This window comes from Seriola dumerili, unplaced genomic scaffold, assembly GCF_002260705.1.
Source record: "Seriola dumerili isolate Sdu_G_001 unplaced genomic scaffold, Sdu_1.0 BDQW01000129.1, whole genome shotgun sequence".
Taxonomy (NCBI): domain Eukaryota; kingdom Metazoa; phylum Chordata; class Actinopteri; order Carangiformes; family Carangidae; genus Seriola; species Seriola dumerili.
The window spans coordinates 312,138-384,226 of NW_019174384.1; the positions used below are offsets into that span (position 1 = coordinate 312,138).

General features: G+C 38.9%; 2 protein-coding genes across 3 annotated transcripts in view; one reads left to right on the plus strand and one right to left on the minus strand.

The window, feature by feature from the left end:
• Positions 1-1,764: 1,764 nt before the first annotated feature.
• On the plus strand, positions 1,765-22,562 carry LOC111224306 (cadherin-7-like). 2 transcript variants are annotated; one of them, XM_022748742.1, is made up of 12 exons: positions 1,765-1,831; positions 6,655-7,034; positions 7,145-7,439; positions 9,061-9,180; positions 10,742-10,909; positions 12,080-12,270; positions 12,725-12,978; positions 14,318-14,454; positions 15,700-15,821; positions 16,161-16,278; positions 18,163-18,414; positions 20,098-22,562. In XM_022748742.1, exons 2-12 carry the CDS (start codon positions 6,789-6,791, stop codon positions 20,616-20,618), a joined length of 2,424 nt encoding a protein of 807 aa, XP_022604463.1. In that variant the 5' UTR covers positions 1,765-1,831; positions 6,655-6,788; the 3' UTR covers positions 20,619-22,562. The 2 variants fall into 2 exon arrangements, with proteins under 2 accessions (XP_022604463.1, XP_022604464.1); XM_022748743.1 differs by lacking the exon at positions 9,061-9,180.
• A 29,544-nt stretch (positions 22,563-52,106) lies between these two features.
• Positions 52,107-72,089, minus strand: part of cdh7 (cadherin 7) — an 83,340-nt gene continuing 63,357 nt past the window's right edge. The window contains exons 9-11 of the mRNA XM_022748755.1: positions 65,287-65,404; positions 61,204-61,452; positions 52,107-52,621 (exon numbers count right to left, since the gene is read on the minus strand). Of these exons, the coding sequence (XP_022604476.1) occupies positions 52,107-52,621; positions 61,204-61,452; positions 65,287-65,404 (882 nt within the window). The remainder of the gene's footprint in view (positions 52,622-61,203; positions 61,453-65,286; positions 65,405-72,089) is intronic.

The following is a 72,089-nucleotide window of genomic DNA, read 5'->3' on the forward strand; positions in this document are numbered from 1 at the left end:
AGCTCTTTACTTAACCGTCTAAAAGTCGCGTTGCAAGTTCAGCAAGAGACTTAATTCCTTTAATCACTAAGAGCTGTCTTTGGCAGTGGAAAGCAACACCAATGTCGACTCTTGTTTCTGTCACGTCTTTTCTTCTACTGAAGTTAGCATGCTAACAAGCTAGCCCCGGCCTGTCTCATTACTCTCCGATAGCGACTCACCGCAGCCTCCGGTCTACGCCACGACGATGTAGCGCTGCTCAGAGGACGTATGATAACCTCTCGTCTCAAACTAAACAAACTTTAAAGATCTTGTCAAGCGACAATCACCACCACCTGAGTTTTTCTACCACCTGACATCCAAACACACACCTGCTACTGTGATATCACTCTGCTAGCGACAACAACCTACAAGCTAACAGTCCAGTGTGGTTTTATATTGATGGGCTAGATTAGCTAATTTCCCTAGATCACATTTCAATTGTATATATTTGTGTAAAAGTTAAAGATAAATCATCAAAAATATTTAACATGAAGTGTAAAGAAAAGGATTTTGTTATTAAATATGCTCTGAAGTAGAAGAAAAACATTTAGCATATAACAAGAGATGAGTGATTTAGTGATTAGTGATGTTTAACCACGCACTTTATCTATTTTGTTTCTGCTTTTTCTGTAGTTTAATTAGATTATATTATTCCCACGCCATTAAAATAATTAATTGTTGCTGCAAGTAGCGATATTCGTTTTTATACAGTATTTCCAGAGAGTGGATGGAGGACACAGGAAAGAGAAGAAAGAGAGTAATGCAGCTTGTAACAGTGGAGAAATTAAAGAAGGTGCAACTGATTCAAGATTCAGAAAGAGGATGGGGAAAAGAAAGAGATTCAGCGCTAATTAGTGCTAATTAAATTCAAAACGCAAGATTGCGACCTGTTCTAAAATGTGCGAGAGATATTTTAATACAGGGCACAAATTACTCAAACAAATTAATCCAATATTAGTCAGCTTTTTAAAAAAAAATTTTATTCCATAACACTGATGTAATATAAAGACCATATAGATTGACTGACAGGCTCATTTCCGTCACATCACAGGCCCACGATAAATTAGCTGAGTTGAGGTAGAGTTGACCCACCCCTCCCTCCCTCCCTCCCTCTCTCCCTCCCGCCTAATATTACAACTCATCACCAGCAGCCGACATGTAAACAACTGGAAGAATTTTTATTTTTATTTTTTTTCATCTTATTTTGCAACTGAGTGTCATGACAGGTCAATTTTTAAATGTGACCGTATCAGGACGAGGCATGCAGGAACAGCACGCTCCCTCCCTCGTCTTGAATGTCACAAAACAGACTGTTGCTGTCGTGTCACCAGCAGAAATAGTGGCCTTACAGTGGATGAATTACCATCCCCTCCATGCTCCAGCTTCACTCTAATAAGCAATGGATTGTTCACAAAAATGGGGAGGAAAGAAAGAAAAAAAAAAAAAAAACTGAGACCGAACAGATAGAAATTCATTTGTAAGTCTGGGCTGTGACTATTTGCATGGCGATGAAGGCCCCGAGTGTTCAGCAGTCTTCAGATGCGAATGCCAGACAATAGAGCCAGTGTTTGTTCTTCCCCTGGAAGTTTGAGAAGGACAGAAAAGGGGAGAAGAAGAAGAAAAGGGGAGGTCGTCAGTGGAGGGGATTACGCATTGTGAGAACCACGCGCATTCGCTTCTGCTATTGTGGTGACTGAATTGCTTTCCAGTACCAGGGTATTTAGTTAAGCAGATTGTGTTTCCTTACACCCCACGATGATCTCTCTTGATGGCGGCTGGAGACAAGTGGCTTGGAGAATCACACAAACAGGTGGGTGTGGTGTTGGACGCTATGCATCCTATAAGAGATTATCTTTTGTTAGAAGATAATTAGGTGTAGTTTTGAACATTATCTAGGAAAGGATGCACAAAGGAATACAAACAGGAATACAAGAGGTTTTCAGCATAAAGGCGGCGGCAGCAGCAACAGCAACAGCAGCAGCAGCAGCAGAAGCAGAAAGGCTGAAATTCATAATAATTGAATACAATCAATTCTAAATGAGTCCAGGGGTTCTTTGTGCTTGACACAGCAAGAAGTCAGTAAATTTCTTGCATCTTTTAAAATGGCTGCTGGCATTTTAACAGTGTTGTGTCTTTATCAAATAGCCGTCAGTGATGTTTTGAATTGCTAAAGAAAATACTTTCAAGTGGGTTTAATTATAATTGTAACAAAATGATGTGGTTGTGAACAAACTTCTTGGATCACTGTGGCTTCTCTATTGACAATCTGATGAAAAGTTTATCAATTGAAATATGCACACTATTCTCTCATTGAGTGTCTGACCTGTCCACTTGCCTGTAATATTTAGCAACAAAACACAAGCTCTCACCACATTCCTCCTCTGGAAACTGAGCGAAAAGGAATTTGATTCAGAGATAATTCGAAATGTCACACAATGAAATAGATTATTTTACAGTTTCCATGACCTTTCTCTTTTAGGGGGTTGGGGTGGGGCGGGGGTTTGGGGGGGGGGGGGTGTCACTCTGACACTGCACAACTCAGTTTATGAGAAGACAACCTTGGTAAGACAATAAAACAAATGGAAAAATGCTAACAAAACATGGCCTTACAGCATCTTCCCGGTTGTAGGCCCAGAGACGGCATGACTGAAAAGACTGAGGGAGTAAACATGACAGCTTCAAGGATACTGAAGTTCAGTACTGAGATGATTGTCTGCTCTAAAAATCTTGTCCATGTCTGATGTTCTTTGAAACTCCATGTGAAACTTTAGTCGCTAACTTCTTTTTATCATCATAATTAAGCCTTTATAGATAATAGCCTGTAGTTGAAATCCACTGGTCTATCTTTTTTTTTTTTCTTCTTCTTTTTTATTATTATTCTTTAATAAAAACTTTGGCGGGATCAGTTAATTGTTTTCCACGAAAAAAGAAAGGAGCCAAATAATAGGCTGTAGTGCTATCGCTGATAAATGTCAGTGGAAATTCGTGACACTTTGCTAAGCAGTAATGATTTCCACTTGTGCTCATAACAAAATCAAACAAATTACTTACTAACAAGTACATGATGACTTGACATTCCCCTGTTGTTCTAGCTCAGTCTCTAGACTCATTTGAGGACCTGAATTAGGAAACATAAACTACATGTCAGTGTTATTGTTTTACGGAGCTGAGCAGTAAACAGCAAGTCCCATGATGGGCTCCCAAATGACCAATTAAGGACATATTGTCTTAGAAGAGTGATCTTAAAGAAGTCAGGCTTAACAGATGTTTTTTTTTTTTTTTTCTTTCTTTTCTTTAATTGTTCAAGATTGTGAATTCTTGTAGTTAAATGAGAGGTCTGAGTCCATGTTTAGATGCACTGTCACATCCAGCCTTACACAGTTTCCATATTTTTCCACATTTTTTCCATTTCCTTTTTCAATTATCATTCACCAAAGCAAGTCAGAAGACCAACGCACAAAAAAACAACATAATTAAAGCTCACATGAAGTCAGCGGGCAGGGCATGTTGATATTGACGTGTCATCCGCAATGTCAAGTGGAAGCAGCTTTTTCTTTATTACTGTGTTTCAACATTCGCGTTGGCACATTAGACCTCGTTTTAATAGCAACCCCCCCCCCCTCCCGAAAAACCATTACTACAACAGAGCGACGTTTTATTAGCTAGAAACACATCACCATATAGGAAAATAATGTGACGGTCTCAGCGCATCTAGTGCTTAACATTGTGAGACTGCAGCTCATTGTCATTCTGTCATGTGGCAGAGTAGCATACTGTACATACAGGCTACAGGAGGTCTGCTGGAAATGGGAGGAAGGCCTATTAGAGGTAATGAATGGCTGTCAACCACAGGGCACTCTGCATGTAGTGCATGTCATGTTGAAATGAGAATCTCTTTTGAAAGGGGAAAATTGACCATGGAGTTCAATAGTGCCTCTTTTTTTTTCTTCTTTTTTCTAATGTATATATATATATATATAATAATATAATGCTATATAATATGTTTCTCTTTATTTTTCGCGGAGCCTATACACCTGTTAGTGATAAGTGATGGGTTGGAATAATAAAAGGCTCATATTGAACAGATGCATCACGATATTTGATACTTTTAAAATCAGACTTTGGCAGGTTCACCATTATTATCAAGCGCCATCAGGATAGCTGTCACACATGAACATGTGTTTTACTTGCTCCCTAACACGATTGCTATTTACAGACCAGGAGCTGGGAGATTTTTTTTTTTTTACCCATTATTTTCCCAGAATTTCATCACTTATTTCCAGCGAGGCCCATCTTGTTAAATTGGCACCTAAACATCTGTTGACCTGCGCACTATTCCAGCCACATCAGTAAAGCCTGATACCCCCAGGAAGATTTTCAAGCAGACTCCTTGGCATGTTGGCAGCTGAGCAGTTGCTCAGAGTAACATCATTGAGGGCTTGTTGTCTAGTTTTGGCTCAAGGCGTTCGGTTTGGGCGCGTGCTTGGCAGCTCTATGAAAGACTATAACAGCTCACGATTCACTGGCCACTAATTGGAATGTCACTCCACAACGTTCGGACATATGAATGCGGCCCGTAAAGACATATATAAGCACAAACACTTACTCTCGTTCATGTCCTGTATCGAAATTGAATTTCAGAAATGAAAGTCCGCATCAGTAATTGATTTTACCAGCTCATTACAAATGGGTCTTGACAGCTAATTTACTTTCACAAGATTAAACATGAACATTATGAGCTGTTAAATCATTAATACCGCAACTACTCTAACTGCTGAAACAACTTCCTGCAGTATACTCCATATTTTATATTTCCACCGGGACCACCCGTGCTAAAAATGCATGCACCCCCGTTCCTATGCAGCACTTTCATGGAAGCGTACACATCAAGGAACTGTATATGTGATCTGCTGATATTACAGTGTGGGGAAAAAACCCTATTAAAAATGGTTAAGAATTATGGTTGTTGTGACTTCCAGCCCTTAATAACCGCCGATCCCACTGAGTGCTGATGTATGGTTTTGGTTCAGGGTCTCATGTCTAGACAAATAATCTCTTTTTGCTTTTCAAGGTAAAACACCTTTATGAGACAAACGTCTAAAATGACAGCAAGGCTGAACAACATCACACAGGTTCGAGCCAAACACCTACGCTGCTGCAGGGGAAAACAAATACTGTAAACATATTGTCGTTTCAAAGGAGAAACGGTTAATTTACTGAGCAGAATTGACGGTGACGTGTTTACACGAAACTAAACTTACACTAAATTGATGTAATTTAATTTGTTTGATTTCAAGTCTGCTAATTTTAGGGGGGTTTTTGTCAATGCAAGATATTGTATTTGTGTGGTCCTAAGTAATTTGCTGTCTTGTCTGACTTTCATTGTCCTTACACTCTTGACCCACATTATAATTGGTGCATCGATTTGAATCATAGTTTGTCAGAGGCATGTGTGTCTCTGTTTTTCATGTCTGGGGAGACATTGATCTCATTAGAAGTCTTCATTAGTCAGCTGCAGAGTGCAGTGTCATGCTTAAGGAATGATGTTCAGGCCCTGCTCTCCTTCGTGAAACACAATGCAGAGCCTTGTTTGAATTCAAAACAGAGGGCAGCTTTTTAAAGCCGCCTGTGCACGACGGCAGGATGCAAAAAGCTTGGACAAAGGGTTTGTTTTTTTTTCTCGCAAAATGGAATTTTGATTGGCTTTCTTTCTTGAATTTGTTATGCATCTGAATTATTATTGTGCAGTGGGTTTGACATAACTCTTCAGATGGACAAAAAGAGTCAGAGTCATGTTGAAAAGTGGCGCCCCTGCAACCTTTTGTGTGAGACGCCACAGCCATGTGATGAGCTGTATGATGCCTGTCATGTTGAATTGATTTTAAACTGTTTAAAACGCTTGATTATATAAAAGTCTACAGCGCTTACAAGTTTGCATTTGTAATACCACCCCCATCTGTTTTAACTGACCGCTTTTAGTTTATTCGTTATTTTTAGCTAACTATTTGAACCGGTTATTACTTTTAGCGTTTATCCAGCACTTTTAGCTAATCGTTACTTTTAGCTAACTGTTTCAATTCTTTATTTGTTAGTTTGAGCTAACTGTCAAGTGTTTGTTTGTTACTTTATAGTTCACAGTTACAACAGTTTATTTACGTGCTGCAAAGGACTTTTAAATAACTAACTATTTAAACCTCTCTGTCACTTGCTAACTAGTTTTCACACATTCAGTTGCAGTGTTCAGAGTTAATGCTAGCTCATCATAGATGTACAGTAGTAATTAAATTATGAACAAGTGGAACGACACTACAATGCAGATGCTAGTTGGTAATCAATGATACAAAAGACTTTTTTTTATCTACTACATGTAAACTCCACAAGTTAGAATTGCCTTATATCATTAAATTTTTTTATTTTTAATTCCAAACAGCAGATAGGAAGGCTTTAAATGTAGCTTTGTCATTTAAAAAAAAAACACATAACACATTTATTAACAGCTTTGTGTAATTAAGCATTTTATTTTTGGATTTTACTGCACTGCTACAGATTTAAATTTCCTCATTTTGCAATCTCTGTGCACTGCTGGAAATTTCTCACTGCAGCTATTAATTAAATTGTTAACTTTTATTTCAGAGGCATGACCGTGCATACAAACCACATTGTGACAAGATGGGATACGGCACTGCCGGGATCATGAATTACTGTGCTGTTGAGTGAAGAATTGTTACCACTAGACCAGTAACACCTCCATCTCCTGCCCACTAACCATGGGAAGTGCAGAGGAAATGCACGGATGGACAGTTAAAATGAGCACGCCGAGCGTTTTGGCTGTGGTGACGGTCTTTTCTATGATTCCTGGCGGGGTGCTGAGCGATATGAGAGGTACTCAGGGTTTGGAAGCCCAACAATTGGCCCAGGGGTCCACTCATCTGCACCGTCGCCTGAAGAGAGGCTGGATCTGGAAACAGATGTTTGTCCCCGAGGAAGATCCCACTCTTCGCGTTATTGGCCAGGTACTGCTTCAGATTGAATGTCCTCCATGTCCTTGATGTGGTACTTCCCTTTGAAAAAGCTCGTTGGAAAAGCATGCTTTCACCTCCCCCCCCCCTTCCTCTTTTTGCAGATCAAATCTGATTCTGACCGAGGCGAGTTTTCTATCAAGTACATATTATCAGGGGAAGGCGCCGGAGATGTGTTTGAGATAGATGAGTATTCTGGTGAAATCCGGACGCTGAAGAAACTCGACCGTGAGGAAAAGGCCTTTTACGTCCTCCAGGCCCAGGCTATCAACAGGAGGTCCAACGAACCCGAGGAGCCCCAGTCAGAGTTCATCATCAAGGTGCAGGACATCAACGACAATGTCCCCCAGTTCCAGAACGAACCGTATGTGTCCAGCATCCCCGAGATGTGCCCAGTCGGTATGTTTGAGAAAGCTGAAGTTTCCCTTTAACACAGAGGTTGAAGGTAGGAGGGAAAAAGTCTCCAGTTGGAATAATAATAATGACAAAAATGATCTGCTCCAGTTTTGAGCTCTGTTGGATTTCTGCCCCCACCCTATACAATAGAGGTGAATGAAATTAAATATGTGGCATACAGGAATAAGAAAAAAAAGAAACATCACATTTTTAATATTCAGCAGTGACACGTCCTTCCGAGATCTAGTGTATGTCCCTGTTACTCCGAATAATCCTTAGACCTCATTCGCTGTAAAGAGCTTTCAGTGGAACTACATCACATCGGATAGATGGTCCTTATATAAGCAGCTCACAGTAAGGTCAGTGATTTATTAAAAGTAAGTAAAAGTGTTTTGCCGTGCTCGCTGTGGATGGTATTGTCAATCATTTGGTCAACAACTTTAGTTCAGACTGAAGTATCTTGACAGTTGTTGAATGAGTCGCAATGAAATGTTGTACAAAAAAAATCGCTATTCCGCTCACGCTTTTTGAATGACGCAGCACGATTTTGGGATAGTCCAAACAATGCCATTATTCATCAAATGTGTCCCTTTCACTATTGGTATGTCCTCCAGAGAAGTGTTAAAAGATGATTCATGGAAACAAACTTTTGTACGCATAAAAACCTTTTATTTGCATTATTGGCTTCACTCCTTTTCAAATGAATTTTTTTTCTAAACTTAAATCTTGATCGGAGACAATAAGCAAAAAGGTTATACGAATGTCTATCATCTGTCCCCGTTCAGGAAGTTAAAAGTATTGGATTCCATATCATGGCTCGGATGCCTTTATGGCTAAATTTCTTAAATAATGTTATTATAACCACTGCCCTTTTCATACCACAAACATTAACATTTCAATTTATATGTAATCTGCTTTTGCAGCATAATATCTCACTTGTAATAAATCATAATGCATTCGACTCAAAGAGAAAGTGAGAGGGGAAGGTTGGAGAGCAGGCGAATGAGAATAAGAAATACTGCAGTAAATCCCTGCCTGTGTGAGAGGCAGAGCTCAATGGGAGGAGGAAAAATAGAAAAAAAAGGAACGAGACAGACAAGAGGACTGAGGGAAACGAAAGATACTGTAGAGCGCAAGGTGAGGAGAAGGATGTGGTCAGCAGAGAGAAAGGGCAGCGAGTGTGAGAGATAGAGAGGTAAAACTGAATCAGAGAGAGAAAACAAGGGTCAGGTGGATGGGGAGAGAGATATTGCTACAGGCCTGGAGAGGTTGTCACACACACACACACACACACACACACACACACACACCTGCAGCAGCCTTACTGAGCTGTGAAAGGCCGACGCTGCTCCCCACTGCCACCCACCCCTTTGTCAACATCCCTCCTATAACTCTACCTCAACCTCACCTCCTCCCCTCCCCTCCCCTCCCCTCCCCTCGACTCCCCTCCTCCCCGAGCCAGACAGACAGACCCTGCGGGACTGTGGCATAATCACTTTATTTCCCGTCGACTGGAACTGCTGCCTGAGCTAACTCTGACTCTGTGAAATCCCCACCCCACCCCCACCCACCCACCCACCCCGCCACTCTCTCACTCTCCCCCCCTCTCTCTCCCGCCCCACAGGGACCACAGTGGCCCAGGTGACAGCCACAGATGCCGATGATCCCATGTTCGGAAACAACGCCAAGCTCATCTACTCCATCCTGCAGGGGGAGCCCTACTTCTCCGTGGAGCCGAAGACAGGTGTCATGGCCGCCGCAGAGGCTTTCAGTTATTATCATCACAGAGCCTTCCACGAATCCCCCCCCCCCCCCCCCCCCAATGGTCCAGACCACTATCAGGAAGGCACACAAGAGATTTGCTTTATAATAAGTGTGCTTTAACAAAAAAAAAGAAGAAAAAAGACTAAAATGTTTAAATTTTCAGGTTGATGAGACAGGAAACTATCTCGTCCCTCTGGTCAAAGTTACTTTTGACAAGTCTGAGATACTCTTCACTTTTAAAAACTGTATAAAATCCCCTGACAGCTGCATCTCTCTCAAACAACTACTGGACAGACTGTGCCTACTTTTTAGGCTATTGGAAATAAATGTGAGTTTAGGTTTACACTATGACAAGAACTGGCTTGAACTGTTGCCAGTGTGTTTACATTTAAACTAATTTCTTGTGTTATTCAGAGGTCAGCTCCAGCACTTCCCACACACATTGTTGACCTGAACTGTGAAGAGAGTTGGGGGAGGGCAGTATTGACGTCGAACAAATATTTAAATGCAAATTAATGTAATATGTAAAAGGGCAAATCAGACTTTTCTTTTTTTCTTTTTTTTTTTTAGGAGCCAGTTGTAAGTTTCCATTGAGGAGCGGGCAGCAGTAGTTTTGCTCAGTTAATGGATAAAATAAACTGCCATACTAAACACCTTACTCTAAGATTTAGGAGAAGGGAGTTTGGTCTGTTTTCAGGGGTAAATTAAGGAGTAATTAATGACATTTTAAGGGGTTTTAAGGGAATCTGTTAAAAACAAAGCACAGCGATGTCGACACCGTAGTTTATTTTGAATCAGTTCCACTTTCCTCCTCATGATGACGTGAAATACACGTTACACCCAATGTGTATTAATCCACAGCTGAAACTAGTCCCCAACAAATCGTCTGAGTACAGATTTATTTATTTATTTATTTCATATCCTTGATATAAAAAAAAAAAACTGATGGCGTTTTTAGCGTTGTCACTCGGCCGCTGTGGCGTTTGCAGCTCTGCGAGATGCCGCGTGTTCCCGCGCAGGGCGGATGTGTTCACGGTAAACAGCAGAGATACTCGGATGTCTGGATGTGGTAGGCAGGAAAATCGCTGCTGAAAAGCTTGTACCATCCAAAAACGAGACCACTTGTAAATGTATCAGTGGGTGAAATTATGACTTTCAAAGCAAAACAACATAACTCTGCCAGGTTGATCTAATTCTCTTGATTCAAATTTTTCATCTATTTACTTTTGCCCGCAGCCCTCGGTTTGGCCAGACAGAGGAAACATTAAGTCATCCGAAAGCCCTCTTGATATTTCTTCTTAGCATTGATTACATTTGCAGACTTCAAGTTTATTGTGGTGCAGTTTTATTACACATAATGCACAGCGCTCTGAAAGACTACTCGAGGCAAAGTTTGTTTACTTACATTCGGTTTAGAATAAAAAAAATATATAAAATAAATAAAAAACAGAAATCCACCCACAGATGCACTTGATGCCGTCTTAATGAACCCGGCTCTCCTCTCGTCTCCCTCCTCTTCTGTCTGTCTCCTCCACCTGCAGGGATTGTCGTAACGTCTTGGCCAAACATGGACCGCGAGGCCAGGGAGCAGTACCTGGTGGTGGTGCAGGTGAAGGATATGCTGGGCCTCAGCGGCGGCTACTCCTCCTCCACCACGGTTACCGTCAGCCTGACTGATGTCAATGACAACGGACCCACGTTCCAACACCGTGAGTCGCTTACATGACTCACAATGATGCAAACGCAGGACCGCACACACACACACACACACACACTCAAGGAATCAATGAAAGAGTACAAAGCGTTGCAGACTGTGAGGACATATTTAATATTATGCCTAAGAGGTATTTATTTGATCACACTTCTGCGGTTCGGGTGGGTGGTTTATGCTGCCAGCGCTTTACTCGGCTGTACACATCTTGTTATTCAGCCGGCAGCTAAAATTAAAAGGAGACAGTCGAAGAATGAGAGAGAGAGAGAGAGAGAGAGAGAGAGAGGGAGTGAAAGAGACGGGGAAAGGAGATGGGTGATGTTCTGTTCATCTGCTGTGTGCACGTGTACATGCGTCAGCCGCTGGATGAATTTAATCATTCACACATGAAGGGACATTTGTCATGACCTTTGGAAACAAACGTAGCCATCTCAGCGATAAACCTCACTGAATGAACGCCCTGGGAAGAAATCAATTCTGTAGAAATGAGACAGAAGATGATACTTTTAACTATTAATGTCACATTCACATTCATTGCAGGCGCCGCTGTAACCTGCTGGATTCCATGTTCAGTCCAAAAGGGCCTTATAAATACTGTATGGCCGCTCTTCACTTTGAACTTCGCCCTCTGTTTTGTCACATAATTGCAGAATTATTATCAGCAGGATGTTTTGGTGGTTTTTTTTTTTTTTTCTTCCGGAGCAGCTGGTTGCCTGTTGAGTCCCTCCCAGTTGTGGCAGCCATCCAAATGGAGTCGCTCAAAGACACAATCACATTTTCTCATCTTCCTATTAGAGTTAGGCTGGGATTATGTGGCGTTGCCGCAATTTATCTGTGACTCGCACAAATTGACCCTCCACTACAATGTTCTCCGTTCTTATCGCTTTACACACAAGCAAACTCTCTAGACTAGCTATTAACAACTTACTGTCGAGCTCTGCAGGCGTGTTTCGGTGATGAAACTTTCTGTTTTTTTTTATTTATTTGTTGTGTTTTTCTCCAAATTGGAGTCATCATTATGCGCTTGAAAACTACCAGTTTGGTATCATCCATATTTTCTATTCCTTTTGATATCCCATTCCGACATCAACCTCTCACACTAACGCTGTCAATACGGATGACTTTCAAAAAAACAAAAAACAAAAAAAAGCAACCCTTGTTTCCTCAGACCTGTACGCCTTCGCCGTCCCTGAGAATGCAGCTGTGGGCACCACGGTGGGCCGGATCATGGCAGAAGATGGAGACATCGGCGTCAATGCCAGGATGACCTACAGTCTGAATGATGACCTGGAGGAGAGCTCCACTTTTATCATCAAAACAGACCCAGTGACGCAGGAGGGAGTGGTTCTGCTAGCCAAGGTGAATACATACACATCACTTCACTTGATGCAAACATTATTTCAGGCTCATATTTTCACTTTCCCCTCCACGCACAGTTTATGTTTATCCTTTATAGCATGTAGGAGATTTCAATTTAGATGCTATGATAATGAAATAAATAAAAACAAACAAAAAAAAAACATTATTGACTCTGAATCATTTTGGGAACGTGGTAATGGTTTGCATGCTGTTTTCTTATTACTGCCGTCATAATGTTAATTGAAAACACAGCATTATTTAAGTGCGTGCTCACAGCTGGTAGCTTATTGACATTGATTAAACATTTTTTTTTTTACATCCAGTCTGCGTTGTGTCCAGCTGTCAGTGGAGAACTCATCCGTTTTTGAAAAGCTGTTAAGTTTTCTTAATGATGATGATGGTTTATCGAGGCGTTTTCTGCTCATAATATGAAAGGTATATCTTTCCCTCATAGCCTTTGGACTACGAGACAAAGAGACGTTTTGTTATGGCTGCAGAGGCTGTTAACGATCACGTGGACACTCGTTTTCTGACTTTGGAGGATTTCAGGGACAGGACGACGCTCAAGATCGTTGTGGAGGATGTGGACGAGCCGCCTGTCTTCCTCTCACCCGTCTACGAGTGGAAAGTTCCTGAAAATGCGGCGGCGGGAACCGCGGTTGGCAGTGTTAGTGCCAGAGACACTGACACAGTCAACAATCCCATCAGGTAATGTGAACCATCCAAACCAGGAAGAGTGGCATCTGCCACCCAACTGCCAGTGTGTTAATGATGAGGCAGATACCCAGGCGTAGGGGAGGGGGGGGGGGGGGGGGGGGGGGGGGGGGCATCCCTAGACAGCTTGCCCTAGACAGTTTCCTCCACAGGGTGAAAAATCATTCCATATCAAATAGTGTTACTGGCTCGGTGCATCCATTTTTACCCTTGATCTCTGGATACCCTGTACATGGTCATATTTATCTCATATTACTTTAGTAGGAAATGAGCCCTGCTGAATAAATCATGACAATTTTTTTTTTATTTATTTATTTTTTTATACCTCACAGGCTTTTCTATCTATTGCCGTGGTATTATCACAAAGCGACGTGGCTAGGACGTGGGAATGTAATAAAGCACCATACGAGGTGGCATATGGAATTGAGATTTGCAGTCATTTGCAAGTGGGGCACGTCGCAGAGGAGACGGCAGCACTACTGGTGCCTGTAGTCCATCTCAGCAGAGCTTAAGAGTGGCAGGTGCTGCATATCATCCTCAGCCTAGTGTCTATTACTGTCCCTTTGGTGACAGTGTCTCATTGATTAATAAATTCGGGATGACATTTTAGGGGTTTCCACAGTTCTAGCAAATATGATTAAGTTTGCTTTGGTCAAATTGGCTTATTTTCCATGTTGTTATCAGCAAAGTGGCTCACGGAAATGATTCATTATTCAGAGTGTTTTTATTCCTGGTTGCCCCCTAATTCACCATGGGTTTATAATCACTTACATAAACAAGTGTTAAAGGTATGGCGGTGTGAAAGACATGTGCAATAACAAGCAAATATTTCTTTCATGAGGAATATCCTGCGGACCATAAATGTGTGTGTTTTTCTTAAGTTTATTTTTTACAATTGCAGGCCCTCACGTGTCACCAAACAAGTCGCAGGGAAATGTATCAGCTGCACCACCTGTAACTTTGTGTTGAAACGTTTTCTCTATGTTTACAAGATTCCCCCGTCTCACTGTTTATAAATTCACTTATGGCAAAATACGAAAAGTCTGTAGCCAGACTAAAAATAATATTCAATTAGAATAACTGGAAAAATACATAGAACTGTGTCTATGCCATCTGTGTGAGGCGCTTTGTTTTGACAGTGTTGTTGCTGCTGTCACACTAGCTTGTGTGTATACTGTCTTTGTTGGATATCTGTCAACAGATTAAAAAATTGAGCAGTTTGCCTAATTAATCTCCCTGTGGCATCGCAATGTTTTGTTTGCCCAGAAAACAACCTTGCCTGCTAAATGTGTGTGTCCCTGTGATTTTTCAAAAAAATTTTTTTTTTCCCCAGATATTCAATTGACAAAAGGAGCGATGCCACAAGAGCTTTCAAAATAGACCCAAACAATGGGACTATAACTGTCGCTACAGCTTTGGACCGAGAGACTTCAAACTGGCACAATCTGACTGTTGAAGCCAAGGAAATAAGTAAGGAGAATTTCATGTCTTGCACAATAATCTCTTGTTGATGTGTCAAACCTATTGCACATTTATCCTCACTCAGTCGAGAAACCTGTCCAGAATATAATCAGGGCAAGTTGATGACTAATCTTTGTTTGGAGCTGTGACCTCGTGGGTTTCAACACAGTCCCTGAAAATATGATGCAGTGGCTCAGCTTACTTTGAAAAACTGCGTGTTTTATTCCATATGTTGACTCAGCTGTTACACCTGAGCACTAATACAACACAGTGGTTAACAAGCAAGCAGAGAGGTCATAGTTAGCCAAAAGTGATGGGAAAATTGTTGAAATTGATGCTGTAAGTAATTAATAAACATTTGAAATAGTCACCTATAAGTAAGAGGTTAATGGTTGAAGTTTTTAGCTTAAAGTAATGAATGATGGTAACTAACCCGATAAGTAAAAGTACAGATAAGTGGTTGAAATAGTTAGCTAAACACAATGAATGAATTAAAGCTACTAATTAATGACTGAAGCAAAGTAATTAATAAATACTCTAAAGTTATAAGCGGTTGATGAGTAAATGGTCGAAACCCCAAGTGTGTTCACTTTGTTAGCTGACAAAAGTGCCGAATAATATCCAGTTTAAAGTCACTTCAACATAACAAATGATGTTGATGAAGGGATAATGAATAAACAGTTGATAGTTAGCTAAAAGTAATTGAGTTGAAATAATTAGCAAAAAAATTATTGATAAACATCTGAAATAATTAACTATAAGCAATGGATCCAATGGTTGAAAGAGTTAGCTAAAAGCAATTGATAAACAGTTCAAATTTAAAGCTAAAGGTAATAGACAAATGTTTGAAATAGTTAGCCTAGCTAAAAGCAATGGATCCAATGGTTGAAATAGTTAGCTATAAGTAATGGATAGCCTAGTTAGCGAAAAGTAATGGACAAATGTTTGAAATAGTTAGCCTAGCTAAAAGTAATGCATAAATGGTTGAAATAGTTAGCCTAGCTAAAAGTAATGCATAAATGGTTGAAATAGTTAGCCTAGCTAAAAGTAGCATTTTTACTGTTCAGTCTGTCGTCTTGTTCTGTCGAAAGCAGTGAAACGATAACATCCTTTTTGTGTTGTTTGCAACAGTTGTGATTCAAGGAGACGAAACATTTATCAGTTTTAAGTCTTATTTTGACAGAGCTTTTACAAAGCATTTATGATACATGCACCCAGTGGACTCCAGCAAATGTCTGTCTCCCACTCCTGCAGCGCAGAACCATTTATCCTCCTCTGTGGTGGTGTTCATCAAAGTGCTGGACATAAACGACAATGTGCCAAGGCTTGCAAGAGATTACCAGCCATATATCTGTGAGGGGACACAGGCGGGAGAAGTATGTATATTATGATGCACTGATGCTTATGATTTACTATGTAGCAGCACAGCAATGAGAATTTTCCATCAATGTGAACATTCGAAGTTCTCATATTACATCATATTCTATATCTTTTTACACCTTAAAGACCTGAAATGGTTCCTTTTTGACCATTGTGCAGCACTATATGATATTATGTTCTTCACATTGTTAGCTACTGAATGAGATTCTGAGTGTCACAGTTCTGGGGGGGGGGGGGGGCTGCATATGATTAGATAGACCTCCAAAATCTGTGGTGTATATGTGACTGCTTGTGTTGCTCTCATTTCTTCAGCAAAGTTTCTTTGTGTGTCTCAGCTCATTCAGCTGCTCAGTGCTTTTGATCCAGACGACCCCGTGGAAGGACACCACTTCTACTTCACTATGGTCCCTGAGAAGCATATCAATCCAAACTTCACTATCAGAGATAATCAAGGTTATATTCACTCAGATAATACCACGAATAACAGCTCTGTAGCTTTATATTTACTACTGTGAATAATAACGTACAGTTATGCAGGCCGTAGCAGCTTCACATTGCTAAAGCTTCTTTTACACCTCGCATTCTCTGGGACGGGACTCTGGTCCAAACCTACACTGCACTTAACAAAATTTCAATTGCAACCTGACCCAGAATGCTTGTGAGTGACAATCTCATCATCTTCCCTGTCGTCTTTCAGATGTTAGTAGCCGCATAAAGCAAGGTTGTTGTGCAGAGGTGGGAGTAAAATGGAACCTTTTAAAAACTATCCATGCAAAGTGTGGAAATTGAGGTTTACTGTGTGAAAAACACGCAGCTCTCAAGGATGAGTAGTTCGAGAAATACTAGAAGCACAGGACCAGTGTGTGTAATTTTCAGTGTGAAGAGTGATAAAACAACACTGCATCACCAAACATGCCCATTTTAAACCAAGCTGCCCTGAGAGTATGGAGCTAACTGAACCAGCTGAAAACATCACATCGAGCTACCGTCAAACGAACTGTAAAATTAAGACAAGACACCACTCAGCATTTCTTTAAACCATGAATACATTAAACATTTTCTGGAGTCTTTAAATATGACTTGCTGAATCAAGCCTGGACCAACACTGGAAACTTTGCAACTGGACCTCTACTATCTCCGTATGAATACTCAGCACAGTAAATATGAAGCTACAACCAGCAGCCGGTTAACTGAGAGCTGAACACAAGCGAGATACATGTTCATTACTAGGCTTGAGTGGCACAATTTAATTACCTTTTAGACAGTGCCCGGCCAGCTGTTTCCAGTCTTTATGCTAAGCTAAGCTAACAGTCTGCTATAGCTTCATATTTTCGTGTGCAGACATGAGAGCGGCATCGTTCCTCTTTTGAAGAAATTAAATAGAAAGTAGAAGTCCATTAGAAACTGTCATTGGACCAAATGCAAAAAGTAAACTGCTGTTTTAAACTCAATTTGCATTATTATATACCTCTTGTATAAAAACACTTTCATTTTCAAATTACTGGCATTTCCTATTATGGGCTTTAAGCTGCAGGGGGAAAAAAAAAAAAGAATGAAGACACCAAATTACATGAAATTAGATGAAGCCCATACTTCAATTTCCGTTTTGTGGCTGAAATAATGATGGTGAGCCGTGGTGAACCAGCAGTGGTATGACTGTGTGAAAAAGGCAGAATGAAGGGATTGTTTATGATCGGAAGAGTTTGAATTGAAACGAAACACAGTGTGTGTCCCGTAAATGTCTGGGAGCCTTTTGGGATGAAACTCTTCAAGCGGCTTCTGGTTTTTGTATCTGACTGCCTCTCAAGTAAGTAAATTGAAAGAGTGTTTGCCTTGTAGTCAATGGGCAGTCGAGCCTTTTTATTTCAGAGTTTATAATGAAAACAGGCAGTAAAAGTCGAACAAACAGTGTTGTTTAAGTGTGCGGCGGAAGGGATGTTTGAATGTACTGAGTAAGTTAGAATGAAATGTATGCAGCTGCAGTGTGTGGACGGTTAGCCAGGCAAGCACAGAAGTCCAGTCAGCAACTAGGAAGATGAATAATGAATCTACACCACAAGGCATATTTGACTCCCAAAAAATTCATTCGGTGCCTTGATGAAGTCTTACAGGTGCACCCAAAAACTGAAGCCGATTCTCCAAATGTACTTCTGCACACACTGAAAATTAGATTTGACAAGGTGCTCAGGCCTCTCAGAGAGCTCGGATTGTATTTTAAATCCCATTACGTGTGTCACTTCACCTGTTATTCAGCACTCACACTGCAAGATGTACTCCTGTTTTTTTTTTTTTAAGACCACTGAAAAGTGCACCTCTCCCTCTTGACATCACTTTTAGACAATACAGCCAGCATCGTGGCACGCAGGAGTACTTTCACCCGCAAGGATCGAACCCAGTATCTCCTGCCGGTGGTGGTGACGGACAGCGGCTCTCCAGCCCTCTCCAGCACCAGCACTCTGACCGTCAGCGTGTGCAGCTGCCAGCCTGCCGGCCACTGTCCCGCGGGAGGGGTGGAAGCCCTCGCTCTGTCTATGGGGGTCAGCCTGCAGACATTGTTAGGGCTTCTGGTCTGCGTGGTCACACTCACAGGTAAGATCAGACTGTATCAGACTATGACATCAGATTACGATTTGATGGCAATTTATATGAAGGAATATACTTTTTGTTTTTTGGAGTTTGTTCTCTGAAGTCTTCTAAATATGGAGCTCCAAAACTGACAGAAATGCATTAATTATGTCAAAAATATACATCAATTAACAATATTGTTAGTTAGAAAATTTGAAATGGAGCGTATAAAGAGATAATAACCCTCACCCATCAGCTTATAGAATAAAACTTAATTTCTTCCACTTTTCTTTTTATCTTTTACTCTTTAGCTCATTTTGTCCCATGAGTTCACACAGTGATTCCTATTTCTTTTTACACTAAACACAATATTATTTATTGATGTATTCAGGTGTATTTCTTCAATTTTCTGATAACCAGTTTCTGGGGCTCCATATATATATAGAAACCATTTTTGTTAAAATACAGAAATGTTCACTTAAAAATTTATCAGTAGCAGAAGATCTGTCTTTCAGAGATTCTGCGTAGCCAGACCTGCATCCTCTAAGACTCTTAAGACCTGTGAGGTTGGTAGCAATTCAAGTGTAAAAGGCAGCGATACACTGAGCTGTGGTCTTACTGTAAAGCCAATAAAATTACACTGGAGAGAAGAATTACAGTATTTACAGAAAATCTTCCAGAGGTGCCGTTTCTTGACCTGAGCATTTTCAGATTTTTCTATAGCCAATAAAAAAGGAGAGAAGATCTTGCTCTGACAGTTTTTCCAAACCTCAGTGAGACAAGACCGAGGTCTTTGTTTTGTTTACACTAAAAGAGAGACCTAGAACTAGAGAGATGATTGTTTTTCACACTTTGGATTCACAAAAAGAGTTTCACTAATAAGTCTGAGATTCTCAGAGGACAAAAACAATGTGAGCTTTGAAGAAGGATAAGGTGACCGATGGATCATGAACCCCCCCCCCCCTTTTTATAATCCTTCAGGAAATGTTGACAAATGACAATTTCACTGATATTTTGTTGTAATAAAAAATCTTTTTCAGCGGATCTGTTGAGCTAGAGCAGTTCCACCTCTCCTCGTATTGGCAAGTATATTAACGTGCTAAACAGCAGGATTTTTCATTAACAAAGCTGCATTTTGATTTGAATCCCCTTTTTTAGAACTCACCAGCGTGCCTTTAACACATACTTTTAAAATGCTGAAAGCTTGCAGTGCAATGATGTCAGGTAATGAGCGTATTGGTTGCAATACATCAGTAGCAATGCCGTCCTGGGACACTGATGGGTTTGCATAGTGAAGAGCTTTATTATGACCTCGGCTGCTTTGTGTCCTCCCCGTGCCCATCACATGAAAGATTAATGACAAGACCTGCTAAGCTAACATTCTTTCAGATGAGGACAATACCCGGTGAAAACACAGCAGAAACAATAAACACTGTTTTAGCATTCTGTGCCACATGGAGCAAATAAAAGAATTCTTCTTTTATATGCGAGCTGAGATTAAAAAAGATAATTTATAGCCTAATTTGCCCTCATTTTGATTTTTGCATCCACAACAAGTTACAGAAAAACAAATCTGGCTGCTATTATTTTCAGTGCGCTTGTACATTCTATGTGCATGCTCCATCAGGCACCCCAGATGCTTTTTTCTCACTAAGCTCATGCCCTGGTGTTTAACTATAATGATCTCCCACTGTGTTGTGTCTGCAGTGATGTCAGTTCTAATGCTGATGGTGAGAAGACACAGGCGGAAACAGCAGGAGGGGCACGAGGTGGAGGTGAAGGAGTTGGAGCTGCCTGAGACGGTGTCTCAGAAGGTGCTGTATTATGGAGAACCAGGGGGTGGAGGAGCAGACCTCGACTTCTGCCAAGCCGTCGTTCCGCTGCGCCGCCACCCCCACAGGAGGAGGGAGAAGAGGCTGCGGAGGGAGGACGTCAGGGCCAGCATACGGATGTCCCTCCGAGAGTCGCACCTCATTGGGCCGGAGGACGAGGTCTTCAGGCAGTTTATTCTGGACAGGCTGGCAGAGGCTGATCAGGATCCTTGCGTTCCCCCGTTTGACTGCCTCAGGATTTATGCATATGAGGGGTCAGGGTCTCCCACAGGGTCCCTGAGCTCATTGGAGTCTTCTACTTCTGAGATTGTGCCTGAGCAACCTGTTTGTAATCCCAGACCCTTAGTGAGACTCAGCCCTTGGTATGGGGGAGGAGAGGAGGACACCATCTTCTGATCTTTGCAGGGCAGCAGGATTAGTTTGAGATTCCGTGAAACATGTTTATTCGCATTGTTGCTTAGAGTTGTACAACAAGCTCGAGACGGCTCTTATGTGCTAACACAGCTTAGCTCTGTCTTTAGAGGTCTGGGTGAGTGTTCACTGAGTAAATGTATTTCCCGAAATGTCAAACTTTAAACATAAAATCAAACCTTATGTGAGAACAGCTATTGTTGGCATGTTTATTCTGCATGTAACTGTTCAAACACAGATTACATCACTTAGAGCTACAATGCAGTTTAAGTATGTCAGACTTTATGCTTTAAGATCAAGAGTGTTTCTCCCTCCACCCACCGCAACAATCAAATACCATTTCTACATGCACAAGGCAGTCTTCACCAGTATTAGAGAACCATTGGTCATTTTTACAAACTCTAAAAATGACCAGTGTTTATGCTTTCCTGACAAGTGACCTTTTTTGTGGTTGTGCAAATAATAACTGCCGTCTGTAAGTGGGAGTAGCGTCATGTAGTTATACTGCTTAAAAAAAAAGAAGTGCAAGGTGCAAGGTTGGGAGTACAAAGCATGTGACCTAAGCTCTGAAGACTGCAGCCTGCATCCTTTCTCCTTTCTCCTTAAGTAACTAGAACGGCACTCAGCAGAATGTATACCTCCGCCAAGGCCAAACAATCCTACGCATATCTCCAAGATCTGTTCCAAAGTCAACAAAAACCAACAATGTCATACACCTCAACACCATAAATATGATACATTATTTCCTGAGGAGTGGTCAGGCATCCCTGGATGAGCCCCTTTAACCAGATCTGCATCTAAATTTAATGGGTTGTTCCTCTGCTCACGCCCCATCCCTCCACCAAGTTTGGTGCAATGGTGAATAACATATAATCAGCAAAATTAGCTGGTCACATGGGTCGATTTTTAAAGGGGCTATATTTGTACATTTTCTCTGCTGCTGAACATAATTTCTTGCCAGGAGCGGGTAGAGGTGACTTTACAAATACAAGTGGTTATAATACTCCCACTGAGCAGCGCTATGTGTTTGCAGATCTGAGGCTACAGTGGGTCAACACAAGCCACAACACAAATGCAAAAGCCACAACACAAATGCAAAAAGACGAACCTCTGCTCACTTACGCTGTGGCTAAATTTGCATTTGTGTTGTTGCTTTTTTACGGTCGTGTTTTGGCTTTTGCATTTGAGTTGTGGCTTTTTTATTCGTGTTGTTGCTTTTGCATTTGTGTTGTGGCTTCTGTATTGTGTTGACCCATCTGGGCCACCGTAGAGGAGACACAAACACACACACAACGTTGGTGTTGCTTTCCACCTCTGGAAACAGCTCTTGGTGAGTAAAAGGAATAAAGTTTGATGCTGAAGTCAGACAACATTTCAGCAACGTAAACAGCTGTTAACGCTAGCATTGGCTACGTAGCAATAGCAAAACTTACAAATAGCACCTTTAAGACATTGACAAACAACCTGTTATGTTGTTTGGGCACTTGTTGCACGTACAGCAGCATCAATCAACCACAATGTTATCACAGCCACGAGACAGGTTACGTAGGTTGCGTACAAAATGATGAACTATTGCTTTGTTGTATTTACAAAAAGCTCTTATGTTTATGCTGTTTGCTTTGTTCCAGCCACACTGAGTCTTAGTCACTGGTGTGTGAACAGGCGCGCGTACGCACTCTTGTTGAGGTCACAGTTAAAATCATTTTGGCAGATGCTTGAAAATTACTAACTGAAGCTACAGGGTTGAATTGATGTAATGAACCAAAACGCTAAATTACACCATCAAAAATAGAGATGAGTTTGTGTGAACAAGGGGATTTATGCTTTAATGATTGCAGTTATTACAGTGTGATGAAACTATACTCACTGTATAAAACCGACAGTATTACTGACCTGTGAATCTTTACTTTCAGATATTATTTGTAATATTATTCCGTCCTGTTGTTTCATAACAGTTTGTACTGTATGTGCATTTCTATTTTACATTATAAGATTATATATAAATTAATGTTTACTTCCCTTGTTATGTGTATGCAGTCTATTTTTATAAATTGAGATTTTGTTTCCTGATTAGCCTCATTCACACAGAAATGAAAGTTTAGATACAGAAGTGTATCCATTAAATATCAAGTGTTTAACATGTATTATGCTGTATGATATGACTCGCTGCTGTCTGCTGAGTCACCAGAGAGCCCATCACACCAGTCGGTGTCAGCCAATGAGAGACAGCGCACTGGGTGACTAGCAGCTCAACTTTGGCAAAGTAAGGTTGAGAGAGGAGAAGAAGTTAGCCGAGGCTTGATTTGAAATGTATAAAGGAAGTGAAGCTCTTGAGAAACAAAACAGCTGGAGTGCTGTGGCAAAAAAAAAAAGAAGCTCATAATATACTGTACAGCATCTGGCCTTGCTTCTTCTCCACGGTCATTTACAGTATTATTGGCAAACAGTCTGTGCTCGCAGTTTGTTGTGTGGGCGGCTGCTGGCAGGGTGACTTGAGGTAATTGCATGGTGATCAGGTCCAGCCCCCTTCACCTTCTCATCCACTAATTGGGCTGTTTACTGTCTGTGAAGGTCAATGTTTGGGCCGGAGAGAATATAGTTCCCACTGAAGAAAAAAAAAAAAAAACGAAGCGTTTCACACACAAACCTATTTGGAAAGTAGCCGGGATGCCTCAAGGTAAGAGGCAGTATGAGGGAAACAACTAATTGCCTGAATCTAGTCAGCTTTTCCTTTCCTGCCGCGGTTACTTGTTAGAGTGGGTGCGCCACTCAGCAGGACGATTTCCAGGCATCACTGCAACTCAAAGTGAGCTTCAAATAGCTTCCACTGTTGGAAACAATCTATCTGGACAGCACTTTTTAGACTTAATCATTGTCTCACAATGGCTTCTTAAGACACAGGTGTTCACAAAATATAGCTTTTTTAAAGTCCTTTCAAACCAATCTCCGCAGTCTAACATGTGGGGTATTGGATTTTCTCATAAAGGCTGTGTTATAATTCCCTTTTCAATAGTACCTTAATGTCAAACGTCATTCAGCTCCTGGTGTCATTTAACCTTCTGAATTTCTGTCATTACCCATGGTGAATATCACGGGTAATTTAACCTAACAGCCCCTTTCTTTGTGTAATTATACCCATTACAGCAATGTGAAGGATTTGACTCTGTCAACTCTCTCTGTCCTCTGCTCTCCCTCACAGGTTACAGATTCAGCTCTTCTTTTCAAACCCGGTGCCAACCTCATCGCAGAGCGCCACAATGCTCACTAGTGGGTCTTTGAGTGGGGCTCTCGTTTGGCAGACAGCGGGCTGATTGAAAAGATGCCTGAAAGGATTTTAAGAGCCTTTTTTTTTTTAAGTCATTAACAACACGTATGCCTTAAGGTCAGGCTGAGGAGAGATCAAATAATTCACGTGCAATCCGGCAATATGAACATACTGTGTTGAACATTAAGTTGATAGCATGTCTAACAGCTGTCATCCAACAGCTCTCATTTACGGACTGTTGAATGAATGCTTCGTTTACAATCTGCGGACATCGCGTGAGGTATTCACATCCCAAATCCATACTACACATACTGATTTTACACGGGTTATGTAAGTAGTAACAAAATGAGATATACTCAAACCAGGCAGCATGCATATTAAATAGTCTATTTTTGAGTTTGCTTAATTTTGCATAAAATGCAGGACTCTCTCTTGCAACAGAGTATTTCTCCTCTGTGTAATTAGTACTTTTACTTGAGTAAAAGATCTGAGTAACTTCCTCCACCACCACCAGATCACAGGGCCGGTAAGCTTCAATGTTTCTCATATCAACTCTGAACTTGAATGAACTGCAAAACAAACTGAAGTTAGAGACAGTTGCCAAGGGATTTACATTTTTATAACATTTGTGAGTGTTTTAATTAGCGTGTCTGTGCGTGCGATGGCTGCTCTGTGTGACTGAATTGCCTTATTCCTGATCTTGAAGAAACTTAAATTAAGCTGCTGAAGTCTCAAAAGGAGTATTTTTATTTTTTTTCTTGTATTTTTTTCTTATGTTCAAAAATATCTGTATATGGTTTGCACAAGTTATTTGACCTTTTATAAGCACCATTAAAAATAACTTAATTGCATGCAATATACAGGTCATGTTTGCACAAGATGAAGAAAATATGTTTTACACGAAAAGGCAATTTAATAGACACTGAAATGTCATTTTAAAAACACGGAAGTAAAATCTTTCTTAAATATGTTATTGAATTTATATGTAATTTTAACCATTTTCTCCATGTAAGACCCTCATATATTAGTTAGTGTTAAAATGTTTGGGAAAATAAAGATTAGATGAGTGTCTGGCTGAGTAGGGGAGTGGACCAGTGAATATACGCTTATAAATTAAAACTCTTTATTGATTAACCAGTTGCAATGGACTGATAGTCGGATGTGGGCAGTGAGCTTAAACATCATAATAATCAATATTAAACCACACTCACTACGTTAATATTTAAGCAAACTGACACTGGTAGAAATTGCTTCCATGTGTGAGCAAGCCCTTACACATAATCGGGTTGTTATCAACCCAGCATGCGTGCTGGAGTCAAATCTGACAGCAAATGTGTTAAAAGATTATGCAAAATTTAATATTCTGGGATTTACAGAATACATTTCCTGCAAGTTTCTCATGTGAGCCTTCGCTATTCTGGTCCATTAATGAGCTTCCCCTCATTGCTATGAGGCTTGGGGATTGTCACTCTTTGAAAAGAAATTAATAAGTAATATCACAGTGCAAAAACTTTGGAAACTTGTTTTGTTGCTCATCAAGGGCTAATTGGTGGCTGTTTTGGGATGTAACATGTGCCCCGTTAATGAGACAGTTGACAATTTGATAAAACGCCACGAGGCTTTTGGATTAATTTCAAGATTTTTAGTGGCTCAAGCTGAATTCAGTTTTTTTTGGTTTTACATTGCAGTTTGACCATTTACTAAACCCTCATACAGCAAGTGTTTAATCACCACTGGACACATGCAGGTTTATATTTGGATTTCTCCACATGCCAAGTCTACCACTTGGGCGGGTCTGTGGGGCTGTAACAGTGATACTCCACATATAAGAATTTGGAAGAACAAAAACACGAGCAAAATTGTAAGGAATGGATTAACGGTGCGGTTATGTGTTTTAATGAAAGCTGAAATCGTTAGCATGTTTGGCTAACTACTTGTAGTTAGCACTAAATTGTCTTGGGCCCAAATACATCTCTGATCTACTTGTATGATGTGAAGTTTTTTATTGCACCACTATTCCACTATCCTACTATTTCCCCACTCTGTGAGGATGCTAACATTTTAGCCCCAGTCTTTTAGCATGTATGTGGCCAAAAATGTATTTACTTTTATACGCTTCTTGTTTTTAAAATGAGTCAGTTAGCAACATTAAAAATTCAGCATTTTCAACTAATTCATGCACGTAATGTTAGCTTAACTAGTTATCTAACTAGGTGGCTAATTAAGCTAACGACAACTGTCCGTGCAGATTGTATCACCTGTTGCTAGCTAGTTGTCGTTTTGCCAGGTAGAAATGAAAAGTCTTTTGTTTTGCTTTTGTCTGAAATCAAGGACCCATTCTTTGAAAAACTAACAAAGAATTTTGGGTTGAAAAACACTTCCTGTGATAGAAACAGTTAGTGGCTCAGTGAACAACTGATATATTAACTAATTTCCCAGTTTCCACCTGATTTAGAGGTTGATATGTTCTATAAAGTATTTATCACTAAAAACGACATAAAAATTAAAATTAAATGTGATGCAGGAAGCCAAGAAAAATCCGACAGAACACAGGTGTATTAAAAAAACAAAAAGGTGATTTACTGTTACTGGCTCTCATTGAGCATACCAACATACACTTAAAGCTCCAGCTTTATGATTATGTAAATTTAGGAAGTAGAGATCTCTAAGCACGAGACACATTACTGACTTCTTCCTCAAATTAGAGGAAAGCAGAGCCGACCGGCATGTGATTGTGGAGTTAGTGAGCCCGTTGCTAATCACCAATCATCATTTTGACTCCAACATAAAATGAACATAAAATCGGGGCCTGCCATTTCCTTTGACAAATCAGACTGAAATACACACGGCCTCATGAGAACTGAACAGCGAGCTGCACAAGAGGCAATCCAGACGTGTTTTGAATGGCAGAGAGGTCACCCTTCGTCTAAAGACTCGGCTTCAAGCATCATCACAGCCGTCATTATCGCTGGCAAAGTACGTTTGCCACTTGCTGCGCCTCTGTCATTTCTATCAAAACTGGGAAACCGCAGGAAAACAGACACAAATGTGTGACTCAGATACACAGTTCAAGTATCAGAAATCAAGGTTTTTCCACAGACGGGCAGCAGATGAGCAGAAACAGTGCTAGGAACGCTAGGAAAGGCTAGAACGCATGACACTGGGGATGAAGACAAACCTGCACAGAGGAAGGGGAGACTAGGGGGAATACAATGAGACACAGGTGAAACCAATCAAGGCGGGACGGACAAATCATAGTGGCGGGAAACACACAAGGGCAGGAAGTGGGGATCCGAAAGGAGAGGAGAGGTGAGCAACAAAAATAAAATAGGAAGTAACATTATATATGAAAACTAGAGAAAACAAGACCTATAGCACAATATGCTATTTGTCTTGAGTTTGTTGGGAAGAACATGTTTGTAGCTTCCATTAACTTTTCACTCTAAATAAAAGCACAAAGAAATTAGCTCTTCTAACTGTGCAGGCTACAAAGCTGGTATTTACGTAGATGGTGTGCCGTAATTCATCAAAAATGGCTGCCATATAAAATATCTGGCACTTTAGCTTCTAAATGCTCCATTGTGTTCACAAGCTAGTCGCTGGTCAGGTAGGATACAGTGGGTCCTTAGAGCCTCTTCAGCTGGAAACAGCTGCCTGTTGATGCCAAAAACAAAGCTGTGAGAGTGACGATACAAAGCGTAGTGGCACTCTGGGATCACAGCTAACTTGTAGTTGGGTAAAATGGCACTAACAAGCTTTGAATCAAGTGCTTGGGTAGTCCTCGTTATGCAGCTTTATTGATTCCCTCTGCATCCAGCGTCTATCCCACACAGGTTTAGTGGATGTGGACACAACTACTCTTAATTAAGCTGCGAGAGTGAATCGACACTGTAAAGCTGTGGGCCGGAAGAACCAAAACAATGAACTTAAAGATGCTAAGACGTCATGTGAAGCATGAAATCAACACCTTTGATTACAAAAATATGACTTTGTGCAGCTGTAAGATTTAAAGCTAAGGTGTTTTAGCACTTCTCCATGACGAGGTGGCATAGATGTATAACTGTTGTCACTGATATTAGAGTATCTTCACCAGTGTTTTCTGGGTAGAAGAAGGTCAATCTGTAGTTCCAGCACCAGTGTATCAGCACGAGGACATTACAAAAGAAGTATCAAGTCATGGGTCAACAAAAAGTTTTGACTGAGGCTGGATGTGTGGCTGTGTTAAGTACTGACTTTAAAATAAAACAACTAAATCGTGTTTTCCCTTGAGACTTTTTCATTGAATCAAATTAGCTTTTTTTTTTTTTTTTTTTTTTTTAGTTTAGCTGACTACATCTAATTTTTTTTCCCTCCTTCCTCTTCACAAAAGGTGCTGCTGAAATACTTTCCACTTACCATTCATAACACATCCACTTGATCTGATTTCATATTGTTCTTTCCTCAGGTCTGTAGTATGAAACTACTATTATGGAATACCAAAGGCCGCGGGTCCAAAGTGAAAAGTCCCATTAATAAAGAAGAGATTACTTTCACTTGCTGTCAAGGCCCTGTGCTGCTAAAGGATTGATGCTCTCACATTAAATCAGCCCCTTGAAAGGTCCTTCCAAAACTGTACGAGTGCCAACTGTATTGGTAATTTTTTTTCTCTATTATGTTTCACTTTCAGGGCATGTTCAGCGGTATTATCAAGGCATTGATATTGGGATTTTACTTTGTTTGTTTGTTGGTTTGGTCATTTTTGAAAAAGTATTCTTTCTTTCTTTCTTTCTTTCTTTCTTTCTTTCTTTCTTTCTTTCTTTCTTTCTTTTCTTTCTCCATTTCTCTCCTCAGAGCCACAGGGTTTGTTGTTCACTTTATGTTGTCTGAGCCATCATTCAAAATGCAGGGCTTTCTTCTGACAGGCACTGAAGCAAGGAAATGAGAAATGACTTACACAGTTTAGCTCCTCTTCATTTTCACTTGCCTTATTATTATCAAACACGTGCACGCTCCGCGCTCACGCCCACAGGCACGCGCATGCACGCACACACACTGCACGCACTTTCACAGATGATTAGTGAAGTCTCCTCAGCAAAAAGACACCCAAATCTGTAAAGTGGTGAGAGGTTTTTTGTCAATGTCCGCACTCCATGACATACAGTACATTTAGTCGACTTTGACGCCGCGAAGAGCGATGGCCTCTGCACGCCACTAATTAGCTGTCATTCATAATTGATTAAAGTCCAAATGTAAATAATAAATGGAAATCGAATTTTATTTGGAGTGTCTTGTCAGCTACATTTACCTTGAGCAAGGCTGTGGCTGGACGTAAACATGGCTGCATAATTGCAAAAATAATTTACCAATCAGATTTAGTTAATCGTGTTTAAAGGGCAAAGAGATGGTGGAGGTGTCACTTTGCTTTGGAGAGGGGGTTTTTCTTTTTCTCTTCTTTTTCGGTCTTTACACTTTTTTTACGACGCACTTCCAAATTCTTGTCATGAGAAAATGATGGTCTTGGTTTTGCGCTAAAGGCAGCACTTAAAATCTGACTCTGAACCGATCTTGACTTGACTTTTTTTTTGAAGGAACTTTTACTGCTTTCTGATGAAAGTGCAAAAATAAAATCATTACACTTTAGGTGTTTTTCATTTTCTATCACTTTCGCCCTCGTACGTTACGAGGTGGAATCTCAACTGTGTTTTTCTTCGGTTGGGAGATTCTTGTCTTAAGTCATAATCAGTGGTGAACTTGTATATTTCCAATTCAGCTACTTTATACTTCTCCACAACATTCCTAAGGGAAATATAGTTTCTTGTTACTTTGATTGTTCAGACAAAGCTAATAATCAAATTATAAAATATGATGTATTATTATAGATTAAAGCCCCTATGTGCCCACAGCGACGTTTTGCATTATGTGGCTGATTAGATCTGCTCAGGTTGGAGTTATATATAAAACTACATACCTTACTTGAGGTTACCATTTACCAATAATAATGATAAAGTTCAAACAATATAACAAATCTAACAGAAGATTGCCTGAAGTTCTTTTCTTAATCTTGTTGCACAAAATATTAACTGGTGCACCAATTAAAATCGTGTCCACACCAAAAGAAATCCATTTATTTTCAAGAAGAATTTTGAATGCAGGATATTTACATGTAAATAAGGATTTTTAGATCGTGATATTAATACTTTTACTTGAGTAAAAGATCTGAGTGTGTTGTTGCCACTGGTGACAATATAAAGCTGAACATCTTTGGGCTATTGAAAAACGGTTGTCTGACATTTTAAGGAACTAAACGATTAATTGTTGGAAAATTAATCTGCAGATGAATCTACAATGTAAACAAATGCAAATTGCAACCCTACATTTCGCATAATTATATTAGTTTATCTGCTGTTTTTCTCTTTTTGAGGGACTCCAGTGCTTTTATTTTGACAGGGTCTCAGTTTTGTTACAGTTTGTGTTACAGTTGGCTCATGTAGGGCAATGTTTCTTTGGAGCATTTGACCCTGGATTAAACCACAAGACAGGAGAATAATGTGTACAGTGCATGTGTGTGTGTGTGTGTGTGTGTGTGGCACTCTACACAAACAATTTTAGTAATCACCACCAGGCAGCCACCAGGCTCCTCCTGCATTTTGGATGTGTGTGTGTCTCCATTGTGTATGCGCATATTGTGAGGAGTGTGCTCTTCGAGACAGAAAAAAAGCCATCGATGCAGTCCTCAGAAGTAGCACATCATTAATAACGGAGGGACCTTTGAAGATCCTGCATAAATGTCTAATTAGGTTTGGTAACCTTTAGGAAACTCAAGTGGGTGAATACTAAACAGGCCCGGAGATCTTGTACTGCATGGCAAACTAAGCACTCAACATGTGGGAGAGTGCGCTGACATTGAGGAGGTTTGTCCCCCTGCCTGAAAGGGCATGCAATTTAAGCCACATTACAAGCGCGTCTGAACTCATTGGCCAATTTCGGGCCAATTTATCGCAGTTAACCATCCTGTGTGTACACGTCATCACGGAGGTGGAACAAAAAATGTGCCATGTTTTTTCTTTCTTTTTCTTTTTTTTTTTCTTTTCGTTTGTCCTGCCCTTCAAGCTGTGTGGATCACTGTTCTGCATAACTGTGACAAGCCTGCATGGCATTTAGCAGACCCTTAAGTCAGAGCATTCAAGCCATGTTTGTACTGATAGTGTTAGGAGGATGTGACCTAGAAAATACTACAGAGAGAGAGAGAGAAAAAAAAAAGCACTGAGACTGGTTTACACCACAGTGTCCTTGTCTTTGTCTAATAACACATGTATTAGGAGATGACACCATATAATAATAAAAAATATCAGCATGCATGTTTTGTTTTAATACAGTCGGCCTCCTGCTGTCACAGCGCTGCAGGTAGTTAAGCTTCTTTCTTTAACTGCCGCAGGAATCCCAGGTTGAAGCGTTGCTCTCTCGCTGCGGGTTTGTTCTTGTTTAATGATAGATTTTCTCCAAAATTAACCAAAATAAAACGCTGTCAAAGAAGTGGAAGAAATCGAAACTGATGTGCTGTAGGAATATAAAAGCATGAAAATGGACTAATTACAGTGTGATATAATTCATTTGAAGGCAGTAAATGGTAGGTATAATACAAAGGTAATGATATGTAACCCCTAGAGCCGTCTGAGTGCAAATTGCACTAAAAAAAAAGGTGTAAAAACCATCCTGGGACACATAGACGAGTGACAAGTTAAAGGAAAAACCAACATAAAGCGTCTTAGACCCCGTTTCCACCAAAATTAGCAGATTTAAGTGGGTTTTTTAAACCCCTAATTGACCCCTTTTTTCCGCTGCCAGTTGAGTTTGCCTTTCTGTTCAGACTGAGGACACACACAACTGCTAGAGGCGATGTCATCACACGCACTTACAGAACGCACACACACAGACGCAGTGGAGAGAGAGAGTGAGCAGCTAGCCGCCGCTGCAAACTGGTCAAATCTGTCAGGTCTCATCCTCGGGTCGTTGCTTCTGTAAGTGTCGGCGCCTCCGTGTGAGACGCTTCAATCTGTGGTTGTGTGTGTGTTTTTTTTAAAACTTATTTCGGGGATGCTGCTTCACTCTTTCACCCCCCAGCGCAGTGTGATCTGAAAGACGTTACAGCAGGAAAAGGGGCAAAAATTAGCCTCTTCACCCGGGTGTGAATGCAGATTGTTTCCTTTTCTATAAACAACAAGTCTGATGTTAGCAGGTCTTAGTGGGTTTTCTTTGTCCCTCTGACTGTTTTGGTGATGGTGTACAACACGTCGGTCCAGAATCTCCACAGCTTCCCTCCCTGGTTACCGATGTGTTTTCCATAGATCTAAATGCAGATGTCATTTTATTTTTTATCCAAATGACGCACGTTCCTGCCACCTGTGCCCCAACAATGGACCCTCTTTCAAAGTCACTCAGATCTTTTCCTCTTACCATCTTGATCCAAAATCAGAATCAGCTGCGTCTGTTCAGCATTTTTACACCTGCCACAGTGCATGATGGGACGTTAACTGCTTAATTGTACCGTGCAAGTGCAGCTGTGTGGAAGCGTCTGCGTTCGTTACGTTTCTTCACTCGTTTATCCAGGTTTTTCCTTTAATTTGACACCCGTCTGTGTGAAATGCTGACAAATGATGGCATTTATTCGTGGCCTAATCTGAAAATAACAATACATGGTATTTGAAGGTGACTCATGTCGTGACTATAAGACTAAAAATATGGTGAATAATGTGAAAGACGAGCAGACACAGCCTCTGATTTAAGAGGTAAGACAGGTTCCAAAACCGCAGTATACCCAAAATGTACATGTTGAGGTTATTATAGCTCTAAATGAGGCTTTATGTATATATCATTTTGCGTCTGCTATCATCATAAACAGATTTAAGGCTGTCCATATTTTCTAAAAATAAACACAGACCAGTCATGAAGCTTTACCTCAAGCTCCTGGCTATAAAGCAGAATAAACATACACCTCCCAAAGCATACATCACAGACATATGCACTCAAACATATTTATTATATGCACCCACACACACATATACACACACACACACACACACACAGAGTTGTCAGAGCACAGTGTAAAATCAGAGGGGCTGTTAATGGAGGCGGACAGCTTGGCTGCTGTTTCATCAAAGTGCAGAGGAAATGCAGATCTGTGTCCTGCAGGATGCAGGGAATTGGATCAGCTTCCTTCTGTCTGCTGAATTTGAAACACACACCAGCAGGGATTAAGACAGCCTTTACCACTGTACAGTGACTCTGTAATGGCCAACCACGGGAAATATTTACTCACCGTCTCGCATTTGTTGATGCGGTCGTCGGGAGCCCAGACCTGTCCCCCAGCCAGAGAGCTGTATCTAGCTGCCAGCGATGACGCAACCTTCAGGATATTTTCTTAATTTGACTGATATAAGCAGCTCTGACTTTCTCTTCAGTGTGTACTTTATGATAAAAGCAGAAATAGCCTACAACAATAGTACTGGAACTAACTAACTGTTTAATGAGACATTTGTGTTCATTATATAACGATAGATAATAAGAAAATTCTTATTAGTCAATAATAATAATCATTTCAGCTACTACTTGTACTTCTCCTCTTACAACTTACAAGCAACAGTACTGCTCTTAGTTCTACCAAGTACCAAGTAAATATAAATTTACTTTTCAAAATATCAACAAATAAGGAATTTTATAGCAAAAGAAACAACAGATCATTTTCAGCTCGACCTTTGCAACAATAAAAACAATGAAATCATCTTTATGCTAAACACCAAATATCTCATGTTTATTTTTTTTGTAAACTTCCCACAGAGATTCATCAGAAAGTAGAAGATGGAAACATCTGTTTACAGTCTTTAACTATTAATACCAGGTTCAAATTTGTCCAATATCAGTGGAAAATGTAAGTTACATAACTTTAACAGCATCAAAGACATCTGGAAGAAATTTGTGTTTATTTTAATGTAATTTCAAGATTCATCAGTCACATGTTTCTTGTTTCTTTTATAATGAATATATCAATAAAATATCATATGTAATATATTTTTGAAGCTTGATATCTATGGAAAAATTTACATTCGTGACAAAACCTTTTGCTGCAGGTACGACTTCCTTTAGTAATTTTATTCTACTTCTAATAAAAGATAGAGGAGAAAATGAGACTTTGATTTCATTTTTTAACAGTAACACCCTGAGCCACGCTCTCCTATCAGACGGTTATTTGTGTCGATGCCCGTTTTTATGTCTTATTTGGATTTGATTTTTAACCTCTAATTACCCTGAAGAAGAGAAGCTTCACTTTATAGCAGCCACCTACAGTATTTAGTCGTGACTCAATGGCACAAACAAGTTAGAGTTGGTGCCATTATAGGTGTCAAAACAAGGTATTTACTGAGACTAAATGCTGGAGCTGCAGCAATTCCACCACAGCGCAGGAACAATCTGCCAGATGTTTTGTCATTAGGTATCAAGGCAGCGAGGTTCATCTCCACCATTCAACAAGGACAGGGTTTTTTACAATAGCATTTAATGAATCACTTTAAGGTGGATGTTATTTTAGGAGAGGCCACGTCAGCCCTTGGGAACCATATATGCAATTTTATCACGTTCCACAATCTGTCAGCTGCGTCCTTCTGCTTCAAGGTGAAGGTCAGTGAGAGGAGTGTCAGTTGTATGCTTTGTGGATTGTATTCCATCATTTAAAAGACACAAATACAAAGTTTTTACAAATTAATATAATCAAGAACCACCTGAAACGCTGCTCTTACACCCACGCCTATCTTCATTGTGCTCCTCTCTCCTGAGAGCCACAAAGAGAAGGTGTCAACTGGTTTTGCCACGTTGACGGAGCCGGGGGTCTATGGAGGCCTCCAATTTTCTGAGTGAACGGTCCCAGAAAGAGCTAATGATATGTTAATGCTGAATGGCAGACATTAGGGAGGCCGAGTGACGGCAGTCCCAATTACCTCAGAGGGACGTGCCTTTGTGTGGTTTTGTCACACAAACAAACTCAGTAAATACAAATAACGTGTGGAACAGTGGCTGAAAGGACTCAGGGGTGGCTGACAAAATGTCACGGCTCCGAGAGAAAGAATAGAGAGAACTGAAGACCATGCAACTTACACTTGAACAATGATGACGCCCCCGCCTGTTGTTTAGCTGTGGGGGGAAAAAAAAACAACAAAAAAAACAAAAGTTAACTGCACCTCGCTGTGAGAGATTTACATCTTTCATTTCCTCTGAGAACAATTACGCCAGTACCTTTCCCCAAAAAAAAATGTCACAAAACTTGGATGGATCTCTGAAAATATTGCCGCAAACTTTTGATTGCTCCCTTTGTTCGTCCTTTTCGAAAACTTTTTTTTTCCGCCACGGATTCCAGTTTGGCAGGAGTGCGGGGATATCATGGAGTTTACTTTAGCGGGAGCGTAGCGGCATGGGGTGGAGGCAAGTGGGAGGAGGTTCGTTTTTGAAAGGCATGAGAAGATTGAAATGTGCCACAACAGATTTCTGAATTCCCAGGGTTTTTACCACTTGTACGTAACCCCACCTCCTCCTGTGTGGGTTTACCTGTGAATGTATCTGTTAGTATGTATGTGTTCCTGCTTGGCTAAGCTTAGCGGCAGATTGCTTTCCCCCATCCCTCTCTCTAGTGTGTGTAGCATATGGCCATTGTGATGGAGGGTAAAAGGAAATGACAGGCCATTTGAAGATGCTCTAGTCCCTGCGTCATGAATAATGCAGAGGGTGCAGCGAGCAGGTTCTCAGCGCAAGCTTCAAAGTTTATCGGCCTCCCCTGTCTCCCTGGGAGAGAGACTACAGTGCTGTGGGGAGATTAGACCGACACTGAGCAGGGACCTGGTCAAACTCAATTAAATACAACCAGGATAATTCCATCCTCTCATTGTGCCATTCAGTTTTATTAGAAAAATAAACCCAGCGTGCTCGCGCCTCGAAATGACAATAGAAAGGGGAAAACAGCCAGTGAATTATTGAGCAGGGGGAGCCGACCGCGTGTGCTCAGTTCCTCCATGTAAAAATATGCAAATGAGTAGATGGCGGAAGACATGATCGATGAATATTTTCATTAATTATGTCAGACAAACACTCAGCAGACAGAGAGAGAAATACCAGGGAGGGAATCTTCCACAGTGGATTCAAACCTGAGAACTTTTCATTATCGGACTCTATTGAAACACAATGGCGCTGCTGAAATGCACAGAAGTGGTGTGAAACCCTTGCTGATGGGTTGTAATAGTCCCATCTATAGATGATTTATTAGTCATCCTGATCTGAATGTGTAATTCACTTAAAAAAAAAAACAAAAAAAAAACACCTACAGTTACATTGCTGTTTGTTTAAATATGCGTGTTTCTTTCCGCAGTTTCTAGAGTCTTTTGAGATCTAATTAGCCCTGAAGACCCTCCTGATGGCACAGATAGGCCTACAGAACACACACACACACACACACACACACACACACTCCCTCCACTGAAGCTGGTGTAGCATGTAACTATTTTCCATGTCTACATGACAAACAAACACTTATGCCACCCACATATTCGGTGCTATAGCAAGCCAGGCTTGGCTAATGATGATAAACCTACATAAAAATACAAAGTGCTGCTAATTAGGCCTATGTCGATTATGGCTCATTAATGCTGATGTTGCCCTGACATGTTTTTGCCAATCATCACAGGAGAGGGCTTCGGTGAATCATTTTCTAATTACTTTAATTCATCATTGTGCTGATGCTCTAAGTGATCACATGTTTATAGGAAAAAATATGAATATGAATGAAAACTGGGGTTTGTGTCTCGCGCTTATTGTATTTTGTATGAGACGTTGCTCCAAAACATTTTGTTTCAACTTTCCAAGGCCGAAAAAAATTGATGATGTAATAAGGTTGTATTTTCTTCTCGGGTGAGATTTCAAAGTCCAAATGTTGAATTTTTTATTAGTTTCCTAGGTTTAGATATAATCAAAAATTTAACAGTCAATTCACCAATAAATAGAAATACAGTATAATGCAAGATTTAAAGGTTAGTATATCTGTGTCAAGCCATTCAAACATATATATGTACATGTATGTATATATACAGTATATATACATATATATACAGTATATATATATATATATGTATATATATAAAACCTTGCCTCTAAAAAGAGTGAATTTTGGATGAGAGTTGAATTGTTCTCACGATTATCTTGTTGTTTCTGACCTTTCTGAAACGAGCAGGATGACAGCCTCTGAAAGCTGAACAGGTTGTTGAAATTGATGATTACATTTCATTCCCTTCTTACAACCCACTTAAAAATTGCGTTTGGATATCGATGCATCATTGATGGATCAATTTTAGGTTATTTTCCGGTTATTATCTGAAATTTCTCTTCTTTTACACCCTATTACCTTAATCTTGCCACTTTGACCTACTTTTCCACTGCTCGTGTTCCCCAGGCGCTCGAGGAGCAAGCTGTTGCACTCCCACTCACACACATACCTCTCAAGAGAATTATTTATATTGCCCAGGTCTGGGACCAGTCTAATTTGGGTGGAACTATAGAGTACACAAACCTCAGGTCTGACATTTCTCTTGCTGAAGGCAGGCGAACTGTGAGCGCTGCTGAGAGAGACAGAGAATAAAACATGGTGCTGCAACGGCCTTTGATCTTCCTTTCCCTCCTTGTCTCTTTTTCAAAGGACCAGTGAGGAGTCGTCCAGCTGATGCCGCAGCAGGGGCCCCATTTCTCTGCCACCAACAGCCCCCCCCCGCGGGATGGATGACCGGCGGATTATTTATTTTTATTTTTGTTCTGTGCGAGAACAAGAAAACGGAGACAGACTCTCTTTGGAGTTTTGTTTCATGCTGGGTAATCGCAGAAATAAATATTCACCTACATGCATAAATATGCGAGGACTTAGTCCCCAGTTGGCTTAGAGTTAAGCTTGTATTTCAACTCATTTCTCACAGTGCAAGATGGGAGAGCATCTTGTACTTGAGGTGAACGTCTGAAACCAAAGCAGAAAGATATACATAAGGTACATTTTTTTCACCTTAATAAGAAATACTTGTGTTTCTGTAATGCTTTACATTCTGGCACATTCAAACATCCTGTATTTATTTAATCTATTTACCTTTCTATGTCTAAAATACATAATCGTTTTAGAAAAGAAAAAAAAAAAAAGATGCTGTTAATCACATGAAGGAAAGAACATGGCTGTTATTAACAGAACACTACAAAGAGAAGAGAGTAATTGTATGATAAATTATCTCAGACACCTGTGTTGCACGTGCAGCCAAAAGGTCTACTGCAGAGAATGATTTCTTTAACTGCCAGCCAAGAGGTCAAACTCCATTAGCGATGTTCCGGCAGACAATCTGAAGAAAAGCGTGTTCCTCATCTCACTGAGAGTCTCTGAAAATGGGCACCTCTTTGTCGGGGCAATTTGTTGATGATGCATGGTTATGATAAGAATTGAGTGAAGTGTCTGTGGTTGCACAGCGCACTCTGCTAGCCAAGGCGCCGGGGCCAACACGAGTAATCAGCCGAGGTCCAGATTGAGCCCCTGATAGCAGAGGGTCCCTGATTGCTCATAAGTACCCCCAGGCAGCAGGCATTTAAGACACTTTGTGCTGATTTTGATTGACAGCTGGTCAATCAAAATCAACATCTGGTCACGGCCACTATCAGTTCTGGAGTTTACATCAGATGCCTGTGTTCGAGCCACTGTCTCCTCAGATAATAGAAATCCCCTGAACTCGTAATGTAATCCATAAGCTGTATCTTGCTATAATACCACTAAAATTCATATTGAGTTCTCCTTCTTCATAAAACTGGAGGAGCTAGAGAAGAAATGCATTTGAGTTTCAACACAACATTTTTAGAGTATATTTTTTTAAAGAGAGGCTGTATGCTATTGTTAACTATTGCTGGACTGTAGCCAAAGCAATTGCAAGTGACAGTTATGGGTTAATGCTGAATGCTAAGATTTAAACAAGTGGAAACCTCCAGGGCTGAAAAATGACAAAAACTGCAGTTCCTCTAATGACCACTAGAGTCTGGCTCCAACAGTGAGTCAATCCCTATAGACTCCCATGTTAAAGTGTCAAACTTTCCAGCAAAAATAAACATGTTCACAACCTGGTACAAAACAACTGTTTATAAAACTCACCTGTTTACATTTTATTTTAAGGATTTAAGTCTGCATTTCGAAGCGTCTCTGGGCAAGATGCTGTGTGTGAACGAGCATGTATGGTAGAAAAGCACTGTGTGTGAAGGGAGAAGTGCTTTAGGTGTGAAAGGGTGAATGACCATTTACCATAAGCAACATTGCTGCTTATCCAACTGAACCTGACACTGTACTTACTATCCCTTTTTAAATTTGTAAAAGAAAGACTGTGTTATATGTTCCTATTTTTTTTTACAGTTGACTACAGAAAGAGTTAACATATTAGAACTTCAACTGAGCATATGTTGTCCAATTCCTCTACTAAGAGTTTTTCATCCACTCTTAAGCACCCTCCTATTTGCAGCGTCTACCTCTCCTACCTCTCACAAGTGATCTTTATGCGCCACAAGAGGCTATAATATACGGTAACCCTTGAATTTGTGAGAGAGGACCCTCGGCACGTTTCCTCCTGAAGGTTTGTGTGAACTCCATCATAATGAGCAACGCACCGTGACCTTGGCTACTCCTGACTCTCAGACGTTTTGTTTTTTTTGCCAGGTTCAAAGCTTTGGAAACTATGTCAATACCTGTAAGGAGACGACATATTTACCAAGCAAAGATGCATAACAAGTGCCTTGCAATCGCTTGCATCAGCGTGAATTATAGTGTCAGTTGTATGCATGAACCTCTCAGTGCTGTCGAAACGCAGCAACTGCAAGAGACGCGAGTCGGCTACTTTAATCTACATTGTGTGGATACTTGACAGCAGCTCAACAACAGTATTTAAAAAGAATGACAAAATGAAAACAACAAGTGTGAGATTCAGCTGAAATTTCATCTGATTGAATTCAGTTATTCGAGGTAAATAAAAGCATTTCATGGCACAGTCATGTCAAACAGTGACAAAGGCGAATGAAGACCAGATCCCTCACTGGCTTCCCACCAGGGGAACAATTTTCTGCTGATGTACAGCATCAAAGGTACTGCTGGCACTTTAAATTGATTTTATATAAATGTGTTACTTACACAGTGTGGAAGCACTGTTGTATCAGCTGCCTTTTATTTCAGTGGTGGCTGCATTGCCACTGTACTGTCACCATAAATTGACCAAACAGGCTTCAAATAGTCATCGCCAGGGGCCAGAATTTCTGTCTTCATGCTTTTGTCTCAAAAGTGTAAGTATTGCAGCTTAATTGGCAACAAAGATGGCACAGAAACTGCTTTGGGGAGCAATCACCACAAAGATTATCACCAGAAAAATTAGAGATATGGTTTAAACAGCTGCTTGTACACAGTATATGTCACATCTGAAAAACTGCATGTTCTACATTGTTGTCTGAGTAAAAGTGTAGTTAGGGTTGTAGCTGCCATTAAAGACACAAAGGATTTAAATGACATGAAGAGGAGGATACATTCTGTACTTACACACAGATTACACATGGTACATTTTTAAGGGCTAAGACTGATATTTTTTTTTTTAGAAGAAAATGCTTACATTTTCATGTTTTTAGGCGATTATAAGGCCACTGAAATGGTACTTAAATATTCAGTACAGGTGGTTAAAATTTACATAACAATGCATAATAATAACCCTTATGACCCTGCGGTCATGAGCTTTGGGTAGTGATTGAAAGAATGAGTTGCAGATACAAGCGGCTGAAATGAGTTTCCTCCACAGGGTGGGCTCAGCATTAGAGATAGGCTAAGGAGCCCCGACATCCGGAGGGAGCTCAGAGTAGAGCCGCTTCTCCCTCTTGTTGAAAGAAGCCAGTTGAGGTGGTCCGGGCATCTGATTATGATGTCTCCGGGGCACCTTTCTTTGAACATCTTCCGGACACGTCCAACTGGTAGGAGGCCCCTGGGTGATCCCAGAACACGCCAGAGAGATTGTATAGCTCATCTGGCCTGGGAACGCCTCAGGATCCTCGAGGAGGAGCTGGAAAACGTTGCTGAGGAGAGGAAGGTTTGGGCTGCCACCGCAACCCAACAAGGGATAAGTGGTGGAAAATTGATGCATAGATGGATGTATGGATACATATAAATGTAACTGTTTAATTAAAATATAAAATGTGATCATTATGAATGTGAGTATTAAGAAAATTTTACAGACATTTTTTTAACCAGGGTTTTAGCTACATGAACAGAGAGTTTAAGCTACATGAACACAGAAGACATGTGCTGGATGTTATGGATGTTATGAATGTTTACATTTTGCAATAAATTATGATTGATTTTTAAAAAAATTAATATTCTTAAGATTTGCTGTTTAATAGTCAAAACAAGGTCTGTAAAAGAGCATTTGCACTGTGACTGCACTATGGAGAGGAACACTTTGCAGAAAATATAATTTAATAGTGAAACAAATACATAAAAAGTGAAACAATACATATATTTAAAAAAATAAATCCTGATACTATACTATTGCTTATTATGTGTTATTATATTTTGACATTTTATAACCTGCTATACTATGACATTTTTTGACTTACTATATATGACTTTTTATGCCTTTCTATACTATGTGTATTTATGCCATACTATAATATAAAATATGATATTTTTTGACCTTTTTATGAGAAACTATACTATGACGTTTTTTGCCATTTTAATGCCATATAATAGTATGACGTTTTTTTTAGCATTTTTATGCCCACTATACTATGACACTTTTATGACATACTATACTATGAGGTTTTTCGACATTTTTATGCCTTACTATACTATGGCCTTTTTTTTTTTTTAGCATTTTTATGCCCACTATACTATGACACTTTTATGTCTTACTATATTATGACAGTTTTTGGCATTTTAATGCCTAACTATACTATGATGTTTTTTTAGCATTTTCATGCCATACTATACTATGACATTTTTTGCCGTTCTTATGCCTTACTATACTATGATCCTTTTTGAATAATTTTATGCCATTTCAATACTATGACGCTTTTTTGACATTTTTATGTCTTACTATACTATGATGTTTTTTGACATTTTTATGCCATACTATACTATGATCCTTTTTAAATAATTTTATGCCATTTCAATACTATGACGCTTTTTTGACATTTTTATGCCATTTTATACTATGACATTTTTAAAAAAAATTTATGCCATTCTATACTATGACGTTTTTTGACATTTTTATGCCATACTATACTATGATCCTTTTTAAATAATTTTATGCCATTTCAATACTATGACGCTTTTTTGACATTTTTATGTCTTACTATACTATGATGTTTTTTTACATTTTTATGCCATTTTTTACTATGACATTTTAAAAAAATTTTATGCCATACTATACTATGACATTTTTAAAATGGTAAAGTAGGGACAATCATAATAGCACAGTGGTTAGAATGGATGCTTAGTAACAAAAAGGTTGTGAGTTCAAATCCCAGCCTTGGCCTTTGTTCAGTCTGCATGATCTTCCAATGGTTGTGTGTTTTTCATGTCCAAGGACATGCGCAATAGGTTAATTGGCAACTGTAAATGACATTTTCATGCCTAACTATACTATGACATTTTTTAATATTTTTATGCCTTACTATACTATGATGTTTTTTGGCATTTTTATGCCTTCCTATACAATTATGTTTTTTGGCATTTTTATGGCATACTATATTATGACATTTTTTAGCATTTTCATGCCTTCCTATAGTATGACGTTTTTTGACATTTTTATGACATACTATACTATGACCATTTTTGAAAATTTTATGCCATATTATACTAAGACAATTTTTGACATATTTATGCCATACTATACTATGACCCTTTTTAAAGAATTTATGCCATCTCAATACTATGACGTTTTTTTTGACATTGTTATGCCTTACTATTCTATGACGTTTTTTGACATTTTGATGCAATACTATACTATGACGTTTTTTTGACATTTTTCTGCCATACCATACTATGATGTTTTCTGACATTTTCATGCCTCAACACACTATGACCCTTTAATTGCTCACGAAAACTTGATGTCCTGTTGGTGTCAATATATGAAAATAGGGGGTGAATCACAATAGTACAGTGGTTAGAATGGATGCTTAGCAAGGAGAAGGTTGTGAGTTCAAATCCCAGCCTTGGCGTTTTTGAGTTTGCATGATCTCCCAATGGCTCTGCGTTTTTCATGTACAATAGGTTAATTGGCAACTTTAACGGACATTTTCATGCCTAAATATACTATGACATTTTTATGCCATACTATTCTATGCTATTTTTATAGAATTTTATGACATACTATACTATGATGTTTTTTTTTACATTTTTATGACATACTATACTATGACGTTTTTTGAAAATTTTATGACATACTATACTATGACATTTTTTGGCATTTTTATGACCTACTATACTATGACGTTTTTTGACATTTTTATGCCTAACTATACTATGACATTTATTCTTATGCATTTTCATTCCTTACTATACTATTAAGTTTTTCTGCATTTTTATGCCTAATTACACTATGACGTTTTTTTGCGTTTTTATGCCTAAATATACTCTGCCTTTTTTAAAATATTTTTATGCCTTACTATTCTATGATTTATTTTGAGAATTTTATGACATGCTATACTATGATGTTTTTTTGACATTATTATGCCTTTCAATACTATGACGTTTTTGATACTTTTATGCCTAACTATACTATGATGTTTTTTTTTTTTTTAGCATTTTCATGCCTTACTAAAGTATGACGTTTTTTGACACTTTTATGCCATACTATACTATGACATTTTTGACATTTTTATGCCATACTATACAATCATACTTTTATGCCGTTTTTGTGCCATACTATACTATGACGTTTTTTTTAGCGTTTTCATACCTTACTAAAGTATGATGTTTTGTGACATTTTTATGCCATACTATAATATGACCATTTATGAAAATTTTATGCTATACTATACTATGACCATTTTTGAAAATGTTATGCCATACTATACCATGACCATTTTTGACATTTTTCTGCCATACTATACTATGACACTTTTATGCCTTATTATACTATGATGTTTTTTGAGAATGTTATGCCATACTGTACTATGACGGTTTTTTTTTACGTTTTTATGCCTTACTATACTATGACTTTTATTGACATTTTTATAACATACTATACTATGACGTTTTTTGAAAATTTTATGTCATACTATACTATGACATTTTTTGGCATTTTTATGACATACTATGCTATGATGTTTTTTTTTACATTTTTATGCCTTACTATACTATGATGTTTTTTTTTGCATTTTTATGCCTTACTATACTATGATGGTTTTTGACATTTTTATGCCATACTATAGTATGACACTTTTATGCCTTATTATACTATGATGTTTTTTGAGAATGTTATACCATACTATACTATGACATTTTTTGAAAATTTGACGAAATACTATACTATGACATTTTTTGGCATTTTTATGACCTACTATACTATGATGTTTTTTTGACATTATTATGCCTTTCAATACTATGACGTTTTTTGATACTTTTATGCCTAACTATACTATGACTTTTTTTTTAGCATTTTTATGCCTTACTAAAGTATGACGTTTTTTGACACTTTTATGCCTTACTATACTATGATGTTTTTTGACATTTTTATGCCATAGTATAATATGACTTTTATTGACATTTTTATGCCATACTATACTATGACACTTTTGTGCCTCACGATACTTTGGTGTCCTTATGGTTTAATATATGAGAGCATAGGGAGAAACACAATAGTGCAGTGGTTAGCACTGATGGTTAGTAATGTGAAGGCCGTGAGTTCAAATCCCATCCTTGGCCTGTCTTTCTCGAGTTCAATGATCTCCCTTTGGCTGTGCGTTTTTCATGTCCAAGGACATGACCAATAAGTTAATTGGCAACAATAACTGACAATTTCATGCTTAAATATACTATGCCTTTTTTTAAATATTTTTATGCCTTACTATTGTATGATATTTTTTGAGAATTTTATGACATACTATACGATGACATTTTTTTTGACACTGTTATGCCTTACCATAATATGATGTTTTTTGGCATTTTTATACCTTACTATACTATTATGTTTTTTGGCATTTTTATGACTTATTATACTATGATGTTTTTTGACATTTTTATAACATCCTATAATATGACTTTTATTGACATTTTTATAACATACTATACTATGACGTTTTTTTTTACATTTTTATGCATGACTATACTATGATGTTTTTTGACATTTTTATAACATCCTATAATATGACTTTTATTGACATTTTTATAACATACTATACTATGACGTTTTTTTTTACATTTTTATGCATGACTATACTATGATGTTTTTTGACATTTTTATAACATCCTATAATATGACTTTTATTGACATTTTTATAACATACTATACTATGACGTTTTTTTTTACATTTTTATGCATGACTATACTATGATGTTTTTTGACATTTTTATAACATCCTATAATATGACTTTTATTGACATTTTTATAACATACTATACTATGACGTTTTTTTTTACATTTTTATGCATGACTATACTATGATGTTTTTTGACATTTTCATAACATACTATAATATGATGTTTTTTGAAAATTTTATGACATTCTATACTATGACATGTTTTGGCATTTTTATGACATACTATACTATGATGTTTTTTTTTACATTTTTATGCCTTACTATACTATGACATTTTTCTGCATTTTTATGACTTACTATGCTTTGACGTTTTTTGATGTTTTTATGCCTCACTATGCTATGACGTTTTTTGACATTTTTATGCCTTACTATAGTATGACGTTTTTTGACATTTTTATGACATACTATACTATGACGTTTTTTTTTACATTTTTATGCTTTACTATACTATGACGTTTTTTGACATTTTTATGCCATACTATACTATGACACTTTTATGCCTTATCATACTAATGTTTTTTGAGAATGTTATACCATACTGTACTATGACGTTTTTTTTGACATTTTTATAACATACAATACTATGACGTTTTTTGAAAATTTTATGACATACTATACTATGACATTTTTTGAAAATTTTGAGACATACTATAGTTTGACATTTTTTGAAAATTTTATGTCATACTATACTATGACATTTTTTAGCATTTTCATGACATACTATACTATGACGTTTTTTGGCATTTTTATGACATACTATACTCTGACGTTTTTTGGCATTTTTATGTCATACTATACTATGATGTTTTTCGGCATTTTTATGACTTACTATACTATGACGTCTTTCGGCATTTTTATGACTTACTATACTATGACGTTTTTTTTTACATTTTTATGCCTTACTATACTATGACGTTTCTCGGCATTTTTATGACTTACTATGCTTTGACGTTTTTTGACATTTTCATGCCTTATTATACTACGACGTTTTTTGACATTTTTATAACATACTATACTTTGACGTTTTTTTTATATTTTTTAACATATTATATTATGACTTTTTTTGAAAATGGTATGACATACAATACTATGACATTTTTTGGCATTTTTATGACAGACTATACCATGACGTTTTTTGGCATTTTTATGACAGACTATACTATGACGTTTTTTGAAAATTTTATGACATACTTTAGTATGACGTTTTTTGAAAATTTTATGACATACTATAGTTTGACATTTTTTGAAAATTTTATGACATACTATACTATAACGTTTTTCGAAAATTTTATGACATACTATACTATAACGTTTTTCGAAAATTTTATGACATACTATACTATAACGTTTTTCGAAAATTTTATGACATACTATACTATAACGTTTTTCGAAAATTTTATGACATACTATAGTTTGACATGTTTTGAAAATTTTATGTCATACTATACTATGACATTTTTTGGCATTTTTATGACAGACTATACTATGACGTTTTTTTTTACATTTTTATGCCTTACTATAGTATGACGTTTTTTGAAAATTTTATGACATACTATACTATAACGTTTTTCGAAAATTTTATGACATACTTTAGTATGACATTTTTTGAAAATTTTATGTCATTCTATACTATGACATTTTTTAGCATTTTTATGACATACTATACTATGACGTTTTTTGAAAATTTTATGACATACTATACTATAACGTTTTTCGAAAATTTTATGACATACTTTAGTATGACATTTTTTGAAAATTTTATGTCATTCTATACTATGACATTTTTTAGCATTTTTATGACATACTATACTATGAAGTTTTTTGCAATTTTTATGACATACTATACTATGACATTTTTTTTTACATTTTTATGCTTTACTATACTATGACGTTTTTTGACATTTTTATGCCATACTATACTATGACACCTTTATGCCTTATTATACTAATGTTTTTTGAGGATGTTATACCATACTGTACTATGACGTTTTTGTTTTACATTTTTATAACATACTATACTATGACATTTTTTGAAAATTTTATGACATACTATAGTTTGACATTTTTTGAAAATTTTATGTCATACTATACTATGACATTTTTTAGCATTTTTATGACATACTATACGATGACGTTTTTTTTTACATTTTTATGCCTTACTATACTATGACGTTTTTCGGCATTTTTATGACTTACTATACTATGACGTTTTTTGAAAATTTTATGACATACTATACTATGACGTTTTTTGAAAATTTTATGACATACTATAGTATGACATTTTTTGAAAATTTTATGTCATACTATACTATGATATTTTCTAGCATTTTTATGACATACTATACTATGACGTTTTTTGGCATTTTTATGACTTACTATGCTTCGACGTTTTTTGACGTTTTTATGCCTACTATAGTATGACGTTTTTTGACATTTTTATAACATACTATACTATGACATTTTTCGGCATTTTTATTACTTACTATGCTTTGACGTTTTTTGACGTTTTTATGCCTTACTATACTATGACGTTTTTTGACATTTTTATAACATACTATACTATGACGTTTTTTTAAACTTTTATGATATAACATACTATGAGATTTTTTGGCATTTTTATGACATACTATACTATGACGTTTTTTTAAAATATTTTTATGCCTTACTATACTATGACGTTTTTTGGCATTTTTATGACTTACTATGCTTTGACGTTTTTTGACGTTTTTATGCCTTACTATACTATGATGTTTTCTGACATTTTTATAACATACTATACTATGACGTTTTTTGAAAATTTTATGACATACTATACTATGACATTTTTTGAAAATTTTATGTCATACAATACTATGACATTTTTTGGCATTTTTATGACATACTATACTATGACGTTTTTTTTTCATATTTTTATGCTTTACTATACTATGACACTTTTATGCCTTATTATACTAACGTTTTTTGAGAATGTTATACCATACTGTACTATGACGTTTTTTTTGACATTTTTATAACATACAATACTATGACATTTTTTGGCATTTTTTTGTCATACTATACTATGACGTTTTTTGACATTTTTATGACATACTATACTATGACGTTTTTTTTACACTTTTATACCATACTGTACTATGACATTTTTTTTTACATTTTTATAACATACTATACTATGACATTTTTCGGCATTTTTATGACATACTATACTATGATGCTTTTTTTTTTACATTTTTATGCCTTACCATACTATGACGTTTTTCGGCATTTTTATGACATACTATACTATGACGTTTTTTTTACACTTTTATACCATACTGTACTATGACATTTTTTTTTACATTTTTATAACATACTATACTATGACATTTTTTGAAAATTTTATGACAAACTATACTATGACAGTTTTTGGCATTTTTATGTCATACTATACTATGACATTTTTTGGCATTTTTATAACATACTATACTATGACGTTTTTTTTTAACATTTTTATGCCTGACTATACTCTGATGTTTTTTGACATTTTCATAACATAATATACTATGTCGTTTTTTGAAAATTTTATGTCATACTATACTATGACATTTTTTGGCATTTTTATGACATACTATACTATGACGTTTTTTGGCATTTTTATGACATACTATACTATGATATTTTTTGGCATTTTTATGTCATACTATATTATGACATTTTTTGGCATTTTTATGACATACTATACTATGACGTTTCTTTTTACATTTTTATGCCTTACTATACTATGATGTTCTTCGGCATTTTTATGATTTACTATGCTTTGACGTTTTTTGACATTTTTATAACATACTATACTTTGACGTTTTTTGACGTTTTCATGCCATATTATACCATGACGTTTTTTGACATTTTTATAACATACTATACTTTGACGTTTTTTGAATATTTTATAACATATTATATCATGACATTTTTTGAAAATGTTATGACATACAATACTATGACATTTTTTGGCATTTTTATGACATACTATACTATGAAGTTTTTTTGAAATTTTTATGCCTTACTATACTATGACGTTTTTCAGCATTTTTATGACTTACTATGCTTTGACGTTTTTTGACGTTTTTATGCCTTACTATACTATGACGTTTTTTGACATTTTTATAACATACTATACTATGACGTTTTTTGAAAATTTTATGACATACTATCCTATGACATTTATCGGCATTTTTATGACATACTATGCTATTTCGTTTTTTTTTTACATTTTTATGTCTTACTATACTATGACATTTGTCGGCATTTTTATGACTTACTATACTATGACGTTTTTTGGCATTTTTATGACATACCATGCTATTTCGTTTTTTTTTACATTTTTATGTCTTACTATACTATGACATTTGTCGGCATTTTTATGACTTACTATGCTTTGACGTTTTTTGACATTTTTGACAGTATAGTTGTTAGTACTGATGCTTCATAAAGAGAAGGTTGTGAGTTTGAATCCCAGCCTTGGCCTTTCTTTGTGGAGTCAGCATGATCTTCCTGTGGCTGTGCTTTTTTCATGTCCAAGGACATGCGCAATAGGTTAATTGGCAACAGTACCTGACATTTTCATGCTTCAATATACTATGACATTTTTTGATATTTTTATGCCTTTATTATGAGTTTTCATGCCAGTTCTTGTCACTCCAGTTACTGAAGGCCATCGTCAGATCCCTCTACTCCTCTTCCCGCCTGTCCATCCAAAATATTTTCTGAAATCCTGGCCCTGGTTTTAGTCAAAATGTTATGTTTTTCATACCATACATTCATAGTACCTACACTTTTCTTTGTCAGTCGTCACAAGATGCAGTATGTGAACATATCCATAATGAAGTTTCCTTTGAGCGAACAACACAGGCATGGCTAACTTGCAAAAGGCTCCTCAGATTGTGAGCCTCTAAGTCATCACACATGCCTCTGTGGAGCATCAAGCCTTTCAACTACAAAAGCCTCATCAAAAAGAGGTATGAAAAAAAGAAAATCATCTTTTCTCCTCCTCCCTTTTCCAACCCCCTCGCTAGTTCCTTCAGCTCCCTAAATGCGCAGAGAACGAGGCACCACTTTTTGAAATCGTCGATCAGAATTGTCAGATGCTTGGTTGTTGTTTGCCAGAAATAACCTCTTTGTATTTACTTAATTCTCTCCCCATGTTCAGATGGACTGAAAGAAATCCCTTCAGTCTTTTAAGGAATTGAATGTCAATTTTATTTTCAGCAAAATGATAAAAACATCATTTGCACAATTCTGCCTCTTCAAAATAAATAATAATACATATCGGTTGTACATGTCGACACCCAATTTTAACATAATTTCTTTAAGCTGGAAAAAAAATTGGCACAATATGATTATCATACAGTGTGTCCTTTGACCATCAATAAACAAACCATCAACATTATTGGTTTCATTTCTGAATGACAATACTGTATATGCTGGACTCTGCAAACTACAGAAGCAAAATTCATTTACTTACAAACTGCAACTTCACCCATGTAAGGACTGTCACTGTTCAGAAACAATTTTTTTTTTTTCTAGAGTCAAGGTGGCGTGAATTTTGCAATCAAGCACGACGAGGACAGATCCTTCAGCAAAGCTTTCTGATGTAGCAGACGTCCCCAGCTCCCCCACCCTCCCCCACCCCCTTGTACAAAAGCAGAACAACTCAATCCTGACATTTTATAGCTCAGAAATCATACATTGCACTTGGCAATAAAAAGGCGGAAAGAAAAAACAGACTCAGACAAACACTACATTGCAACATCTGCAAAATGTATTGTTAGGAGAAAAAGAGAAATTATATGCTTTCCTGTTTCACCCAGTGGAGACATCAAACTGACAAGAGAGTCATTCTTTTTATTATTTGCACAACCTATGTCTTCACATCACTTCCTTAGCACATCTACTACTTGTTTATATTGTATGTGCGCAGTTGCACTTTTCACATAAGTGTTGAGAGGTATGACTGAGTCCATAAATAATGTGGCTCTGTCTTATGAAAAACAGCCCCTCATTACCCCCTGCACCACAAACAAACAGAAAAAACAAACAAACAAACAAACAAAAAAAACCCCATAGAAATCGTTTTCAAATTTCATATGAACAGTCAAGTGACTACTGATTAGCCGCCAGGGACATAACATTTCATGAGGAGAAACTTTTTATGTTTTCTTTTTAGCACAAAGATAGCAAAGGAATGCATCAAAGCAAGAGTGCTGGGCCCGTGCCCATTGCTGGAATGAAAGGACAGGTGCCCAACCCCTCCCCCGTAAAAATGCTCCAACATGTATGCATACTGCAGTCAATGGTTGGACTCAAGCCCAAAATCTGGAACCTTTAATGTCTTTTTGCACACAAGGTTTCCTCCTCACTCAAGCCACTTTTGAAGTCTGTGTCGAAACTCACCATGGCACGCTTTTGAAAATCCATACTAGGAGGTAAACAAACCAAAAACCTTTGAAGTCAAAGTGTTCATCTTTCAGTCTCTCTTGTGTTGTCTTTGAATCTTTTCCTCCAGTGCACTAAGGCAGACAAAATCATTTTCTCTGACAATAATTTACTCTTATTTAAATGTTAAGAGAGACATTTAGGGGCTATGAGAAGACACTGGTGCCGTCGCTGTTGCCGTACAGGTCGGCCAGCTTTTTGAAGCGTGGTCCCCAGTTGGTGAGATAGTCATAGTTCTGATCTGAGTCTGTACTTAGTGACTCCAGTGAGCTTAGTGACTCTGCTACCGAGCCGCTGCCTTCAAAAGCGTATGTCTGCAGAGAGTCGTACGGGGGAGCTGACGGGTCCACATCAGCATCTTTAAGTCGCTCCCAAATAAACTCTCGAAACACCACATTGTCCGGCAGGGACTTGTAAGAGGGGCGTGTAGCTGATGTGTAATGAAAGAAGGTAGGTGTGTCCGGTGTGACATCTCGCCGTACGCTGGGGTCTCTAATGACGTTCAGGTTACGAAGGGTAACCATGTCGAAGGCCTCCGTGTCCTCCTCTCCCCCGCCCTCGTCGTCATAACGGACGATGTTCTCTCTGATGTCTCTCTCCTCCTCAAGAATCAGAGGCTCCTTCCTCCTCCGACGCATTGTCACAATTAGCAGAACCATCACTGCAGAGAAAGAGAGAGATGTATGAGTCAGTATTGACTGACAACAGCCGCACTTCCTGTGCCAGTCAGCTGAAAAGATGCAGAGATATGTGGCTTTTCAAAGAGCCAAATACATTGTCAGAGTGATTCCCAGCCGCAGACACTTGTACCACAGAGAGAACGTGCACAGTGGTTTAACTAAATAGAAAAAATATATATTGCACACCGTATATTGAAGTTAAGAGTGTGTAAAACCTAGTTAACAAGTGAGCAGAGAGGTTGAAATTTAGTTTAGTAAGCTAGGAGTGTAGGCCGGTTGAAACTGTCAGCAATGAATACAGTTCAAACAGTTAGCTAAGTGGCTAATGGATAAACAGTTAAAATAGCTGAAAGAAAATGATTAAAATTGTTAGCTAAAAGAAACCGATAAATGGATGCAATACATGCTAAAAGCAAGGATAAAGGATACAAGGATAAACAGTTGAAACAGTTCAATGTAAATGTTTGAAATAGTCAGCAAAGCAATGGATAAACAGTTAGCATCAGTTAGCATAACATTAGCTAAAAGTTATGACTAAATAGTTAAAAGAGTTAACCTAAGTAAACAGTTTTTAAATAGTTAGCTCAAAGGTATGAATAAATAGCTGAAAGTAATGAATAAAGTTGAAATGTTTAGCTATTGAATGATTGAAATAGTTCACTGAAAGTAATAGATAAATAGTTGAAATAGATGCTAAAAGTAATGAATAAACAGTGGAAATAATTAGCTAAAATTACAGATAAACAACAGTTAGCTACAAGAATAAACAGTGGAAACAGTTTAATGTAAATGATTGAAATTGTCAGATGAAAATAATAGAAACACAGTTGAAATACTTAGCTAAAAGTAGTAAAGTAGTAAAACTAATGGATTATTGATTGAGACATCGACCTTCAGCTTGTGGTGCAAATGCAAACTTGACCAAACCACCCACAGACAGTTTAAACATTACAGGCTAATGATATCCACCATTACATAATTAACTGTTAAATAACATCCAGTTTAGAAAACCAGTTAACCACACTTGCCGGGGGGGGGGGGGGGGGTCTGTCAAAAAAGGTTGAGAACCACTTCAGTGACAGTGCTTTGCAAATTCTATCAGAGTTTACTAAAGTAAACCTGCAATGTAATATATTGTGCTCCTCTGTGGTTTCCACCACCTACATTTTGCTTCAAGACCCGTACAAAACTCCTCCAAACTGGAATCCATGGCCCTCTGAGATCTTACCAGAAGCCCTCCTCCAGCCCCGGCTCCCTCTCCCATACATTATTGCTGAAAATAACTCTACGCCCAAGCAAACTGGCAAATGTCTAATGATCCTCTATCCATCAATGTCAAGCTGGTGCCAGTGAAATATCGTTCCGTGGGCCCATATTTCTTTTCCTTCTCGGCGTTGAGCTACTGCAGGCGGCAGAGAAAGAGGCCCAGGAACCAAATTCAAACACCACTTCACACTCTCTAATAAGGGAGCAAATGGAAGAGATGGAAGGGAGGAAAGTGTCACATGGAAAGGCTGCAGGAGATGAATGGGCAGCTCTCTGTTGGCTATTTTGTGACTGCTGGCACCCTTCAACAGCAGCACTAGTATCACCACTCAACAGTTTTTTGTGAAATACTTGGAATAGTCCATCCAGTCTAAATGCACTACTAATATCCATGATACTTTTTTAGTGCTTTGAGACAGAACACCAAATATTTCTGTGGAAGATTGTTTCCTCTGATTTTAGGAACTTGAGTCACTTTAAATTCTTTTCGATTCAGTAAGGCTTCTACAAAGTGAATTACAAAGTGGCACGTTGAAATAGAATATTCTCAGTGCTTTCCAGCAAAGCTCTTTAGGGTTTAATGCCTAGAAGACAGCCACGATGCGTGACAGACTGGAAACGGGCCAACATCCAATCACGTCCTACTAGGATGAGCAGGTGGATGGCCATGCATACAAATACTGGAGCCTGTGTCAGGTACCAAGGGCCCGGTAAGAAATGATTTCCAGCCCAGACAGTTTAGCAAACACATAACCATGATACGACAGGAGCCCCACTCTTCATAACACACTTTACTGATGATGTACACTAAATGGAAAAACAGAGGGGAAGATCAGTTTAGTGTTCTAGAGGCTTTTGCTGTAATTGAATTGTTTAAATGATCTACCCCGCGCAATCGATAGTGAACAAGGTGAGTTTTTCTGCGCTGCCCTTTTCTTACCAGCATGCATCACTGAAAGCACTTTCTCATTAGTGTAATTTCTTTTTTTTTGGTGCGCTGTGTGATTCTGATTATTCACTCATTTTGTCACCAACACACTTCCTGTCTTTTTGCTACGGTGCCGTTTCTAATAGAAGTCTCAATCAGCAACTGTTACACTGTCGGAAATTAAAGGAAGTTTTATCTTTCAATACTGATTCCTGGGGAGAAAGATCGTCTCTTTTCTCGAGCAGCCTTTACTATGAATGATAACTGGTTCTACATAAACACCAAATTTCTTTTTACCAGTTTTGTTTATTTTACTAGGTAATGAGAATATTTCACTCCTTTCAAGTGGGCAGGGCTCAGTCGCAGGAAGATGATGTCATGTACTTCCATAAACCAATCAGGATTTAGCAGCATTTGAATTCACTGTGGTGTTATTGTTGCTTATATAACCAAGCTCAATCAAATCTGATTTCGCATGCTCCTTTTGCAAGTCTTTTTGAGAGTTTTACACTACATCACCTGACTTTCCTCTTCGCCTCCGTCACAGTTAAACATAGCTATTAACCTTTTTCCACCAAAATTAGTGGGCATATTTTAAAATGCGATTAAACCTGCTGATAAAAGCCGATTGACCCCTTTTTCAAGTTTGCCTTTCTACAGCGCACACACACACAGATGCAGTGCAGGAGGAAGAATGAGCTGCTAGCCGCTGTGCAAACTGGTTGTTTCACGTCTCATCCCCGGGTTGGAGCTCCTTGTAAAAGCGTCAGAGCCTCAGTGTGAGACGCTTCGATCGATGATTGTGTGTTTTTAAAAGAAAAAAAAAAAAACTTATTTCGGGGCGGCAGCTCACTCTTCCATCCTGGAGGGCAGTGTGTGGTGGTGTTTCTGGTGTAACAGCACTGTGCAGGTGACAGGCGTGTTTACAGTGTGTGTGTGTGTGCCATGAAAGACGTTACAGCAGGAAAAGGGTGCGAAAATAAAGGTTTTCTTCTGGGTGTCAATGCCGATCGTACCATTTTCCGCTGCTGACAAAAGCCTAATGTTGGCGGGTCTTAGCAGGTTTTTTGACCAGTGGAAAAGGGGCTTATGAGTCGTAATAAGCGGCTTGCACAGACAAACTATGAGAGGACAGACTCTTTTCTTCCTTCTTTGTGGTGATATGTTATCTGACATTTTTTCCTCTTTTTGTATTCTTCTCTAGATATGAATGAGTTGGGATATTCTTTTGCTCTTTCACCTTTAGTGCTTTTTCTCCTCATCTTTAAAAGACCACAGGCTTCATGATGTAATATGGGACTGATTTGTAAAAAAAAAAAAGAAGCTTGCTTTTATCTCATGTCCCTAGAGGACCCTATAGTATAATGTGAGCCAATTTTCTATAATACTGGCATATTTGTTATTTATGTTTACAAATGAAAGAGCGCAGCATCACTTTTGTTTTTGTAATTGAGGAACTCGTTGACCTTAATTTGTATGTGCAACAGAAAGTCTAGCCCGTGTGCTCTAATTGGCAGGTTTTTTTTTTCGCAGGTGGAAGCCAGTAGCCTTTATATGTTCGCTGCTGTTTGCATGGTGCTGTTTATCTGTATGAATTTCTGCCTGATGAAGGTGTTGGACAGCGGGTGAATTTTTCTTTGAAGAAAGTGAAGTGAAGTCTGCAGTTTTTTGATCCAATGCACCTGCCACTAAGACTCCAAGGTGTGCAGGAACTTCTCTGAAAGTACGACCTCAAAGTGCAAGGACTAAATCTACAGTCTCAGAAACTGCAACAGGGATGAGGAGAGAAGAACGAGCGCGGGGGGGAGAGCATGTGCTAAATGACGAATGAGGATGTCTCGATGCCTCCTCAACGACGTGACAGATATCACTCTCCTGCGTGGATGACATTATGCACCACCACTTGATGAAGGGCACGGGAACAATCAGAAACAGTGAACACAAATCCTCCATGTTACCGTCTACATTTCACTCTTTATCAGCGCTGCTGCATGTTTGCGTCATGATTCAAATAGCTGTTATGACGTCTTTGCTGTTGTTGATATTATCTGTCACACCGTTAAGTGTGTATTTGTCTAGTTTATGTCCCTGTTTACTGTTTCATATTCTATATTTTCCCCTGTATCCTTCTGCAAGCTGTTTGCAGTTTTCTCCCAATTCCTTAACAATAGGTCCTTTTAGTTTTTACCAGATTGTCATTATGAAGACAAATTTGCTCTTAATTGATTCTCTCAGTTAAAAAAAACAAAAGGGTGGTTTTCTTTCCTTTTCTTGTTGTTGTTTTGTTTTGTTTTAGCACAACAACCAGTTGTATTTATAGCAAATAATTACACGGTTTAAACACATAAATCTGATGTTCGGCATTCACATGTTTCAATGTGCACAGTGGAGCTTAAAGATCAGATCTGAGGAAGAAATCGTCTACTATCTGAATACAGGCACATAAATAAAGACACAGACAGCGCGCTAACACAGGAGACAGACAGTAAAATAAGGGATGAATGGACGTGTTCGTTTATAGAATGAGTCTGATAAGTAATACTCAGACAGAAATAACTGTCTGGAGATTTGAAGGGCTAATTGGCCCTCTGGAGGATTGCGCAACACCTGACCTATACTGGGGGGAAAAAGGAGCGGAACTTAACAAAATAATGATCATCGCCGTAGTTTGGATGTGTCATCCAAAAGTGACTGTATCATTAAAAAAAGGTTTTAAATGACATTTACAGAAAAAAAAAAAAAACTTCCCAGGCATTTTCAGGAATATTACTGCAAGGAGCAGATGACAAGCTCAGTAATTAAATCTAAAAACATCAACCTATGATTAATGACCACTTAGCTTATGAGTATGTTGAGCCAAAGCTAACATGCACGCAGCTCTGTGGTTTAAAGGCAGGCAGGTGGAAACAGGAGGCTGCTGAGGAATACTAAGGCAAATAGAGGAGCGGCACGTTCTCCACGAGCAACATGCATCGTAGTTATTAGACAGATAACAAGAGTCAGTGCTGCTGGTGGGAGTGTGTGTTCCTCTCATCCGATGAGAAAGAGAGAGATTGATGGAGGAAGGTGGTGTGGGTGGGGGGTGGGGGGGGTGATATGTGTGACTGACAGCACCTGAGGATGCCGGCAGTGAGACGCAGCTTGGGTCTTATTCGTGTCTCTTCCAAAACAATACAATCACACGCTATCACTGCCTCAATTGCTACCTACAGATTGAAATAAGTCTTGATGGAAGACCATCAAGGAAGATCAGAATAAAGGATTGGGCAGAGCGGTCGCGCATGGGATGTTAATACAGGAACGGAGGAGGGGGGCGGAGGGGGGGGGGATCTGCACAAAGAAGAAACAGAGAAAAGAAGCAAAGAAGCTGATCCAATTGAGCAAAGCCGACTGATGGGGACAGCTAAGGACACACACTCACACAAACAAAGAGACAAGGCAGCGCGGAGGTATATTAAACTGGAGGCCATTAGTTCTAAGCCTAAGGCCTGAGGCCATGCTGAGCAGAATAGAGCTAGCTTTCATTAGCAATGCCGGGTTAGGGTTGCACGGCCACGTATTTTCCCCCTGTTGGTCTTTTGAAGTTTTCATTTATCACTAAAAGTATTCTCTGCCGTGATAAAAATAAGGCGAACTTCAAGGGGACAGGAATAAAAAGCAAAGTTTGACCCCATTAAAGAGCTAATTTCAGTTATTGTATATGCTGCTTAGATCCTCCTCAGCTTTCAATGAAGATCACCTAAGCGTTAAACTACGACTCTGCCCTGATGGGGTAACGCTTTGTCTGTGGGTTTTATGAGCAATAATGCAGCCTGAGGGGTGATGGCACAGTGCTGCATCATCTTTAAGGGTATGTTAATGAAGTCTCATTCACAAGTGTCTTTACCAACATCTTAACATATGGTGTGACACCGGAAAACAGAAGCAACGCCCGTCCTTGAAATGAAGTACATACAGTACCGGCGCTTATATCTATGACCTCAGCGAAATATTGTAATGAAGTTAATAAAATACAGTGACACGTAGCTGCCAGGGAAAACGATCTAAAAGCTAAAAATCTCATCACTGACTCAGGCTGCCTTCAGGTACTGCTTCTTTCTTTCATTGCACTCACATTTTTTAGTATTGTGTGCTCAGACGCAGGAGGGTCTGGCTGTCACATAAATGACACATAATCATAACTGGCAATGGAAGGTTATAAAAAAAGTTGCTGGAGACTTGGCAACTATAAATACTTTGCCAAAGAAAGACTGAAAGGAAGACTTTTACGTGACCGGTTCTTTATAGAGAACAACCCACAGAATGTGTTTTACAATCTAATGTGTGAGCTGAACACGCACCAGAACAAAAACACGCCAAAAATCTCCCAGAATTCAGTACGACGACTGTAATTAGCTGATCCTGCTGGCAGGATTTCAGAGGTGTTTTACTTGTAAACATCCCTGCTGCTATTCAGAGCCGGCTGACCCGGGTCCCATGCATTTATCAAAGGGGAAAATATGAGGGGAAGGTACCTCCCCAAGGTTTGACCTGTGCACGATCTCAAGATACAGCTCTGTTTTAGCAAAGCTTCTGCCAGACACTCGACCGCCTGAAGAATGCAGAGCAGCGAAGAGAAGTCTGAACGGGTGGTGAAACACGGAGGCTCGACAGCCAGGTTGTATACCTCCATTACCTGCACTTAAATCTGAACTAAAGTCTGAACTGCAGAGACAGTGTGTTCGCCCAAATACACCTTTGCTGTGTCAATAAAAAAATAAAAATAAATGAATAAATAAAAAACATGGAACAGTATGACGCCATACTCAGTGTCTGACATACTCCTGGAGGTAAAAGTACTGTACAAAAGTTCTGATTCAAAGTCCTCCCTCTGCAGCAAAACACACTTCAAGTATGAAAAGTAAAAGCACTGTTTGTGATGTATTATTATGTTTCACATATTAACTTTATTTTACAAACAGGTGCTGTAGATAGTTTAGTGCAGTGGGTCCTGACGTGGGGATTGGGGAAGAAGAAATAACTAAATCCTAAATCCTCCTACAGAAATTCAGTTTTGTTATTTAAATGAAATTATCTTAGAACCATCTTTGCTGAAAGTGCTAACAGCTCATAAACATTTGAAACACAACAAGAGGCCTGAGGCTAGACACTAGTTTTTGGTGACAAGCCAAAAAGAGGCTGATTTAATCTTAAATAATGTTTGACTTTACAATCATAATCACAACTTAATGTGAAGCAACTACTGTCAGATCAATGCAGTAAAAACACATTTTTCTCTCAGTCCTTCGTTAATTTCCTGCACACATACTCTACTTGCTACGACATATGTCCGACACACCTTTTGTAATAAGCCTAGTCTATTTAAGCTGTCAATGCCCACTCTGTTGATCTGCTAATATCACACTGCCGCTGCTGCTGCTGCTGCTGCAACACTAATTTGCTAACCCAATCCACAAGAGCTTTGTGGAGGCATAACCATATTTGCGTCGTGCCTTCTGCTGCTACATCCCGCGACTTGGTTCGCTTGTCATTTATCATATTAGCAGTTACGGCTAATCGGCTTGGCCACAAACACACACATCACATCTCAAACTGAAAATGCACTTTCCCTGCTCCGGTGTCAGAAGCCTGTGACTCTCCCCCAAAGGTTTTACTCCTCACTGAGATCCCATGCATCACTGCTCCACTTCACCAGGCTAAATATTTGCAGCTCGTGCTAATATGTGCTTCGGCAGTCGATGTATTGGCTCCGCTCAGTCTGTGTTTGTGTGCCTGATAACACCAGTAGCCATTAGCTGCTGATACTGCTGCTTGTTTTATTGCTCTCCTGCAGATGTTGATGCCTTTGCTTTTGCTTGGTGCTAATTTCTGCTAATATGCTGCTGCCATCTACATCTAAGTGGAGTAATTGCATTGATATCAATAGTGACTTAAGTTCTTGAGGTCCTTTTATTTTAGTTGTGAGTTAATTGCTGAGATCTGAAGACGTCACATGATGTCACATTTGTTAGAACAGGGCAGCGACTAGTGCTGGAAAGTATATTTCCTCAGGCACTTCATACTCTTACTATTCTACATCTCTGACAGATAAATTTAATACTTTTTAACTTTACTACATTTAGTTCAAGGGTTTAGTTACGTGGTAAGTTGTAAAAGAAACCAAACCTGCAGTTATATTGGTGAATAACCACAATTAAATTAAACAGAAATAGATAAAAATCCAGGTTATAAAAGCTGCAGTATCACTGACAAGACACACACGAGTCTGAGCTTCATATCAACCTCTTCAGCTGCCAAAAAACAAACAAAAAACATCAGTAGTTGATACACGGACTCACGTCTCTGACACTGAGGTCACATGGATCTTACCCAGAAGTGTGATGATGCAGCCTAAAATAGCCAGGAGGGCGCCGGTGCTCAGGCCGGTCGCTGTGTAGGCCACGGCTCCGCAAGACAAGGCCACGCCGTCGGAGTCACAGTCGCACACGCGCACCGAGAGCGTGTTGGTGCTGCTGAGGGCAGGACTTCCACTGTCCACGATCAACACGGGCAGCCGATAAACAGGCTGCTCCCGTCTCCTGAAACCGCCTCGCTTCGTCAGTATGGACGCCGTGTTGTCTGCAAACCAGAGCGAAAGCAGACACTGGTCAGACATGTGAGGGAACAAAAAAACAAACAACAACCTGGATTTCATTTGAATATCAAGTTAACAATGAACTGCATATGTATACATATATATTTATATATATATATGACTAGCAGGAGGCTTAACTTCTGTTCTGTAACACTTGCTGTGCAGTTTGAAATGATTTTACTGTGTTATAAGCAGAAATGCCAACAGATGGTGTCATTAACACAATTCATTACATGGCACACTGTGGCGTCTCTCCCTGGTCTTGACCACCTGTTGGCTGATAACAGCTTTGGTTTGATGGCGAGATCTTATATGAAATCTCAGTGTATGAGAGACAGCGAGGCAGCCAGAGGAGAACAATGCAAAAAAAAAGGCTATTTCATGACAACTATATCAATAGATTGAAATGCACTTTCAAAGTGTGCAGTCACAATTGAAATGTAGATTTTCCCTTGAAGGATAACTCCTTTGTTTTCCTGAGTGATATTCAGATTTCTCTCAGAAGTCTAAGAACAAGGTGTAAATGAATATAGAGATGGGTTCTTTTGTAAATGCCACATTAGTAAATCAGCAAAAGGCTCTTATGGGTGAAGAAGAACACATAACAGCCGCGGTGGGTTTCGAAATAAAACACCTCAAATCGTAAATAAATATGTTCTTGCAAGTGTGAGACATTTGTCCTCAAGGGACATCTGTGTGCAGCAGGGCAGTAATCGCATACAAGTAAAAATAAGACATTAACACAGGGCAAGTATATAAGCACCTGAACGTAAACCTTAGGTGACAGCTGAGTAATTAACTCTAAATCCAATGTTTTCAGACTTTCCACAAGATTTTGGAGCCATGGCTGCAGGGATTTGCTCCCATGGTCGCTGTTGTTTGGAGAATGAGGCGCGGCTCGCAGTCGGCAATCCAGTTCATCCTAAAGGTGCCGGGTGTGGTTGAGGTCGCCAGGCTCCGCAAACAATTTCTTCAGGGATCGTACTTTGTGTAAAGGCGGAGGGAGTTTCGGAAACAAAGCGTTTTTGTTTACCTGACCTCAAAGGCCCTCAAAACCCTTTTTTTTCCCCAATCAGGTTTTTACTTAAAGCGACGAGTTTCTATACGAACACACCGTTTTCACTTGGGAGATTTGTGTATTTATTGTTTTCCCTGTGCTCCTCTCAGTGATACAGCACATTCAGAGATCTGTTTTACTTGGATTCTTTGCTTAATTAGACAAAATGTTATAATTAAGTTTTTTTTTTTAGCAAGCCTGGCTTCTGTCTAAAGTTTCAAAAATTCCTCTAAAGCTCACTAATTAACACATTACATTTTGTTTGTTTAAGCCGTACCCAAACAGAAAAGTTAAAATGACAAGTTGTTACAGGAAGTTAACCATTTCTTGGCTTCATGAGCTTCGTACCAAACCGACTCATACGAGAGGGGTATTGATCTTCTCATCTAACTCTCGGCAAGAAAGTGATTTTAATCATTTCCTAAAACTGGTCCTTAACTTCTAAAGTGCAGTGCTACTTCCTTCGGGCAGATTGGAGTGAGAGTGGAGTGAGTCGCTATCGGAAAACGATCGGCTGAGGCTAGCTGGTTAGCATGCTAACTCCAGTAGAGTGAACAATGACGTTACCTTCCACCACTGGAGACAGCTGTTGGTGAGTTTAAGGAATGAAGCTTGATGCAGAACTCACAACAGTTTGCATGGACTTTCTCCACCTTCATTTAACAGAGGGCTGACAGTGGCACTGGGTGACCACTAGAGGGGGTTTCATTTTGAACTCAGTGTGCTGCAAAATGTATTTATCTTTTTATTTGTGCACTTTATATTTGTTGTAGTGTATCGTGACTTGGAAACATTTCATCTAGACTGGTAAGTAAACAGCTGTTAATGCTAACGTTAGCTATGTAGCAATAGTTAAAACGTACAAATAGCTCCTTTAACCGTCCTGTTAAAATGAATATTGTCAAAAGAAGGAATTTTGAAATGAACATAATCAGGCCTTTTTGCAAAACTGTCCAACAGCTACACTATTGCCTGGTAATAGGGTTGGATGTGCTTACATACACACACTCATAGTCTAATCAAGGTAAACACAAGGTGGTGTCTGCTCGCAGCAGAACCTTTCCCTCCACAAAGCTATCAAAAAACTGTCTTCCAGCCAAGTTGCTCTTAATCTGCTGAGAGGTTACCTCAAACATCCAGTTCATCATGTTAACACAGGTCTGCACTCGCACGGATTACTGTGGCAAAACCTGGCTGCTGCCGCCGCCACCGCCGCTGCCTCTGAAATGTAACGTGGCAGCCTTAGCCGATGCAAAGCGGGGCATTACTTCAGAGAGTGCATCAGCTCTGCAAATGTTGTTAAAGCAGCGGGGATTCATTTAAGTAAGTAATGATGTAGTCAGGGGTAATTTTTTTTTCTGGACTTTAAAGCTAAAGTTTTCCCACAGGAGAAGGAAATGTTTTTTTCATCTGCCCACTGCTTCACATGTAGGTGGTGAGCAAATCACTATAATACAAAGGCAGTTTCAGTTTGTTAGCTGAGGTTAAGTTATTCTGTGATATAGCATTCAGAGGGCCGTGCACTAAGCAAAGCGAGGCGGCTGTGGTGTTGAAGACTGTGGCACAAACTGAGTGCTCCAGTTTTGCTGAACATTTAGAAAAGAAAGGGAAGAAAGGGCGTTGTCATAGCAGAATTATGATTTCATTTGGCAGAGCCGCGGGCTCGCCGGCAGGCACCGGTTACTCTGTACTTCTTCTCCAGAGTCAGATTGCAGAGTAGATTGCGTCCAGATGCGGGGCAGATATACAGAGCCGGAGTGAGCAATGGCCAAAGTGTCAATTGCATTGCTGCCAGGCTCAATTCGAAGGAAGTAAGCAGCAAATATACCGTACCTAACTTGACCAACACCTTTAACGGACTCCGAGGGCCACTGGCAATTCTCTCAAGGGAGGTTTTGATTTAGAAGCTGCATTTCAACAGGGCTGATCTGATACCTGGAGCTTTGACAAGGACGTAGAAATGTAGTTTAAAATTGGTGACTGACTCCAGGCTTTCTGCAGGGTTCACCAAGTTGAATTTAAGACTTTCTTCTTTCTGGATTTACTGCAGCTTGTGCACAGAAATTATTATCTTGTACACATAAGAACAAAAGAAATCAAATACACTACTTTTACTTTAGATGCTTGAATGATACTGAATGCAGGATTTCAAACCTGAGCACTGTTCAAAGCCTGTTTCATATCATACTGTCCAAAAAAATGCAAGTATGCTGCAAAACCAACATTGACAATACGGCCTAGAATGATTTATTATTATATCACATTTTTTTCAGAACTTCCCAGCAGTTTAGAACAAAAAAAAAAAAAAAATTAATGATCTTATCAATTAAATTAATGCAACTTGGACCGAGATAAGCAGCAGAAAATGCATGGCTGGATTAACCAACGAGAAATTAATTTAAGTTTTGGCTAAAAACTGTAGCTAGCAGCAGTGAGTCATGTTTTCCTGCTGGTTTATAATCTTGTTTATAAGTGTATACCATCTCCCGGCAGCACACAATCAAAGTGCAAAAAACATTTTATAACTTACATTACTGCCTGTGGTAAGCAAGAGCATTTTTTTAATACCTATAAGGCTTTTTTCTTGAGGAAACTGAACTCAACGGGTTGTGTTCAAGCCCCTGCAAATCCCCCGGACTTACAGATTTCTGTGTGAATTGAGCCGAGAGACACATCCCTATAACCACAGATAATCACAAAATAACAGTAAGAAAATGTAGCCCTGAGGCAATATCAAAGCATTACAAAGAGGATGTTGCACCTTTGTTATCTCGCAGAGTGAAGTTGAGGTTGCCGGCAACAGGTGCAGCGAGGGCGAAATAAAAGCGGTGACCGCTCAGAGGTTCATCCTTATCCACGGCGCTGACGGTCTGGATCACCTGGAGACAACGGGGAACACAACAAGACCCGTCAAGATCAGTTACCCCCGCTGATCCTTATCCGATCTCACCGGCTGATTGGGTGTTAACTCGAGCTGTAAATTGTTTAATGTAAGCATGCAGTAAGAACTGGCTGTTGTTGTCGCTCATGGTATCAATTTGAGGAAAGTATTGTCGTCAAGCCTTTTGTATATGCATCACTTTTCACTCTGTCACAGATTTATATACACAGGGGCATTAATCTTGCTTAAAAGGCAAAGCAACAGTGGGAGTAAACTGGAGAAAATCTGCTTGATTCTGATTGATGGAAAAGATTTTCTTTATAATGTTTGGCTGTGGTTTTCTGTCGTTTATCTCTTCAAGTACAGTAAGTGCTTATTTGGCAAGAGCTTGGCAACCTCTTAAGGATGAAGTGTTTTCTTTTGGGAATTGATTTCTCCAAAGCAAATCATTCTCCAGCGGTTACTCTCTCATTCCTAGTCCCTAGACCAAAACACATTTTGGTGATAATGTTTAATACCAACCCTTTAATGATCCCGCCCTGAAGATACCACAGAAAAACACACAAACTTTTTGACAGTTTTTTTAGCTATAACAAAAATCTATTATTATTTTTTCAACTGAACACATTGTTTTGAAATTATTAGCCTCGACCAAACAGCTAAGATGTCAATTTATCTGTCCAATTATGCTTTAACTCTTAGGCTTTAAACACTAACCCCAAGAAATAAAGCATTTTACATACAACATAAAAAAATAAACATCTTATTAAAGACGCGTTTGAAATGAATAAAGGTCTCTAATAGTTGATAATAGTCTCTTTTTATGGCAAGTTTACCCCACACACTTCAATCTGGACACACTCTTTGGGCAGAAGTTGCAAAACCACCAGTGATCAGAGTGAAGTTCGTCAATGTCCACCTGTTATTGCTATCTTTACACAATTAATGCACATTTCTACCCATTTGTAGAGAATGTTAGTTCTGAAAAGTCCACCAGAAACAGGGCACATGCTAATGCTCGATTTCGGATGGGATCATCATCACAGAGGGAGGTCAGGAATGAAATATTCACTGTGCCCTGTTCCAGACGGCGATTTAACCACCAGGAAATTACAGGATGTGGTCTGTGATGGACATGGACATGGTCAGAAAGGACAAAGCCAGAAGAGAAAGACAAAAAAAGATTCCCTAAAGGAGGGGGGGGGGGCGTAGGAGAGTTGAAGCGGAGGTGCACAGGCAAAGATACTGTGTGAGGTGAAGACATAGACATGAAATACATATTGTTATCATTCACTCTGACAGGATATGATTATCTCCCATATCCATCTCGAATAAATAAAACAGTTTAGAGCCGGCCGGAGAATCATCACAGTGTCAGGTTTTTCTTCAGGATCTAAGTAATCCAGTGATCGTTGTCTGCGCATCAAAGGAAACAGCGACAAACAGGAAATGCAAATAGATAATTCGGCTTAATTTTAATGGCGCCAATTTGCCTGTGTGTGTGTGTATGTTGGTGTTGGCATGTTTTCTAAATGAACAGAAACATATTTGATATACTTACTAAAACTCAATGTTACACTCACCTGATTAAAGAAGAAGGAAAGAAAAACAGTGGAAGGTCGAGCAGCTCTCACCAAGGAAAAGAAAAAATCTAACTATTTTTTAAAAAATACAAGTGCACCCCTCTGGATGGTATTTAAATTACTGAAGGACCAGCGGGTCAGGTTTCCTGAAAACCAGTATGTAATTATGGCTCTAATTATGACTGAGGTGAGGGGGGAAAAAATTACCCACATTACCTTGCTCTGGACAGGATTAAAATCACTGACCAGCGCAGGTAACGTCAAAATCACCCCAGATCCCCTGAGTCTGAACGATGAATGATTTTTCTACCACTAACTATTAAATCACCAGAAAAGGTCACACTCCATATTATTATTTTAATTATTATTATTGATAACGCCTTTACCTATGGGTATTACTATCACTATTTTCACTATATCAAGAATTTTCCTCCCCACTGTTGCTCACTGTGGGAACTGTTGGGTTCCTCTTTATAACACTGTAAAGAGCCTCGAGATAAAGTTTGTTATGATTTGGCGCTATGCAAATAAAAGTGAATTGAATTGAATTGAAAGGTTAGGGTTACCCGGGAGAAGCAAAAATACTTTGACCGAGGGCGAGAAAAGGTTCAACCAGGTTGAGTTCAGAACGACGAACTGCTTAACAACAAGCTGAGTCGACCATTAAAGGGTTAATGCATGTATTCTAATATCTAAAACACAGACCTGTCTGCCATATGAGAAATTAAGGTAAATGGTTTATAACTAGTTTATTAATTTCATAAAATAAACAATCATACTTAAGTGGTAACGAAATGAACTCCGTGTCAGGTCAGTCCAGTGAACGCGACGCTGGTGCTGTTCAAAATAAATGCACATGCCATGCAGTCAGGCATTCCTGCTTCATTATTACAAGTATGAAAATGACTCATGATAAGAAGCGCTCTTGCTTGAGGCAATGCAAGACAAGCATTCATATCTGCGAGTTAAACAAGTGAACGCTTCGGCCCACTTTATTTCGCCTCTGAACACAGGACTAAACAGAATCTTGCTTCCTTTATTATATGGCAGTGTAGACAATTAGAAAATCAAATTACCAAATAAACCAATTTATTTACACCCACCAGCATGTGCTGTAATGATTCTTTTCTTTTTTTTATTCATACAAACATGTTATCTGAAAATAAAGTTATCTCTTTTCAGCAATATATAAAAAAAAAAACAAACAAACAAAAAAAAATAAACTGGAGCTTTAATTTCAGCATCATCTGTGCAGCGGCGCTTAGCTGCTGCAAGAATATATAAAAAGAAAAAAAAAGAGAAGGAGGCAGCTCACTCAGTACATGCTGTACAGCAGAAGCATATCACACAAACATGCCATATGGACGACAAATGATAGCCAACGCGACGGCCATCAAAGTGGGTGTTACTGCAGCAGTGTCCCTATAAATTTAGATCAAGCCTCCCGAGTCCTTTGTAGGCAATCTAGAAACTCAACCCTGTGACAACTCACACCCGTGGACGGGATCCAAGAGACTCTTAAAAGCAATTCACACTAAATTATCACATATCCCAGCCCCAAACAGCTCTGTCTAACATCAAGACAAAAACAAAATTAAAGAAAAAAAAAGGGCGAGGAAGAAGGAAAAAAAAATAAAAGCCAATGATCTATCAGTGCTGAGACATGGATTATCAGTTGTCAGCTGTGATTAAATGCTGTTGGTTACAAGCTGTCAGGTATTAGGGGTTGGAGTAGGTGGTAAACGACATCCTGCCAATTATTAAAACTGGCAGGCGGGGTGAAAATTCATGAATATTTTACTCTGTTTCTTAACAAAATTAAAACAGTTGCTCTCTCATCAAGAAAAGTAATCACAAAGTATGCTTCTTTTTTTTTTTTTTTAATTTACTGTTTGGTTTTTGCAGCGCAAGGGAAATGTATACGGTTAAAAGGTTATCTGCTCGAGTTCGAGAACATTTGGGATATCTGGAGTTTATATAGACAGAAGTGATGTTTGTGTCAGCAGCAGATCAGTGACAGGTAGACGCAACAGTCGAGCACGTAAACATGCAGCGTGTGCATGCTCGGCTGCATATCATGAAAGCCGCCATTGATTCCGGGATTATAATAACTCACATGGCTCTCACTCTGTTATGGAAATTACACATCTGATAGAAACCTTTCTTTGTGGTTCTTACACCGATGATGAATCCTATACACAATTTGAACCCTTTGATGTCCTTTGAATATTGCAGATGGATTCTGAGCTTATCTCCAGGACGGTTTCCATCCCTCACTGCTGAGGGAAAGGACTGTAAATCATTCTTAAATCAAACACTTTGTAATGTATAATGCCTTTCATTAGTGTGGCTCTGATGCAAGGCGTTCCAGAGAACCTTTGGTGGGGAATTCTCTAATGGGCTGAGTAGGAGACAGGAGGAGAGAGGCATGGATGTAGACATAAATTCTCGCTGAGAGACATTAACAGCGGCAGCAGACTGGTGCCTGTCGCAAGGCAAGACTGAGGAGGCCTATGAATCACAGAATTAAAGGTTTTTTGAGTTTACACATGGCTGCACGTCAGATCAAAAAGGACATAAAAGGACAGAGGTGTCTCCATTTGTGGCTTTTGGTGAGTGAGGAGGAGAATGTGCAAACAACAGAGGCAGGCAGCCACACACACACACACACACACACACACATACACTGGTACTTGCAAATCTAATGCGGATGCATGGTCCACATGCATTGATTAGTCAAGTTTCCATCCAAATACTGAGCAAATTATGTAAAAAATCATTGTAAACTACTGTTATGTGAATATTAGGCATTAAGCAAATCCAGATAAACAGTTGGTGGTGCCAGGAAACAATGCAATCGAGATGAACATTAAAGTTCCTCTCCAGACATGTTTTACACTGTAAAGAAAATACTCCACATGAAGGAGTTTTTGAGGAGTTTATTGTGAACACAATCGGCGACTGGAAGACGTATCAGAACGGTGAGCTAGTTATTCGTTTATGCTGTTTGTTAGATCGTAGCTAGCAGTGGCGGACAGAGTGTTAGCTGCTGTGCTAATGCTAACTCTCGCTCTCTGCACCGACAAGGTTTCGGTGACCGGTGAAAGAGCGGTGCTTATCCAGGTAGCATTAGAGGAAGCATCAAGCTACGTGTTTGGTTCCTTAGTCTGTCTTCTTAGAGACTGTCATTGGTTCGCTGCAGTTCCAAGCTGGAAATACACTTGATTTTCCCTGGAGGGGGTCTTTCATGTTACACAAGGAGATCTGCCATGTGCTGAAAACCTTTGAAGAAGTCAGGCAAATTTCAAACTGTGAAACCCTTTTTTTCTGTCTCGAAAACAGTGATTCGCAACATTTTTGACCCCGGTGACCTCTTAAAATGAGGCAATATCTACCATGTCTCAACTGACACTGGGGGTTTTTTGATATATGCATTCTTTTATTTTATTTTATTTTGAAATAAATTCACACTCCACATGAAGTCCAGTTCACCCATCACAAGAACAACTGCTCTTACTACTCTTTCCAAAGTCCAAAAAAAATAACCCTGATTCTGTCATCACCTCGTTTCCGGCTTGAGATTTAAAATCCGCGTTACATACAAACTGGGGAAATGTAGTTTGAAAGTCGTGGGAATTTATGTGGCGTGGGGGGGGGGGCAGCTAATGACAGACCCTATCCAGTGGTATAATGGATGCAGTGTTTTTGAAGCTTTGCCAACGCGAGGGACTAAACGTTGGGAAATCTCAGCCTCTACTGCTTCAGTTTTAGAGATTTATATGACCGTAACGTAACCAGCTCAGACGTGAAACACAGACCGTAAATACAGAACTCAAACTACAGAGAAAAGTGACAGAGTCTTTCGAAGCGTCATGTGAAAAGTTGTTTTCATCAGCTACTGTGGAAAAGGCGAGAAGCCACTATACTTCTTCAGATGATCTGATTAATATAGAAGGTACTGACATGTTCAACCGGTGACAGTCGACAACAGGTGACACCTGATGAACGGTTATCAACACGTCTCACTAGCAGTGTAATTGTGGCAAATGCAGCAGTTTTGTTCTCCTATAACACTCTGTCGGTTGCATATACAGCAACGGTTTGACGAGTAAACAGGAACATTTCCACATACGATTCAGGCTGAGCAACAACCATGAAAAACTTTTGATGGAAATGTTTCCTATTGAGCATCAAGTATCAGACACTTGGACACGTTCGTAGCGTTATTGATCCTGAAAACAGAAAAGTGAAAACAAGAGAAACACCAACTTAGCTTATATCTGATGTAGTTCTTTAATTAAAACTAATGCAATGAGAATTTTGGTATATTTTATTAAATGTAGAAAAGGGCTGGCCATCGAATATCAATACAGACTGAAATTACTACACAGCATAGAAAAAGTGTTTTTTCTATCCTTGGATCTTTTATTTAGACACAGTTCTTGACAGTTTTGTGTATTTTGTTAGGAGGATTTCTGTAGAGCTGTTTATGTATATCCTCCGTACTAAAGTGCCGGTACAACAACGCTGGTGTTATACTGATATCAAAACTTTTCTAATGATATCCAGCCTAACATATGAGCTTCAAGTATAACTTAGAAAAAATGCTCTTGTCTTTAATCTATAGCCAAATTCTGAGTCTGGACTTTTTTGATTGAAGGCTCCAGTCTAGTGATTTGGACTCAGCTTTCTCCAGACACTGCACCACCTGGATGATTAAGCTGAATCTTCACAGGCCAAATAACCGACTGTTCACCCAGCACTCGCCGGGTAATTCCACAAATAACATCTTGCCAACTAAAATGTGTCTGTTCTCACCGGTGTGCAGTTCAAACAATCACTATTTAATTACCCTGAAACACACCTGAGGTATGCCAGTGAACTACAATGACCATAATTCACTGCACCTATGACACGGAGCATCTGCGCTTCTCTGAGGCTGAGCTGGTCGTGTGTCTGTGGCTCCGGCTCAGACTCACGACTGGAGAAATGTGGCTGCTATAATGAGGAAAGTAATGTCAGCTAATGTAGCATGGCTAGACTGAGACTTCGCCGTGTGAGGGAGCCGGAGCGATAACGAGCTTGAATAACACTTTCCTC

Coding starts and splice junctions, on each gene's coding strand:
- LOC111224306 (XM_022748742.1), top strand. CDS start 6,789: ATGGGAAGTGCAGAGGAAATGCACGGATGGACAGTTAAAATGAGCACG. Junction 12,979..14,317: donor ACAGTCAACAATCCCATCAG/GTAATGTGAACC, acceptor TTTTTTCCCCAG/ATATTCAATTGACAAAAGGA. Junction 15,822..16,160: donor AGGGGACACAGGCGGGAGAA/GTATGTATATTA, acceptor TGTGTGTCTCAG/CTCATTCAGCTGCTCAGTGC.